We start from the raw sequence: 72,089 nt of genomic DNA, 5'->3' as shown, positions 1-72,089 counted from the left end.
AAAATGACATTTCTAAAGGAAAAAATGTAATTTAAAACTGCTCGCGGCTGAAATGTAATGTCAGATCCCCGGCAATATAGATAAAAATACCAGAACTGCAAAGAAAAAATGGCGTGGATGTCCCTCCCAAAATCCATAACAGGCCCTTCAGGTCTGGTATGGATATTAAGGGGAACCCCGCACCGAACAATGAACAGCATTATATTGTCAGGGCTGGCTTAGCCCTTCCTTCTCTTGGCTGGTTGCTCAGCTGTCGGCTAATTGCCACCTCTCTTCTCTCTCCACAGTTACCAGCTGTTCCTGATGATGCTCATCTGACCTGCCTACTTAATACCTCTATAAGAGGTATGTCTCGTTCTGCTCCGCTTCCCCAGCGATTTGGGGGTGATCCAGTTCAATGCAGAGGGTTTCTCAATCAGGTTGAGATATACTTCGAGATGCTGCCCCAGGCGTTTCCCACGGACAGAAGCAAAGTAGGTTTCATGATATCTTTGCTTTCTGAGAGAGCCTTGGCCTGGGCTAACCCTCTATGGGAGACACAAAAACCTGTTGTCTTGAGATACCCTCAGTTTGTGGCCTCCTTTAAAAGGGTATTTGACGTTCCCGCACGCTCCGCTTCTGCTGCCAAGTGCCTCATGTCCAATGAGTGGATCATGTCAAACAGAGTACGAGAACTGTTGCCGACGCTATTCCATACTCTGCTTTTTCTCATGGTCTCTCGGATTCCATCAAGGATGAGATAGCAGCCCGAGATATACCCACTGAGCTGGAGAGCTTGATCTCGTTTGCCATCCTCATTGACTCCAGACTCAGAGAAAGACTTTCTCTTAAGGAGCGCTTGTGGAAGCCTCCTGTACGTTTGCCTCCAAGCTTTGTAGTCCCACCCATGCCTCAGTCACCTCCCATGCCTCCTGGTACCGAGTTTGTCAGTGAAGATGAACCCATGCACCTGGGCTTCACGCGTCTCTCTGCAGATGAGAGAGCCTTTCGGAGGAGGGAGAGATTGTGCCTTTATTGTGGCCAGGCAGGTCACTTTTTGAAGTCTTGTCCTACCCGTCCAGGGAACGCCCGAACCTTGAGGTCCTGTCATGGACAGACTTTAAGTGGCGTTGTTTCGTCCCCAGTTATCCAGAAGGATAAGCCCCTGGTTTTGGTCACCCTTTCTTGGGCTGAGTCGTCCATGGAGATACAGGCTCTAATCGACTCTGGGGCTGCAGGCCTGCTCATTGATGCTGCATTTGTTTTGCAGCACTCGATTCTGCTGCAGCTGCATGACACTCCACTTGCCAATGAGGCTTTTGACGGGAGACCTTTACAGCTTGCCCATGTGACTCATGAGACGGTTCCATTGTCCATGGCCGTAGGGGCTCTTCACCATGGGATAATCCAATTCCAAGTTATTTCCTCACCCAGGTTTCCACTGGTTATTGGTTATCCTTGGAAACAGAGGCACAACCCCTCTTTTGATTGGCTCCGTGCTGAGGTTCTCTCCTGGTCAACACAATGCAGTGAGACATGCTTCCTGAAGGTATCCAAGGTCCTGTGCACCTCTTCACTCCCCTTCCTGCCGGAGGAGTACCGCGATTTTAGTAATGTCTTTGATAGAGGTCAAGCCGGTAGTTTGCCTCTACACCGGTCTTATGATTGCTCAATTGACCTTCAACCTGGTGCCATACCTCCTCGTGGCCGGGTGTACCCTTTGTCAGTCTTGGAGGATAAGGCCATGGAGGAGTATGTTGCTGACGCACTTTCTCAAGGTTTCATCCGCAAATCCTCGTCTCCTGCTGGTGCTGTTTTCTTCTTTCTGAAAAAGAAAAGCGGTGAACTGAGATCTTGTATAGATTATAGGGGTCTCAATCGTGTCACAATGTCCTCCGAGATTTGTTGCAGTTGTGTGTGGTGGTTTATCTCGATGATATCCTCATATTTTCCAAGTTCCTGGAGAGCCACCCCTCAGATGTCTGTTGTGTGCTTCAGAAACTAAGAGAGAACAATCTCTATTGTAAACTGCAGAAGTGCGAGTTCCATCGTGAACAGGTTACATTCCCACTGCTGGTTTTTCGATGGACCCAGAGAAACTTTCGGCAGTTCTACAGTGGCCTCGACCTGTGGGTTTATGTCCTCTGCAGCGTTTCCTGGGCTTTGCCAACTACTATCGGAAGTTTATTCGTAACTTCTCCTCTCTGGTCAAGCCCCTGACTGAGATGACCAGAAAGGACGGTAACCCACAGAGTTGGTCTCCAGAGTCCATTAAGGCCTTTGAGACTCTCAAGGCTGCCTTTGTTTCTGCTCCTGTGTTGGCACATCCTGATCCTACATTGCCTTTTATCCTAGAAGTTGATGCTTCTGAGACTGGAGTTGGCGCCCTTCTGTCTCAATGTCCTAACTCTGAGAGCGCTATGCATTCGTGTGGCTACTTTTCCAAGAAATTGTCACCTGCTGAGTGCAATTATGAGATTGGTGACAGAGAGCTGTTGGCGATCATTTTATCCCTGAAAGAATAGAGACATCTCCTTGAAGGTACCACTGTGCCTGTTCTTATTCTTACTGACAAGAATCAAACATTCTTGTCTGAGGCTAAGCGACTCTCTCCCAGAAGGGCGCGATGGGTTCTTTTCTTGCCGAGCTTTAATTACATTGTCTCATTCTTACTTGGTACTAAGAATGTAAGAGCTGATGCCTTGTCACGACAATTTTCCTCCACTTCCAAGTCGGAGTTGGTTCCGGTTCCTATGATTCCTCCTGATCGTATCTTGGCTATGGTTCGCACCAGTCTTACTTCTCCTTTGGGTGACAAAATTCTCGCTGCTCAGGTCCATGCTCCTCCTGATAAACCTTGTGACCGCTGCTTTGTCCCAGAGAGTCTCCTGACTGCAGTGCTCCAGACTTACCATTCTCCCAAGGCAGCTGGCCATCCTGGGAAGAATCAACTCAGTTGGACCATTTCCCAACAATTCTGGTGGCCTAGTCTACAGGTTGATGTTACTGCCTTCATAGCTGCCTGTCCCATGTGTGCTCAGTGTAAGACTCCACAACACCTTCCAGTGGGCTTCCTACAACCCATACCCAATGGAGAGAGGCCCTGGACTCACCTGTCTATAGATTTCATTGGGGAGTTGCCCAACTCCCAAGGCAACACTGTTATCCTTATGGTGGGTGACCGGTTCTCAAAGCTGTGTCATTGTATTCCACTTAAGAAGTTGCCTACCTCTAAGGAACTGGCTTCCATTTTTGCTCGGGATATCTTTCGCTTACATGGGCTACCCAAGGTGATTGTCTCGGACGAGGGCAGTCAGTTTGTCTCCCGGTTCTGGTGAGCCTTTTGTGCACAGTTGGGAATCCAGCTTGCGTTCTCTTCTGTGTATCACCCTCAGCCTTTGGAGCAATCCCGACGTTGCTATATTTCTGACCATCATAACAACTGTTCTGACCAGGGCCGTTTTTAAGGCAGGGAAAAAGGGGCAGCTGCCCTGGGCCCTGTCATTGTTGTGGGGCCCAAAGCAACTGCCACATACTTGCCAACTATCCTGGTTTAAATTCCCTTGTTCCTTGAAGTTTTAGTCCCGTGCTGTGTCCCAATATCTCAGTGTGAAGTGCTGCTACTAATGCTGCCCAGCTCTGCCCTATTGTTGTGTACAGATGACTCACCTGCAGACCCTGTATTTACATGTAAATAGTGGCGCCATTCATATGTATATCATGCCCCCCCCCCAGGTCAAATCCACCATCACCTATACTGAATACTGCCCACTGGGGAGGTAAAGGGGCATGCTTGAAAGTCCTGCCTACAACTGTGGTCATTAAGCCTAACATCTGCCTGTTCTGCAAAGGCAAGCGAATAGGTGGGTCCAAAGATGAGCAGAGTAGGCAGGTAGAGTTAAAGGGGGTGGAGGGTTGGTGTGGAGAGGATGGGGGAGGTTTGGGGTGCAGAGGTTAGCAGGGGTTTTATGATGCAAAGGTGTACTGACAGGGTGGATAAAGATGTTGATTGCGTGTTGGGCAGCCCATTAATTTCAATGGGCTGCTCTATGTGCTAGAAATGCGGAAGAAGGTCCCTAACCCTTTTTCAAAATCACACGGTGCCGAGGCACATGTCAGCAGATGTGTGAGGGTGTCATTAACAATTGATGGCATTACTGTGTATCTGCTAAAGGGCAGATGCAGATTTTGCATGTGTTCCTGACACACAAATGTGAACGCAGGCTAAATGCCTCACTTACATTGGTGGTCAGTGTAAATCTTCTCATTACATTGGGGCTTGGTGTAGAATCCTTTCATTCATGCCTGATCTGATACAGTAAACCGATTTTGAGTCAAGCTGCTATTTATTGTATATCTCAGAGCAGGTGGAGAGCGAAATTGCATGGGGGGGGGCGGGTTGGGCTTTGGCATTGGGGGCCCCATGAGAATTTTTGCCCAGGGCCCAATCAATATTAAAGACAGCCCTGGTTCTGACCTATTACCTTGGGCAGAGTTTGCTCACAACAGTGCCTTGAATTCAGCCTCCCGATTGTCTCCATTTATGGCGAATTATGGTTTCCAACCTTCCATGTTGCCTGACTCATTTGTTCCGCCGAGTATTCTTGCCTTAGAGGAGCATCTCCGTGGTCTTCGTTCCACTTGGGTACAAGACCAGGAGGCTTTGCGTCATGCTAATGATAGGCACAGACTCCATGCTGACCGCAGACACCTGCCTGCGCCTTCCTACCAGGTTGGGGACAGGGTCTGGCTGTCATCTCGCAACCTCCGGCTTCTTGTTCCCTCACTGAAGTTTGCACCTCGGTTTATTGGGCCTTTCCGTATCCTTCGCAGGATTAACCTAGTGGCTTACGCGTTGGAGCTTCCTCCTAGTATGTGCATCTCAAATGTGTTTCATGTCTCCTTATTGAAACCGTTGGTCTGTAACCGATTTACCACATCAGTGCCACGTCCTCACCCTATTCAGGTTGAGAACCATGAGGAGTATGAGGTAGAATCCATTGTTGACTCCTGTAGGTTCCGTGGGCGCATACAGTACCTGATGCATTGGAAGGGGTACGGTCTGGAGGAATGCTCCTGGGTTTCATCCTCTGACGTACATGCCCATGTCCTCCTCCGCGAGTTCCATAGACGGTTTCCCCTCAAGCCCAGTGGCCCTCCGAGGGAGAGGGTTCATTGTGGAGGGGATACTGTCAGGGCTGGCTTAGCCCTTCCTTCTCTGGGCTGGTTGCTCAGCTGTCAGCTAATTGCTAGCTCTCTTCTCTCTCCACAGTTACCAGCTGTTCCTGATGATGCTCGTCTGACCTGCCTACTTAAAGCCTTCCAGCTCACTTCACTGATTCATGGTTTCTGACATATATATACTATACAGCCTGCCCTATATACTCTGCAGATATTGTGCCTTACGTGTTGTGGTACCAGAACACTGTAAGCCCTCGCAGTTATGCCCTGTACACACGGTTGGATTTTCCGATGAAAATGTGCGATTGGATCATGTTGTCGGAAAATCCGACCATGTGTGGGCTCCATCTGACTTTTTCCATCGGATTTTCCGACGCAACAAAGTTTGAGGGCAGGATCTAAAATCTGATTGCATAAATTCCAATCGTGTGTAGACAATTCTGACGGACAAAATGCCACGCATGCTCAGAATAAACTAAGAGACGAAGGCTATTGGCTACTGGCCCGTCTATAGTCCCGACGTATGTGTTTGATGTCACCTCATTCAGAATGCTTGGATTTTCCGACAACTTTGTGCGACCGTGTGTATGCAACACAAGTTTAGGCCAAAATCCGTAGGAAAAAAATCAGACGGATTTTGTGGTCGGAATGCCCGACCGTGCGTACAGGGTGTAATTCTTGTTGGGCACAGGAACGGGCCCTGCTGTGAAATAATATATCAAGAATTGTAATTACATGCCTCTGTTAAACAGGTCAGAAAATGTGGGCCTTGGGTGGTGGTGCCACAACACCGTAACCCCTCACAGATGCTCTTGTTGGGTGCAGGAATGGGCCCTGCTGTGAAACATGATTTCCAGTTTCTTGTCCTTATGTGGCACTCCCTCTATCTAGGCTCACATTACTCCCTTCCTCAACCTGGGAACCAACATTGGAGCCTCCACATCCTACAGCAACATTAACCGACACTGTGGTCGAATAATTCTGGGGACTCCTCTGTGCATGATAGTGGAGCTACGAAAGGAGTGACTGTGGACAAGGAGCCGGTGGAATAGGTAGCTTTGGCAGCTGCATTGGAAGGCAAACTACTCTAAGCCTGGGTGACAGAGGATGAGGAGGATGAGGACAGCTTTGTTATCCACTTCACCAACTCTTCTGTATGTTGTGGCTCAATAACATGGCCAGCAGCAGAAAAAAAGGACAAGCGTGCCCCACAGCCACCTGCAGAGGATACATCATGTCCACGACCATCACTGTTGACTGTAGACACAGAGGCTGCTTACCCTCTTTCCGTGGCCTGGGAGCGTCTGCCTCTACTTGGTGGACTTCCAGACATGATGCATTTTTTGTTTTGCAACACCTCATTACACTGTATTAGATACTGTGTACACCGCCTGAAGTGTATTAGAAACAGTACACCACGGAATGCACTGTAGATATACGCTACACTGAATGCAGAGTATATATATAATAGACTGTGTATATATATATATATATATATATATATATATATATATATATTTATGGTGTAGAGCCCTCTGACCGATACGGATAAGGATGAAAGACAAGGATAACATGAACTCGCTTACTTGAAATGGACCTGAAAGTGTGCCCTGGTCTAACGTACGGTATACCAAAATAAGGGGGCATACCTTAAAATGAAATAAATATGAAATGGGTGAAATGAGTACTTATATGAGGAGTGTGCTAGAGTAAAGGCCTGATAAAAGGGGCGGGTGGGCGGGTATCGCGCACTGGAACCGACGAGGAAGGATGGGCGAACGGCTGCTTATATACCACCGGGCTCCACCCATAATTTCAGGCCACCATACTGGCCTTTCTATTTATGGTGTAGAGCCCTCTGACCGATACGGATAAGGATGAAAGACAAGGATAACATGAACTCGCTTACTTGAAATGGACCTGAAAGTGTGCCCTGGTCTAACGTACGGTATACCAAAATAAGGGGGCAAAACACTCAGGTAGGGGAAGCATTTTATTGAACACAGACTGTTACTGGGTAAGCTTGACAAAGGCCTGGGCCATCTCAATCTGCGGATTGGGTACGTAACGTGCAAAACAGGAGGACTTCCATCTACCCAACTTTTTGATAACATGGACCGGGACCCCTTGGCGGGAGGCCGTTGAAGCTGCCCCGATGCGAAACGAATGTCCTGAGTAGTGCGCAGGATTGAGGTGAAGGATGCCCAGGAGTATCCTGACATGCTCCATGAACTGGGCTGCGTTGAGAGGTTTTGAGTGAAAGGGTAGAAGTGGGCCAGTCCCTGGTTGATCGGCCAAAAGGGTCAATAAGCGGGAGAGGACAGTAACCGGACACCAGCGGTTGTAGGTCTTATAGAAATGTATGTCCGTCCCTGGGCCAAGCTGCTGTGTCTTGGAAACCGCTAAGTGCAAGATGAAATGGTCCTCGAACCTGACTAGATGGTGCTTGCACAGCATACGTGCCGAGGGGCTACTGCAGGTAAACTCGCCTGGCCGCAGGAAGCCGTAGAAGGCCAGATGTATGGCTGCTTGCAGGACGACACTGACATGGAGACCGAAAGGTGAAGAGGCCAAAATGTCTGACATGTCCCTGAACACTTCGCCTGTGATAGGCAGCCGTTTGACGCTGGAAACTGGCCGACGTTTCTGAATGCCGCGCATGAGAGCCCGGACGGCGTGAAAGGTAAATAAGGAGGGCTTGGTAGGGTCCTGGAGGGACGTGAAGTGTTGTACCCCGGCCAAGTACAACCGGATCGTGTTGAAGGATAATGCCAAGTCCGAATGGCAGTAGGACAGGAAGGCAAGGACTTGTTTGACCCGGGAGGACTCTGTATTGTGAGATGATGTGAAGCGACTAAAGGCCCTCCAGGCCGACTGATAGGCCTTGCGGGTATTGTCTGAGAGGGAGTGATCGATGAGTTGAGTTGCTGCTGACAAGTGTGGGGCTAATCCAAGATCAGTTGAGACCAGTCCGGGATAGCTGCTGATGTTGGTTCGGCTCCGGGTACCTGATCAAAAAATGAAACAAAGTTAAAGCGGGAGAGAGCATCCGCCGCCTGATTAAATTTGCCGGGAACAAAGGAACAATGAAGGTTGAACTGAAACAATAATGAGAGCTGGGTCAGTCGCCGCAGGAAGGACATAATCTGTAGAGACCTGGACCTGCCTTTATTAACAATCTCCGCAGTGGCCAGGTTATCTGTAGAAAAGACCACCGTCTGGCCCGACCAGCTGCGGCCCCAGGTGTGTGCAGCGGCTACAATGGGATATAGCTCAAACAGGGAGGACGTCTCAGTGAAGCCAGGAATAGCCAGTATCTGTGGAGGCCAGGGGGCTGCGAGCCAGAGGTTGCCAAAGATCGCCGCAAAGCCCGTGGAGGCCGCCGCGTCGGTCACCACCCGAGGTGAAAGGGCGGACACAGAGGGGACGAACAGGGACACTCCGTTCCAAGAAGATAGGAATTCCTCCCACATGGCTAGGTCTGCCATAGCCGCGGAATCCAGGCTGAGTACTTGCTCCGGGTCCTGAGAGTGGGATAACAAGGCTAACAGGCGTGACACGAACGAGCGCCCCTGGGGGATGATGCGCATAGCAAAATTAAGCATACCAAGAAGGGACTGAAGTTGTCTCTTGGTACAAGTTCTGGCATGAGTGAAGTCCCTCAGGACCGTCCTGATGCGGGTCAGTTTATCCGGGGGAAGGCTGGCCTGCATAGTGTTAGTGTCTAGGCTGACCCCGAGGAAGGTGATAGCCTGCGACGGACCCTCCACCTTGTGCTCGGCGATGGGGATATTAAGATTGTTGAAGACTACCCTCAACTTACCCAGATCTCGTGGAGGAGAGCCGGGTGGCTCTATCAGCAGGAAGTCATCCAGATAATGAATGACTTCCTGACACTGGGCTACGTGTAACAAGATCCAAGCAAGAGCCTGCGCGAAGGTGTCGAAGAGCCAAGGACTACTTTTGGACCCGAACGTGAGTTTAGTGGCAAAGTAGTACCGCTGCCTCCACTTGATTCCATGCCAGCACCAGAGGGACGGATGAATGGGGAGAAGTTTAAAAGCGTTTGAGATGTCGGCCTTGGAAAGCCAGGTACCTGTGCCTGTTTTAAGAATGGCCTGGATGGCCATGTCTACCGATGCATATTTAAGGGAGAACTCCTCAGAGGGAATAAGAGAATTGAGGCTGGGAACCGTGGAGGAATGAGGCGCTGACAAATCATAAACCAATCTGAGTTTATTAGAGAACTTGCCCTTGACAAGCCCAATAGGGCTGACTCGCCAGGTGCTGAAAGGGGGCTGTTCAAAAGGGCCGATGACAAAGTCCTGATCTAGCTCAGATTGCAGCAGTTGGTCGATGGCTTGTTCATCCGTGGCTGCTGACCGTAGGTTCTGGCATTCGTGCGTGAAGTGAGGGAGAGAGACAAGTCCAGTGTGAAAACCTTCTGTGAAGCCCTGGACGAGGAAGGTGGACAGTGAGGGGGTAGGGTGACTGGAAAGGTAGACACTAAGCCATACGACATTGAGCCGGCTCAGTCAGGACCTTTTGAGCTGCTTGACCTCACACATGAGCCGGGGGTGAGCTCTATGGCACTGGGTGCACACATGGAGCAGCCTACACTGACTAAAGTTACACGACCCGCTGTTGTAGTTGTTGCAGATCGGAGCACCGCCCATGGTCTTAACTGGGCGCCCTAGCTTATCGGTCTGTGGCGGGCGAGCTGGTGCTTGCAGGCCCTGAGCGGTACCCGAGGTAGATGGACCGTCGAAGGGAGAGGCTGCCACTGAGGTAGCGCACCAGGCCGCAGTATGTGTTGCTGACTGGCATATTGCACACAGAGGGGACCGTAGCCCCGCGAAGTGGCGGCAAAACAGTTCGGTGTCCATGGTGCTCCAGTCCGTAGGGGTCTGGAACTGGGAGAGCCTGGCAGCTGCTCTAGCGGAGAAGGAGCGGTGGTAGTCATAGAATGAAAACCCGCCGTACTTGTACCCCAGGTCAACTACCACGTGGAGGTACCGATCTAGCTCCTCCCTTCTGCCAGGGGAGGCTGAGCAAATGATGTCCCTCATCATGCCGAAGGCCAGGGAAAACTCGGTGATAGAGAGTTTCCTGTCTAGTCTGGGATCCTTGGCCTTGAGGACCACTGATACGTCCCCCCAAGTATACGCCTTATTCTCTGCCAGCTCGTGAATCGAGATCAGAAGAGAAGCCAAATTGACGTCTTTGCCCTCTAATATGTCTTTTCTGATGTTCGCTGACACCAAATGAGATGGGTACACTATTGGTGCACCTCCGGAGATAGTGAGAAAGTCAACCAGCGCTAAAAAAAACTAAAACAGTGAAAGAAAATAAAGGAAAAAATGCAGCTAGAATACTGTAGGTCAAATTACCAAATCCCACATTTCAAAATATAAATATCTCAGTACAGCGCAAAAACATAAAACTCTTTACAGTGAAATACTAAATGCATAAATAAAAGTCCATATAGTGAATGATACAATATACAGTGATCAAGAAAGATCAAAAAAGAGTCAACTTGTGTAGTGTGTCTTTAATCAATATATCCAGTGACGATGTGATCCCTTCACCAATGAACTAGTTGGACTCTCACCTCATCGAATGGACCCCTGATAAATCAGATAGGTCAAAAACACATGTTCCCATCAAGGGTGAAGTATAAGGCTACAGCAAACCAAACGGAAGCTTTTCCAGATAGAATCTCCTCAATGTCATCAGGTCAGGATAATGTCATATATGAAAAAGACAAGCAAATCTAGTGCTCTCCGTTTGATAACAATTTATTAAAACAGATGAATAAAAACAAATTTCCACTCACATTTCTAAGCACTGATCTCCAGTGCTGAGTGCAAAGCAGGAAATAACATGCATGGATCAGTGTGTCAGCTGGCGGATGACGTCACGACGCGAGTCACGTGGTCCGTACGCGTTGCGTCCCAGGGATAGGGCGGGACTTCATCAGCGGTGACGGAATGACGTCGGACGGCCGCTTTATACTAACACACTAAATTTAAACCAATAAACAGCGGAGTTATGCGCAAGGCAAGTACCGCTACTAGCGTGACACCGGAACATACATCTGTAATCGTTCCATACACAGAAGGAAAGGAGAGGGCATATAGAAAACTTTATAAGCACCAAAAACAATATTTAAAACAAAATTAAAATCAAAACCAGAGAGAGGCGTACGTCAAGTCCGCTAATTAGGCAACAAAATATCGCCCACTAATAGTTCTCGCATAAAACATGCAGAGAAACGAACGAGACGTTGCCCAAACGGACAGTACGAAGCCTTAAACGAATCTCCCGGTAGGTCGCATGACCAATGATAAGAACTAACGAATATACCCGCAAATGCCGCTGACGTCATCAGAAAGCTACACTGATCCGTACATGAAGAATAAACAAACAAGCATACCTATAATTAAACACATACCATACAGGTAAGAAAGAAATCAAAAAATATGTACAAAAAATATGAAAATAAAAATAAAAATAAAAATAAAAATAAAAATAAAAATAAAAATAAAAATAAAAATAAAAATAAGGATAAAAATAAAAATAAAAATAAAAATAAAAATAAAAATAAAAATAAAAATAAAAATAAAAATAAAAACAAACATAGAAATAAATAATAAAAAAATATAAAAATATATGAAAAATAAAAAAATATAAAAATATATGAAAAATAAAAAAATATATGAAAAATAAATATATATATCATATATTTTTATATTTTTTTATTATTTATTTCTATGTTTGTTTTTATTTTTATTTTTATTTTTATTTTTATTTTTATTTTTATTTTTATTTTTATTTTTATCCTTATTTTTATTTTTATTTTTATTTTTATTTTTATTTTTATTTTTATTTTTATTTTTATTTTTATTTTCATATTTTTTGTACATATTTTTTGATTTCTTTCTTACCTGTATGGTATGTGTTTAATTATAGGTATGCTTGTTTGTTTATTCTTCATGTACGGATCAGTGTAGCTTTCTGATGACGTCAGCGGCATTTGCGGGTATATTCGTTAGTTCTTATCATTGGTCATGCGACCTACCGGGAGATTCGTTTAAGGCTTCGTACTGTCCGTTTGGGCAACGTCTCGTTCGTTTCTCTGCATGTTTTATGCGAGAACTATTAGTGGGCGATATTTTGTTGCCTAATTAGCGGACTTGACGTACGCCTCTCTCTGGTTTTGATTTTAATTTTGTTTTAAATATTGTTTTTGGTGCTTATAAAGTTTTCTATATGCCCTCTCCTTTCCTTCTGTGTATGGAACGATTACAGATGTATGTTCCGGTGTCACGCTAGTAGCGGTACTTGCCTTGCGCATAACTCCGCTGTTTATTGGTTTAAATTTAGTGTGTTAGTATAAAGCGGCCGTCCGACGTCATTCCGTCACCGCTGATGAAGTCCCGCCCTATCCCTGGGACGCAACGCGTACGGACCACGTGACTCGCGTCGTGACGTCATCCGCCAGCTGACACACTGATCCATGCATGTTATTTCCTGCTTTGCACTCAGCACTGGAGATCAGTGCTTAGAAATGTGAGTGGAAATTTGTTTTTATTCATCTGTTTTAATAAATTGTTATCAAACGGAGAGCACTAGATTTGCTTGTCTTTTTCATATATGACATTATCCTGACCTGATGACATTGAGGAGATTCTATCTGGAAAAGCTTCCGTTTGGTTTGCTGTAGCCTTATACTTCACCCTTGATGGGAACATGTGTTTTTGACCTATCTGATTTATCAGGGGTCCATTCGATGAGGTGAGAGTCCAACTAGTTCATTGGTGAAGGGATCACATCGTCACTGGATATATTGATTAAAGACACACTACACAAGTGGACTCTTTTTTGATCTTTCTTGATCACTGTATATTGTATCATTCACTATATGGACTTTTATTTATGCATTTAGTATTTCACTGTAAAGAGTTTTATGTTTTCGCGCTGCACCTCCGGAGATACCTGCGGGAAGACTAACAACTGGCTGGGATGCTGGCACTGGCGGAGAAACAGAGGGGTGGGTCTCGAGGAGGGCCACTCGGCCCTGTAGATCAGACATCGAGGTTGAGAGGGACGACACCAGGGTGTGGAGCTGCGAGATAGAGGAGGCGATGGAGCCCAATGAGGCCTGCTGAGCCGAAGCCTCCACCACCGCGGGGGGAGGAAACAGGAGCCGGAAAAGCTCTGCCTTTCTGGCTGTTGCTGGAAAGGGGACGCCCCGGCGTCTCAGCTCGGCTGTCAGCCTGGGAATGGTCCATGCTCTGAAGGCCCTTTGACTGCCATTTTCTGAAACGGATGGAGACAATGGAGCCGTGAGGTCCTCGCTGTCAGCCTGGGACATGGTAACAGAACGTGGGTCTGATGAGGCTACGCCCTCTGATCCGGGTTTTCTCCTAGTACGGACCTACAAGGGGTGACATGGATTATAACTGGTTGGAGACTCCTACAGAAATACCTGTTTTAAGGAAGGATGCTTTGCTGAAGGGCGTTTTCCCCCTAGATGATTTATGCTTACCGAAGGAGGCACCGTCCGACCAGGTGCAGGCTGGACCTACTGAACTCGACTGACCTGAGGAGACGAAGGTGAAGTTTTTTGTTTGAGACTCGCACCTGATGAAGGCTAGCTAACAGTGGAGGTGAGACTTCAGACATGAGATGAAAATGACACAAATGAAAGAAACAGATGAAATTTCTCTTCTCCTTTTTTTTTTTTCCCCTTTTTTTTTTATTTTTTTTTACCGTGAAATGAGGCTGACGAGCAAGGGCCCCCCGATAGGAATCCAACATTGAAGAATCAACTGGACTAGAAGCGGGACGCGATACGTGACCGTGAAATGAGTAAATCTGCCATGACAGAGATCCGAATCGCCATGCCACAGACTTGCGACCGAGCACGAAACGGAAACTGGAGCATGTACTGAAATGAGGCCAATCCTGGGGCACGCCGGGACGAATTGGATCGTAAATGTGATTTATTCGTACCGGAACGTGATAGGTGAAATGAAATGAAACCCATGACAAAGACTGGAATCAGAAGACGAGCCCATGCACCTAACAGATGAATCCTGTCTTTGGAGCATGTACTGAAATGAGGCGTAGCAGCTGGGCACACCGGAACGAATCGGTGCATCCAATAAATGCAACAAGATTCGAATCGGAGCGTAATAAGTGACAGAAATGATATCCCATGACAGAGACAGGAATCAACGACTGGACTGATGGTAGCAACAAAGAATCCGTCTCTGGCGCATGTACTGAAATGAGGCGTAGCAGCTGGGCACACCAGAATGAATCGGTGCATAACAATATGCGACAGGATTCGAATTGGAGTGTAATAAGTGACAGAAATGATGTCCCATGACAGAGACAGGATTCAAGGACTGATCTGTAGGTTTACCACAGAATCCGTCTCTGGAGCATGTACCGAAATGAGGCGTAGCAGCTGGGCGCACCAGGACGAATCGGTGCATAGAGGAATGCGACAAGACTCGATTTGGAGCGTAATAAGTGACAGAAATGGTATGCCATGACAAAGACAAGAATCGGGGACCGTGCGTGATCCTGCGAGTGATTCAGTCTCTGGAGCATGTACAGAAATGAGGCCGAACCCTGGGGCACTTCAAAGCGAATCGGTGCACCGGAGGTGCGACAGGATTCGCGCCGGAGCGCGGCTAGTGACAGAAATGATTTTGAAACAGTAGAAATGACTGGGACTGAAATGAATGAAACGAGATGAAAATGAGACACATAACACAATTGCATGAATGAAGAGACATATTCGAACTGGAGTAGACCAAGCGAAACGTGCGGACTGTTTGCCTTGTCGTAACAAGCAGTCGGCTGTGAGTCGAACGATTCGACCGCTACAAATGAAATGCTCGGGCAGTCGAACGGTTTCGACTGCCGTACCTGCGAATGAATCGCCTGACGTGGCGTAATCGAACGTGTCGGACAATGATAACGACTACATCGAAAGTAGAACATAGTGACATGCGTATGAGGCCACCGAAAACATTCGATATGAAAGGACCGAGCGGCTCGTGAGTATAAGCATGATGACGGTACATCAAAAACATAATGAAAAGAGGGTGCCGAAGCCCTACCTGCGACAGCCGGCCCGAGGCGTAGCGACGAACTCGACGGGTACAAATGACACTCCGACGGCAAAACCTACGGATGCTGATGGACGAGACGGTTTTGTCAAAAATTGGAGACGAATAACGCGGGAGCTGACGAACGGCTCACTGCGTCTGGTCTGGATAGTCGGCCCTTGATATCTGACGTATCAGGTATCGCGCACTGGAACCGACGAGGAAGGATGGGCGAACGGCTGCTTATATACCACCGGGCTCCACCCATAATTTCAGGCCACCATACTGGCCTTTCTATATATATATATATATATATATATATATATATATATTGTAGACATGTCACTGGAGAAGTGATCGAGGGGGTGTACATCTCACTTAGGTTGCTACACAGTGTGAGATGGTAAGTCCAGGATGGATCAGTTTCTCAGCAGCGATATGCTGCTGAGTTGTTATTTAATCTTGCCGGGCCTGGGTTTATATGGAATGGCAGGTAGGTTTGGTAGAGGGACCTGTCATTCCACACCCCCCCGATCCAGTTCTGGGTTTTGGATCAGGTGAGCTTTGATCCTAATTAGCCTGGGAAGGTAAAGGCTCTGCTGGGCCTGCAGGTGATTGCTCTCAGCCAGGGAATGAACAGTCTGTGTGTTGGAGGAAGCGGCAAGCACAGCCACTGCTGGAGCTAAAACCCACCCTGCGATGTCCAGGCGAAAGACGCTGTGTTTATAAGTGTCAGATAGGTGAGAAGAACCTGTTAGTAAGCGCCCAGCCGGGCTAGGTTGTTTTGTTTTATTATTATTTTGTTCCTGTTATACACAAGAAGCACGGAGTTGCTGTATATTTTGTTTGTTGGACTGTTTGTACCACGAATAAACGCCAAGGTCTGCTTTATAAATTCCAAGTCTGATGTGAACTGTGTCCAAACTCACCCTACCCCGGGAAGATCCCTTACAGTTGGTGTTCGAATGCGGGCAAGTCGGTTGCTAGGGGCAACGGTGTGGACAGACTTGGCTACAGTTGCTTATGTCTTGGGTGAAAGCTGCAACTACACTCCAAGAACAGTCCAGCAACATGGAGGAGATGCTGAAGCAGTTTATGCAAGTGAGTTTGCAACAACAGCAGGCTCAGACAGAGGCCAATAGATGACATGAACAGTCCATGGCGGCACAACAGCAGATGCATAAGGAAGAGTTGCAAGCTTTGCGCCAAAGCCAACAACAACTTATCGAGCACCTGATAGTAAATCGAGAGGCGCCTGTGGTTGCTAATCCACCCACAGTGATGGGAGCCGCTCCAGAGATTTTTTTTGGGAGAAGGACTGTGCAGAAAGCGCTGCAAAAGATGACTGCTGAGGACGATGTTGAGGCCTATCTAACAGTATTTGAGCGCGTGGCTGAGCGAGAGAAGTTACCAGCCGCTGAGTGGGCAGAGGTAATTGCGCCCTATTTAACAGGTGAACCTCAAAAGGCCTACTATGACCTCAGTGAGCAAGAGGTTAAGGACTATACTCGGCTAAAAGAGGAGATACTTGCCCGACTAGGAGTTACTACTGCAGTCCGTGCCCGGAGGGTACGCAACTGGAGCTACAGTCTGGACAAATCAGCGAGGTCCCAGATGTATGACCTAATCCATTTGGCAAGAAAGTGGTTGGAGCCAGACACTTCTACTCCTGCACAAATCCTAGAGAAGGTCGTGATGGATCGCTACCTCCGAGCTCTTCCTACTGACCTGCAACGCTGGGTGGGACAAGGTGATCCTAAGAATGCAAACGAACTTGTCAACCTTGTGGAGAGGTTCCAGGCGACTGAGGACTACCTCCGTGATGTTCCTGCAGCATCTTCACCTCCCCGGAGCACCAGATCTGTGCCGTCAGCTGGTAAGAGACTTCCATCTATTGGGGGAGTGTGGAGGGGTGCTGATGGAGGGAAAAGGGCTCAAGTGGTGTCTCAGGGACAAAAGACTGGTGATGGTCCCGGGTGGCTAAGGGGCTCTGAAAAGGACTCCTTGCCAAAGAGACCAGGCCCTATCCAGTGTTGGAGATGCCATGAGGCGGGACACGTGTCTGCCCATTGCCCTCTTACCACTGAACCCATGGAGTGTGACGCTAGCCGGCGTCAGTCGCTGTTTGCGGAACCATCTTGTGTTGCAGTTCCTGGACTAGAGACTGAACCGCAAATCTGCAATATTACCATCAATGACTTTCCCGTTGAGGCGTTAATGGACTCGGGAAGCCTCGTAACCTTGGTGCATGCTAGCCTGGTGGCTGGGGACTTAGAGTCTAAAAAGCATATGAGTGTTGTGTGCATACATGGTGATACAAAAGTGTACCCTATAGTGCTGGCTAAAATCGGGACTGAACAAGGCACCATACAATATGAAGTGGGTGTGGTTAAAAACCTCATGCATAATGTAATATTGGGGCGCGATTTTCCATTATTCTGGGCTCTCTGAAAAAAAAGAAAAATCCCCAAAAGGAGTGAGGATACCTCTAAGGGGGTTGCCTTGTCCACTGGGAATGATAAAAGTATGCAGGATGAAAATGATTGTTTTCCTTTGCAGGTCCTGGCTGGGGAGGAGGAGGCCCCTCCCACTGAGCAAAATATACTAGACTTAGAGGTGTCTAGGGATAATTTTGGCGCTGCACAATTACAGGACCCCACTCTCAAAAATGCGAGAGAGCAGGTTGCTGTTATGAATGGGGTACCTCAGGAACCAGAGGCTGAAAAAAGATTTCCACATTTTTCGGTGACTAATGATCTTTTCTATAGAGTCAATAAGATTAAGGATGAGATTGTGGAACAGCTTCTGGTACCTAAGCCGTACCGGCGTCAGGTGCTTGACATGGCACATAACCATGTTCTTGGGGGACACTTGGGGACTGACAAAACGCGAGAGAGGGTTCTCCAGAGGTTTTTTTGGCCGGCGATATATGATGACATTAAAAAATACTGCGAGTCGTGCCCCACATGTCAGGTTAGTGCCCCAGTGTCACATTTTCGCAGTCCTTTGGTTTCGCTCCCTATTATAGAGGTGCCTTTTGAGCGTATCGCCATGGATTTAGTGGGTCCCGTTGTAAAGTCAGCTAGAGGACACCAGTATATTTTGGTAGTCATAGATTATGCGACCCGCTATCCTGAGGCTGTACCCTTGAGAAACACTGCATCTAAAACAATTGCACGTGAGTTGTTTTATATGTTCTCTAGGACTGGGATCCCCAAAGAAATCCTAACTGACCAAGGTACGCCATTTATGTCAAAACTGATGAAGGAATTATGCAAACTATTTAAAGTCTCACACATCCGTACCTCTGTATACCACCCCCAGACGGACGGATTGGTGGAGAGATTTAATAAAACTTTGAAACATATGTTGAAGAAAGTGGTGGGAAAAGATGGTCGTGACTGGGATCATTTATTACCCTACCTCATGTTTGCTATTAGGGAAGTGCCCCAAGCGTCCACAGGGTTCTCACCATTCGAGTTGGTCTATGGTCGTCACCCTAGGGGTCTACTGGACATTGCAAAAGAGACATGGGAGAGTGAGTCCACCCCATACAAGAGTGTTATTGAGCATGTAGCACAAATGCAGGACCGTATAGCCACTGTAATGCCCCTGGTAAGGGAACACCTCCAGAGAGCTCAAGAGGCCCAAAGTAGAATTTACAACCGGTCCGCAAGAATCAGGACATTCAACCCAGGCGATAGGGTTCTTATACTAGTCCCCACTGTTGAGAGTAAATTCTTAGCGAAGTGGCAAGGTCCTTATGAAATTGTTGAAAAGATCAGTGAGGTGAACTACAAGGTGCACCAACCAGGTAGAAGGAAGCCTTTCCAAGTTTATCACATAAACTTGATCAAGCCCTAGAAAGACAGGGAATCCTTGGTGGCGACAAATACTGTTAATAATTTGTCACCACCAATCCCTCCAGTCAAGGTAGGTGATGCTCTATCAGTGTCACAGAAACAGGAGGCTCTGGAATTTTTACAGAAAAACAAAAACAAGTTCTCTGACCTCCCAGGGCGTACCCACCTCATTCATCATCACATTGAAACTGAGCCTAGAAGCAGAGTAAACCTTAAGCCCTATAGGATACCGGAGGCACGTAGGAAAGCCGTATCTGCCGAGGTAAAACGTATGCTTGATCTGGGGGTAATTGAGGTGTCACAGAGTGAATGGTCCAGCCCGATTGTGCTAATCCCAAAGCCCAATGGAACTTGGAGGTTCTGTAACGATTTCAGAAAGTTGAATGAGATCTCCAAGTTCGATGCTTATCCTATGCCCAGGGTAGATGAGTTGATTGAGAAGTTGGGTAACGCCAGGTACATAACCACCCACGATCTCACAAAGGGCTACTGGCAGATTCCACTTTCTGGTGAGGCTAAAGAGAAAACTGCATTCTCCACCCCTGATGGGCTATTCCAGTATGTAGTGATGCCATTCGGGTTACATGGGGCGCCTGCAACTTTCCAGAGGTTGATGGACTTGATTCTGCGACCACATCGTGATTACTCAGCCGCCTACCTCGATGATGTGGTCATTTTTAGCCCTGATTGGGAAAGTCACCTCTGTAAGGTACAGGCCGTGTTGGATGCCATAAGTGATGCAGGGTTGACCATAAATGCAGAGAAGTCTGCTCTAGCCCTAGAAGAGGCCAAATATCTGGGCTACATTGTTGGGAGAGGATTGGTTAGGCCACAGCTAAATAAAATTGAGGCAATACAGAATTGGCCTAGACCCCTGACAAGGAAACAGGTTAGAGCTTTCCTGGGTATTACGGGTTATTACCGTAGATTTGTGCCGAACTTTGCCTCAGTTGCTGTTCCACTAACTGACTTGACAAAGGGCGGAAAGACAGCAATGGTCACGTGGACCCCAGAGGCCGAGAAGGCTTTCCAAAGCCTTAAGTCTGCCTTGTGCCAACCACCTGTGTTAGTCACCCCCGATTTCAGGCGAGATTTCTGGTCCAGACAGATGCCTCTAACACAGGCTTAGGTGCAGTACTCTCACAAGTAGTGAATGGTGAGGAGCATCCGGTGACGTACTTGAGTAGAAAACTAACCCCGGCCGAGAAAAATTATGCCATTGTGGAGCGAGAATGTTTGGCAGTGAAGTGGGCCCTAGAATCTTTAAAGTATTACTTGCTAGGCAGGAAATTCAAGTTGGTGACAGACCATGCCCCCCTAACATGGATGAAGTTAAACAAGGAGAGAAATGCAAGAGTGACTAGATGGTTTCTGTCCCTACAAAACTTTAATTTCACTGTGGAACACAGGCCAGGGAAATTACAGGCAAATGCTGATGCATTGTCGAGGGTAAGTTGTCTGTGGGGACAAAAGGCTCAGCCCTCCGGTCTGAAAAAGAGGGGGGGGGATATGTAGACATGTCACTGGAGAAGTGATCGAGGGGGTGTACATCTCACTTAGGTTGCTACACAGTGTGAGATGGTAAGTCCAGGATGGATCAGTTTCTCAGCAGCGATATGCTGCTGAGTTGTTATTTAATCTTGCCGGGCCTGGGTTTATATGGAATGGCAGGTAGGTTTGGTAGAGGGACCTGTCATTCCACACCCCCCCGATCCAGTTCTGGGTTTTGGATCAGGTGAGCTTTGATCCTAATTAGCCTGGGAAGGTAAAGGCTCTGCTGGGCCTGCAGGTGATTGCTCTCAGCCAGGGAATGAACAGTCTGTGTGTTGGAGGAAGCTGCAAGCACAGCCACTGCTGGAGCTAAAACCCACCCTGCGATGTCCAGGCGAAAGACGCTGTGTTTATAAGTGTCAGATAGGTGAGAAGAACCTGTTAGTAAGCGCCCAGCCGGGCTAGGTTGTTTTGTTTTATTATTATTTTGTTCCTGTTATACACAAGAAGCACGGAGTTGCTGTATATTTTGTTTGTTGGACTGTTTGTACCACGAATAAACGCCAAGGTCTGCTTTATAAATTCCAAGTCTGATGTGAACTGTGTCCAAACTCACCCTACCCCGGGAAGATCCCTTACAATATATATACACACGACCGGACTTTTCCAGCGGGCTAGGTCCGGCGGACAACCTGCCAGACTATGGCGGGAGTCCGCCGGACATTCGAGCACCGTGTCAACATTGCAAGGGAGAAGAAGAGAAGAAGAGAAGAGAAGAAGGCGGCGAAGCGACAGAAGACCGGACCAAAAGAGCTATAAGAATATATAAGCTATAATAAGCCCCATTATTAATGGGGGCTCCAGGATTCCGATAAGCCCCCCGTCCGCAGACCCCGACAACCAACGGCCCAGGGTTGCCGGGAGGAGGCCCTTGTCCTCATCAACATGGGGACAAGGTGCTTTGGGGTGGGGGGCCGCATGGCCCCCTTCCCCAAAGCACCCCCCTATGTTGAGGGCACTCGGCCTGGTAAGGCTCAGGAGCTGCGTGCGGGCTGCGTGCTAGGCCGGTCAGGAAAGGGGGTGGGGACGAGTAATGGACTCTGGGGGGACCCCCACGCCATTTTTTCGGCGTAGGGCTTCCCCTTTAAGTCCATACCAGCTGACCGGGCTAGTGAGGTGCTAATCTTGCTGATGGAGGCGGCGACATTGACTTCCTGCTCTAGTCCCGTCTACCTGAAGCCACATTCAAAATGAACGGACTTTTCTCAGTGTGTGGGCAAGTCCGTCCTATTCAAAAGTCCGGCGGACTAGCACACAGACGGGTGGATTGCGGTGGACAATTTTGAGTCAAAACTTCTTTCTAAGTCCGCCGGACTTTTGGGAACAAAAAGTCCGCCAGAGCCCACACACAAGCGGATTGTCCAGCGGACTCTGGTCCACCGGACCAAGTCTGCCGGATAGTCCGATCATGTGTACGTGGCATTAGTGAAAATGTCCAAATTGGGTCCAAAGTGTCAATATTTTGTGTGGCCACCATTATTTTCTAGAACTGCCTTAACCCTTAACCCGTTGCACTTGATTTAATCTCCAAATACAGTAAGGCCGCGTACACACGGGCGGACTGTTCGCCCAACTTTGTCCGCTGAACAGTGTTTGGGCGGACAGTCCGCTCGTGTGTGGGCTTTCAGCGGACAGTTTCAGCGGACAGTTTGACGGACAAGGTTTTTCGGAATTTCCGAAAAACTGTCCGCTGAAACCTTGTTTCAGCGAACAGTCCGCTCGTGTGTAGGCTTGTTCGTCAAACAAAGTTGCGCGCATGCTCAGAAAGGATTTTCACGCCGAAAGCTATAATGCAGTGTATAGGACGTCGTATTTTTCGTCCCGTCGTACGTGCCGTTCACGTCATCACGCACGGTTTCAGCAAACTGTTCGTCCGTCGTGTGTGGCCATGTCCGTCCATGCTAAGTTTGAGCGGACTGTTTGCCGAAACTGTTTGACGGACAAAGTTGGGCGAACAGTCCCCGCGTGTGTACGCGGCCTTAGAGCTGTGAAAATGTGGAATAGATTCCCTCCAGAGGTGGTTCTGGCCAGCTCAGTAGATTGCTTTAAAAAAGGTCTGGATTATTTCCTAAGTGTACATAATATAACTGGGTACTGACATTTATAGGTAGATCCAGGGAACATTTATTAAGTTGATCCAGGGAAAATGCGATTGCCTCTCGGGGGATCAGGGATTTTTTTCCCTTGCTGTAGCAAATTGGAGCATGCTTTGCTTGGGTTTTTCGCCTTCCTCTGGATCCACTGTGGGTGAAGGATTATGTACATGGGATTGTATGATTTTTATTTTTTTTATTGGTTGAACTGGATGGACTTATGTCTTTTTTTCAACCTGACTAACTATGTAACTATTTAACTATGTATGCTGTATATTATGCATAGCGAATCAACCCTGAAATGAGGACTGCATGGAAACACAAGGAAGGTATGTACTGGCTGCGTATGGTCCCACCTGTAAGGAGTGCCTGTTGCACTTACAGCAGAACAATACTTACCTTGAATCCTGGAACTCACCGCCAGCCACTGACATCTTCGGGCGGCTGGCTTCTGGGTCTTTATTGCCAGCTGCAGTCATTGCCCAGGCATGATTTTCATTTTGAAGCTTAAAGTTCTACTTTAACTAGCATGGGCAAAGAAGCTAACCATGAGTGTTTTATCTCTAAATATATTTTTATGTGTAAGTTCGGAGTTCTTCTTTAATATCAAATAATTTTTTTAATGTGAAGACATGGGTTTATTATAAAAAAGTTTTTTTTTTAAGAGCTCTTGAATGACATTTTCAATAACTGTTGAAATGCAGGTCACATGGAATCCTCCTCTGCTCCTGTTCCTTTCTGGGCCCCCTTCACAGTCTGTACAATCTGTAGCGAAGCTGCATCTTTCTATAATTAGCTGGTGAGTGGGCAGCTCTGGAGAATGATGGGAATTGAGAGCCCACAAAATAGACCCGAACCATAGTAACACTGCAAGCTGTGACGTGTGTTGATCTACAATACATGGTGTCTGACTCATACATCAGAGAGATTACTTAGTGCCAGCCGAGTGAATGAGCTTTGTGACACTTTGTTTAACGTACAATGCAGTTGAGTAAAGTATGTCATCGTTTTACGTATGTGCGCCTACAGTGCAATATTCAGGAGTCAGGACAAGCGTTTGAGAGATGTCCTCCCTTCCTCAGGTGTAACCGGTACTGAATAGGTTACCAGTATGGGAGACATCTCTGTCCTCCATACTTACACAGTTACTAGATGCATGTCCTTGATTTGTTTGCTTAGTCATCAGAAACTTCTAAGGCCCTGTACATTTTGCCTATGCAATAGTTTGCATTGGTTCTGAGCATGCATGTTTGTACTTTGTACAAAAGTCCGATGGATTTGTGTACACATGATCGGACTTTGCTCCATTGGACTTTTGTTGCCAAAAAGTTTGTCCATTCGCACAGCCAACAAAAGTCAGATGAAAACCGAAAAAGTTTGTCCGATGGAGCATACACCACACGGTCGGATGTTGCCTTAAAACATCTAATTTGCATATTTGTTGCCAAATGCTGGCGTGTCTCCAGTGGGGGTGGGGGGGGGGGGGGCTGGTCAGTGACAAAAGAGTTTTTTCACCTTAATGCATAGGACGCATTAAGGTGAAAAAACCTGAGAGTTTGCGACCCCTTTAAATTATAGGACGTGGCCACAGCGCCATCCTGTGATGACAGCATAAGCACATATAGTTCACATGAACATTTGACTTTACCCACTTCGACTTTCACACCTGTTAACCTCTTATGGGCCAGCAAAATTTTTAGATTTCTGCTATCAGCCTGTTTATTCAGCAATAATTTTGTCATTTCTTAAAACAAAGTAATTCATATATTGTTTTTTTAAGGACAAACAATGCTTTCTTTTCGTGAATATTGTCCTGCAACAATGATTTTTGCTAAACAAAAGGCACTTTTTCTTTTTTTTTTAGCTTCATTAGTTTAAAAATTAATAGCGTTACTGCACATAAAATGTGTGCATTTGTTTCTGTAATTTGTCCTGTTTAAAAGAACACTTAAAGCAGAAATCCAGTCATTTTTTAATCTTTTCATCTATTAAATCTTTTGCCATTGTTGTTTCAACTTTGGATAGGAAAACGTTTTTTTTTTCTGCCAGTAAATACCTTATAAAGCCCCCTTCCTGTTTCGTGTTTGGTAAAAAGCCTAGGCTTATGACATCATGCACAGCTCTATCTCACTGTTGTGAGAGTTTGCCAGGAAGGGAGGGGGGAGTCATAAGAGGGCCAATGAAAGCTGCAGTAAACTAAAGTAGAGTCGTTTTTTTTCAGTGTTAAACGTGTAAATATATGTAAAAAATGTAAAAATATTATAAACAAAGCAAACAAATAACAGAAAAAAAGTTTAAATATTAGTTAATATAATAGAAAAAAAATTACAAGGAAAATTATAATTGAATGGAGAAGGACAATAAGGAGTTAATTAGGGATGATTAGAGTAAACTAAGGGTTAATAAGGGATTCAACAGAGGAGCGTCTAATTTAAAAAAAAACCTTGTCAGATTGCTTTAACTGGACTTCATCTACAGATCAGAGTTTATCCCTTCGATCTGTAGATGAATAAACAGAAAGATACAAAATGAAAAAATGTTTCATTGTAGTTTCTGTATTTGTGACTGACCAATGTTGTTAATAAACATTGCCAGACTGTTTTTTTTTTTTTTTTTTTACAGCTGCCAGGGCATTCTGTGTGTATTTGACAATGCAGCTGTGATTAATCAGAGCTAAATTGCCATGTACTGTGACAAGGGGGATTCTGGATTCTAGCAGCAGGGCAGAAGGACTGGACATACTAGACACGCCCTGTGTACAATGATGACATTTTTGTGGGTGTGCTTAGCATGCCCAGAGTCAGCAACTGGTTAAACTACACTTTTTTTTTTCTCAAAGCTTTATTGAAGCCTTTTTTTATGATATACTTAGTCACATATAAAGATCTAACATCATTTGGCTTCATAAACAAAGAGAAAGACTCAATTTGAGACATTCAATTTTATATTTGTAAATAGACCTTTGCATCCCTTTGCATTTTAACATCAACCATTAAAATAATAGTAAAAATCAAAAAAAGATAGAATAGAAAACAGGATAAAAAAAAAAGAAGGGAAGGGGGTACCCCTTTTCTATAGGCTTCCTTCACGATTCCCTAAATTTGTATGTGGTGAGAAGCTAAGTCACAGGTATGGTCTCAAAATGATTGAGGTGCTGAAATCTTTCGAAGCTCCCTATTTAGCTATGAATTTTTACACCAGCACTCACAACACCCAGCTACCCACAAAAGAAACAAACCCAAACAAGGTACTAGACTCAAAAATTCAGCCCTCCCAAACTTTATCTAGGGCCGACACTTTCTAGAGAAGTCCTCATCTGACTTTACCTTTAGAAAGTTCCTGCGTGGCTCCTAAAAATAAAAGAATCGAAAGATGCATTTAGTTGATCTGAAATTATGTGTTTTATTTTCTTCATAGATATGGACCACTTACAGTCTTTAGCACATCCCAAAGATGCCTCCAGACTTGCTGAGGACCACTTTATTTTAGGATCACATTAATACAATTCACTTTGCAAGATACATGCACTATACTGTATCTGCATAGTCACCAGCCAGAAAAGCACAGAGTGCACATTTCATTACTTGTAGGCAGTCATGGTTCTCATTTCTAGCCTGTACATCTCTCATGATTGTGCTCACCACGGTATAGTCCGTCCTTCCCAGTTCAGAAACATTCCATTGTGGTTTTCCTTCAGGGTGTCAAACACTTTCATCATTCCATCCACACTCTCGTGCACCTTCAGCGAAGCCTTTGCACCACCCATGTCGGTTTGGACCCAGCCAGGAGCGAAAGTTACGGCAATAATCCCATCAGTTTTGTAGGTCTCAGCCTGGCATCGCGTTAACATATTCAGTGCTGCCTTGCTGCAGCAGTATTCTATTACAGTATGCTTAGAAAATGCAAGTGAGTCTGTTCCTATAGACCCCATACCACTGGATATGTGGATCACGGCAGCCTTGCTGCAGCTCATTATTTCATTAGGATTTTCTTGTGCGGCTTTCTTCAGCAAGGGAGCAAATGTCTGAGTAACCAGCATTGGTCCTACCGTATTCGTTTTATAGAGTCTCATCATGTCCTCTGCTGTGGTTTCATCCATTGGGTGGAAGATGGCAATGCCAGCATTATTGATCAGCAAGTTCAGTCCATGCCCTTTGAGGGTCTCCTTTACTACACTGTAGGCATCTTCAATGCTGGCTTTGTCTGTTACATCCATCTTGACAATCACAAGGTTTGAGTGTTTGGAGGTCAATGACTTGAGTTCCTGAGCAGTTTCTGGATTCCGACATGCTGCAAAGACATGTTCTGGTGGATTCCGTTTGTTGAGAAAAGTCTTTACCAGTTGCAGGCCAATTCCTCTGTTAGAACCAGTGACCAGGACACTGTGGATAATGATGTCTGCCATTTCGTTTTCTTAGCAGTCCTGTGACTGCAATAAAAACTGCTGAAGAATTTAAAGTCTTTCTAAAGTACTCTTTACTCTTAGAGTTCCTTTATGTGTCTTCTGCTTATCTGAACATGTGTTAATATTTTACCAAAAAGATTCAAATTACTAAGCTCTGCACTGGGGCATGGGTAAGCAGCTCAGCTCCTTCCCCCTCTTTATTTCCAAGATTTCGTTTTAATTTTTAATGCTGCATGACAAGTTTTTATCTTTCTACTTCTTGACTATTATAATGTTTTTTTGATCCAATCACAGATAACCTCCCGATGAAGTGGCTATTGTCTGCGAAACGAGTCAAGGAAAGTGACATCTGTGATCAATTGCTTTATTGTGATTACTCACTAGTGATAATTTGTGTACCGCTACTATGTTTTTATTTGTAAATGATGATTTGTTTTTTTGGCATCAATAAAATCATCTGTAAATCTTTGTATATATTTGTTATAATATTTAATTGTATTGTTTTTTACTGTACCGCGATAGTCCAACTGCCCCCCTTATACTTTTGAGATAGCCTAACTGGGAATTAGGCTCCCAACTTTTCCAATATTCTTAGCAGTCCTGTGACTGCAATAAAAGCTGCTGTAGAATTTATAGTCTTTCTAAAGTACTCTTTACTCTTAGAGTTCCTTTATGTGTCTTCTGCTTATCTGAACATGTGTTAATATTTTACCAAGATTCATATTACTAAGCTATAATGACTGATGTTGATCAGTCAAAGCCTCTTGCCCTATTTCATCATGCTGCAATAGTACTTAACCACTTAAGGACCAGGCCTCTTTTTAAGATTTGTTTTTTTTTGCTAGAAAATTACTTAGAACCCCCAAACATTTTATATTGTTTTTTTTCTAACACCATAGAGAATAAAATGGCGGTCATTGAAATACTTTTTTTCACACCGTATTTGCGCAGCGGTCTTACAAACGCACTTTTTTTGGAAAAATTCACTTTTTTGAATAAAAAAATAAGACAACAGTAAAATTAGCCCAATTTTTTTTTATATTGTGAAAGATAATGGTACGCTGAGTAAATTGATACCCAACATGTCATGCTTCAAAATTGCACCCGCTCGTGGAACGGCGTCAAACTTTTAGCCTCAAAAATCTCCATAAGCGCCATTTAAAAAATTCTACAGGTTGCATTTTTTGCGTTACAGAGGAAGTCTAGGGCTAGAATTATTGCTCTCACTCTACCGATCGCGGCGATACCTCACATGTGTGGTTTGACCACCGTTTTCATATGCGAGCGCTACTCACGTATATGCGTTCGCTTCTGTGCGCAAGCTCGTCATGACGGGGTGTTTTTAAAAACCTTTTTTTTTTCTTATTTATTTTAATTGATTTTATTTATTTTTACACAGTTTAAAAAAAAATGGATCACTTTTATTCCTATTACAAGGAATGTAAACATCCCTTGTAATAGAAAAAAGCATGACAGGTCCTCTTAAATATGAGCTCTGGGGTCAAAAAGTCCTCAGATCTCATATTTGGGCTAAAATGCAAAAAAAAAAGAAAAAAAAGAAATAAAAGAAAAAAATGACATTTAAAAAAAATATACCTTTAAGAGGTATGGGTGGAAGTGACGTTTTGACGTCGCTTCCGCCCTCCTATGGTATAGAGACGAGTGGGGGCCATCTTAGCCTCACTCGTCTCCATACCCAGCTAGGAAAAGGACCTGATCGCCTCCGCCGCTACCGACGGCTCCGTTAAACGGCGGAAGGTGTGGGAGGGCGGCGGGAGGGGGGGGGTGGTACCTCTCCCACCGCCGATAGCAGTGATCTCGCGGTGAATCTGCCACGGACCACCATTATCGTACAGACAACCGCCGCCTGAAGAGATGGATATCTTGGTTGTGGCAGCAGCTGCTTCCGTTACCGAGATATCCCTCTTCAAAAATAGGATGTACATCGGCGTGCGCTGGTCGTTAAGTGGTTAAAGGAAGTTAAAGCGGTAGTAAACCTGCACATAAAAAAAACCCCCCTGCAAGGCAAAGGTATAATGAGCTAGTATACTGGCACGTTATCAAATACTTACCTGAGAACGAAGCCTGGACCTTCAGCTGGGGCATTCTGAGCGCATGCGCCGCTGACGTCAGCGGCTGCATACATAGGGAATATCTCCTAAACCGTATAGGTTTAGGAGATATTCATTTTACCTACAGGGTAAAAGTGCAAAATTTGAGTATACAACTTTAATTAGTAATTACAGCATGCTAATATGATAAACACGGGAAGATTGACTAAAAGTGCTGCACATAGAGCCTGGTGCAGCTGTGTAACCTTGGAGGAGTCCCTGGTTAAAATAGTCAGGGGTTCCAAGGCCAGAGCAAATAAAGAAGGTGACAAAGGGCATCCCTGTTGTGTACCTCTGTAAAGAGGGTACACCTCAGATAACCAGTCATTGGTGCGGACCCATGTCCTCAGCACCCAGTAAAGCCTCTTCATCCAACTGATGTATTTAGGGCCAAATCCATAGCGTTTCCGGACCTCTCAGAGATAGACCCACTCCACCGAGTCAAACACCTTTTCCGCATCTAGTGAGGCGATTACCTTAGTACCCTGATTATCATGGGGAATGGAGAGGTTGAGAAAAAAGCATCTTAGATTAATATCTGTTCCCTTGCTCATTATGAACCCCGTCTGATCAACATGAATCAGATCTTCAAGCACAGTAGAGAAACAACTCCCCAAGATCTTCGCAAGGATTTTGGCATCAACATTTAACAGCGATATCAGCTTGTATGAGGCACATTTCTGCAACCCTTAGTGGCAGTTCACACTTGTGCGAGTTGATAACGAATGTGATGCGTTAAACAAAAACTAGATTCGCATGTCATCCAAAAAGTAATTGTTTTTCATTACGGTCGTTCACATATATGCATTGCGATTCCTCTCCGAATGTGATGCGTTAAAAAAAAAGGGTCTTGTGCGAGTTTACAGCGTTGCATTCCGAATCTAGTTTCCATAGATATCAATGTAAAATCGTTCTGGAATCGCATTGTTGGTTCAGATATATGCAAATTCTTCACCTCCAGCTCCTCCTTCCAGTTCCGCCCCCTCACTTTCTGTTTCCTGTCTCATGTCCATCTGTAATCAGTCAAGATGGCCCCCAAGTGTCGGAACAGTGTAGACAATGAGGAGCTCATCAGACTCGTCCGTGACAGGCCATATATATGGGACAGCCGGATAGAAGAATACAAAAATAATGCCAGGAAGAGCAGAGGCTGGGATGAGATTTGCAGGAGTCTGTATGCAGACTGGGATGACTTCACACCTCAGGTTCGCAAACATAAACGTAAGTATCAAATCAGTGCAATCATTTTCAAAAACCAAAAAATTATGTGACACGTAGAGCTCAATAGGTGAATGCTTAACCTCACCCTAACTAAATGCCCCAGGATATTGAGATACCTCAAGTGTTCAAGTGTGGAGTGGATTTATATTGTGGCTTGATCGTTTATTTTTTCATGTGAGTGCATTGGATTTTGATTGATTTGAATTAAAGTGCTTAACTGTATTACGCTTTTGGAGGCTCCCACTGTCATTCTTTCGCAAGGTATATACATATATGACTTGATGAGAAGGGATCAAGACACATGAGCTTCGCAAGTCTGGTGGTATACAGCGGGCATCTATTTAGAGGATATAAAGCTTGTCTTGCCAAACATGTGAGTGTGAGGCTTATGAGCTGGCGAGTGCACCCAAAACGGGGGGTCTTCGCGATTCACAGCTGGTGTGGTGAAGGAGCAATTTAATTTTGGCGGACACTGATTATCACTTTTCACATGGACTGCACCAATTGGATTTTATTTATTTGGATTGATATATATATCTTAGCTTCATTTTTTATATTTTCTTTTCACGATTTTTTATGTACTTCAATTCATTTTGAGTACTTATAATATTTATGTGATTTAATTGCACTGGGATACTTTGGGTGAACTATATAATTTTTTGGATATTTATTTATATATATTGTTATATGTTTAGCACTGATTATATATATTTAAGGGTATACATGTGAATGCTACTGTTATTTTTATTTTTAGTTAGGGTGAGGTTAAGCATTCACCTATTGAGCGCTTCGTGTCACATAATTTTTTGGTTTTTGAAAATGATTGCACTGATTTGATATTACGTTTGTTTAAGTAACAGCTGGGGGTATAGGAGAGGGTAATAGCAGCGCAGTGGTGATGCACATTTTGGAGGGTATGTGAGTTGATGCATCAATTTGGTTTTCATATATAAACGTAAGTATATTTACATTTACTCATCCCACTGACCACCAATCCCACTGACCACCAATGTAAGGGCATGAATCCCACTGACCACCAATCCCACTGACCACCAATGTAAGGGCATGCATCCCACTGACCACCAATCCCACTGACCACCAATGTAAGGCCATGCATCCCACTGACCACCAATCCCACTGACCACCAATGTAATGTTGTGGAATGATATTGCAAGCTCAGTATGTTGACACATTAAGTGCAAAAAATAGATGGACGCACTATTGAACAATAAAACTTAATCACATTTATTGAAAAAAGTACAGATAGTAGACGATGCAGCAAAAACGTTTTGGTGTTTATTGAATTGCATCAAGCTGCCATGATACCTGACCGGCAGGACTCATAAAGAAGTCAGTAAATTTCTCACGGATGCTGGCCCCTCTGTAATTGCCCCTTGTATGTGTCCAATCTGCGCCTTCCAGCTCATCCATTAAAGAGTCCTCAAAAAGGTATCCATCCCTTTCACGGACAAAATTGTGGCGTGCACAGGCAGCTTTGACGGCAATTATCCATGCTCAGAGTTATTGGGGTGTGAAGAAAACGCCATTTGTTTGCCAGGATTCCGAAAGTACACTCCACAACTCTTCGTGCTCTTGTTAGCCGATAATTAAATACCCTTTTCTCCACAGAGAGTGACCGGTTAGCATATGGCCTGAGCATTTTTTCGGACAGAGCGAAAGCCTCATCACCGACAAATATTAAAGGGAGAGAGGGTTCAGATGTTCCAGGGAGTGGTTGTTCATTCGGGAGATCAAGTGTGTTCTCCCGAATCATTCTTCCAAAACTGGAGTGGGAAAAAATGCTGGAGTCAGAACTGCTCCCATAAGAACCAATGTCTATGTAGATAAATAAGTCGTTTGCATCAGCCACTGTCAGAAGAACAAAAGAAAAATATTTTTTATAATTAAAAAATTTTGTCCCACTACCGACTGGCCTCACAATTCTGATGTGCTTGCCGTCTATGGCACCAACACAGTTAGGGAAGTTGCAGCGATCCCAAAACAACTCAGCTTTGGTGTTCCATTCCTCTTTGGTTTTCTCATGACCACATTTCTTAGGACCTCCCAGATGGTGATACAGGTGTCCCACACAATTGTGCTCACCGTAGATTTTCCCAATTTGAACTCGTAGTGTAACTGGCAAACAAATTTTCAGTTGCTAGGTACCTGAAAAATAATCTGAAATTACTTAGTTATGTTTTTTTTTTATTACAGAAGGTCTCATACGCACTAGGTGGCAGAGCCTCAAAGACACACTTCAGAGACACCAGAGACTGCAGCGTGAAGCAAGGAGTGGGTCTTGTGCTGCCCCAAAGCATCCCTATGCTTTCGCCAGATACATAGATTTTTTGGAGCCAGTTTTAGAATTGAGGAAGTAAGTTATCATACATGAATCGGTCACTCTACCATCTCTATCTAATTAACCTGTCCTACCCCTAACCTTTACTCCCCCTATCAGCTTTATACTTTTCCATTCATAACACAGATCCAATTTATATTTTTTGTATTGCAGCACGGAAGCAAGTCGCTGTTCACACGCATGTAGTTTGGCGATAAGTTGGGAGAGAGCTTCAGTTCTAGCAACTTTGAGTGAGTCTATGTCCATGCTTGATAAGAATGCCCCTAATGTAACATTTATGTGCCGCCCAGACCATGAGAGGGTTGGAGACTGAATCCCGATTGTTTTCAAAGTAACTTTCTAGTTCCCGAAGTAAGTCTGAGTGGGTCTCCGGGTCCTTCAGGAGAGACTCATTCAGCCTCCACCAGGACTGGCCACGCGATTCCTGTTTTAGCTTCAGCACCAAAGAAATCGGGGCATGATCGGACAGAGCTATGTGTCCTATCCGAGCATCAGATACCAGTGGTAGGGCGTTGTGGGCTACTAAGAACATATCTATACGCGAATAGGAGCCATGAACGGCCGAAAAGAACGTATAGTCCCTCTCCTGGGGGTGAAGGGTACGCCACACGTCTATCAGCCTGTGGGAGTGGAATAATTCTCTTACGTGGGTACGTGTTCTCACAGATATGGCAGAAGCGCCCGTCGACGAGTCTCTGTGAGGGTCCAGGGTAAGGTTAAAGTCCCCCCCAACAATCAAGGTACCCTCCGAGCATCCAAGCATGCATCTAAGGCCGGCAGTTGGTCCACATTCGGCATATATAGGTTAGCAAGAGTAAAGGTTTGCGAGTGGAGTGTTCCCTTAAGGAAGAGATACCTCCCTTCACTATCGGTTCGGATGTCTAACAGTCGCCACGGCAAGTTTTTAGCAAGGAGGATACACACTCCTCTCGATTTGAAAATAGAGGAGGTACTGTGGTAGGCCAGAGGGAAATGTTTACTGTAGAGCCGCGGTATTTGATCTGCCCTGAAATGGGTCTCCTGTAGGAAGGCTACTTGGGGCCTCATCCACCACAATTCTCCTAAGCAGCTGGACCTTTTTTCAGGTACATTCAGCCCTTTTACGTTCCAGGAAACCAGTTTCAGGGCCATGACGACCGTTGTACCTGTCTGGTGGTCACCACCAGAGTCCGAGGTAAGGAAAGAGCCCAAGTACAAGGGAAGGGAAGGAAGGGAAAGAAAGGTAGTAGAGAGTTGAGGGTAGTCCCAAGCTAGTGGGAAGGGGGGCGAGGGGAGGGGTAAGGATAGGTCGGGGAAATTCTAATGCTCCTATTGGAGAGAACCTGCCGTTCAAGGCAGAGGGGCCTAGTGGGGGAAGAGGTAAGGCACTGCAAAGGGAGGAACTCGTCAGTGCAGTACCCCTCCAGCAGCCCAGGGTCCATGCAGCCTCAAGCGGGCCTGCAAGGGGTTTCTTCGGCATCTCAACAGCAATTCCAAACACATTATATAACTTCACTTCAGTCCGTATAGAACAGTTAATAACATAAAAACAATGCAAAAGTAAACAACCATATTAAACCTTTCAACGCAGAGTATATAGAGCCTTATACCACCCAGGTACCCATCCCCCTCCCCATATCTCTCCTCCCTCCCAGAGAAGGGAGCAGGAGAAGAAAAAAAAACAAAAACCCCAAACTTGGTGGTATTAGACAGGTCCACAGGTCTCGTGGCCATCCCGGTTGGCAGCCTGTCTCCCCCAGAAGTCTCCAGGAGGCCGACCAATCCGTAATGCCTCTGTCTCTAGGTGGCGAGAAGGGGGGGCAGGAATGTCTCCAGGGGGCATCTGGGCAGCGTGGCAGGTCATCCTATAATGATCTCTGACTCACCCAAGACGTCCTAGGGGGCCTGTAGGTAGACGGTAACTAACAAGTCATACACATCTGTCTCCAGCTCAGGCCCTCACCTAGGTGATAGGTAGTTCAGGTCCACTGCCCCCACCCCCTCACCCCCCCAGGACCAGGGATGGTGTAGTCAGTGAGAGGTGGCCCAGGGTGGTCCTTAGGCATAACAATGAACTAAAGTCCTTAAACTCCAGTTGTCAAGGTGGGTGAGGAAGTTTTACTCACTCAGGGTTCGTGGTCTTGAGGTGCTTGTGATCTCCAGCGGTGGGCTCGACGGTTTCGCCTCGACCTCTGGGGTCTGGCGGGTTGGTTGTTCACAGAGGCCACAGCACCTTGGGGAACAACAAAGGCCAACCAGTCAGGGATAGAGACCGGGGTAAACCCAGTGACTCCAAGAAGGACGGAACCTCTGTGGGGTGTCGTAATGCATAGGGCCTGCCATTTTTGCGCACTATGGATTGAAATGGGTGACCCCACTTGTAGGGGATCCTCTGTTCATTCAGCTGCTCCAGAAGAGGTTGCAGACAGTGTCGCATCTGAAGGATCCTCCGAGAGACATCTGGCAGTAGGGTGATCTGGGCTCCGTCAAAGTCAATGCTGCCTTTCCGCCACGCTGCTTGCATGACATCCTCCTTCACTGAGTAGTTGTGAAGACAGCACAGAACGTCACGTGGCCTGTTCTCAGTGGGGCTTCTAGGTCCCAGGGTCCTGTGGACTCTATCAATGGCAATCTCTGTGTCAGCAGCACGGTCCAAACAAGTGTTAAAGATGGCCGTGACTGTAGCTTTAAGGTCAGCCTGACCAGTAGCTTCGGGCAAGTCTCTGATCCTAATGTTGCGCCTGCGGTTTGCGATTTTCAAGGTCATCATCTAATAGTTGCAGCTGTGCAACTCTGTCTGTGAGGGTATCTTGTGCGTCTTTCAGGCCTGCAACATCAGTGTTCAGAGAAGTCACATCAGTCACTAAGGTAGCCACCCGTGCGTTAGTGGCCGAAACCTCCCGTTTGACCCCTGCTATTTCATTTCTGAGGGTCGTCTCAATCCTGACCGCCATGCAGCGAAAGTCCTCTTTAGTGGGGAGGTTTTGGAGTAGGGCCCACACTGTTCTGTCTCCCAAAAGTGCTGTTGGGTGAAGCGGCTGTGTATCCCTCTGAATGCCTGAGGCGAATGCCGGCTGGCTGTGTGGCTTCGGGGTGAGGGATCCGCTATAGGAGGGCCCCTGTGACAGTTGGGAGCTGTGGGGGAACCAGGGCGGCAGGCCGCTATGTTCTGGGCTGCCCAGGGAGGCCAGGGATAGTGAACGGGGGAGACATGGGGATAAGTCACTAGGTGGGAGGAACGGGGGCATGTCATGTGCCTGTGCAGCGTTCCGCTCACCTTCCCCTGATGTCACCAGTCCAGGAGCGCAGGAGGACGTGGGCGCCATCTTGGCTGGGCCAGGCGTGGAGGCCGGAGGCTGTAGCGGGACCAGGTATTTGTCCATTCCACCGGAGTCGAACCCCGCCGGGCTGACTGAGTTCTGCTGTTGTGCTGTGAGATCAGTGGTGCCGAAATGTGCGGCCAGACTCCAGACTATGCGATAGGGCTGCGGAGGAGTCACGGACAGGGAGCTCACAGAAAGTGCGTCCTCACTCCTCCATGCCGAGACCGCGCCCCCGTAATTGTCAGTTAAAGCGACACAGTGCCGAATCGCAAAAAGTGGTCTGGTCTTTGACCAGCAAAATGGTCTGGGGCTGAAGTGGTTAAGGGGAACCCCGCACCAATTATTTTTTTTTAAATAGCGTGGGGTCCCCCCAAAAATACATATCAGACCCTTGTCCTTATACCCAGGCTGCAGGAAAAGAGGGGGGGGACGAGAGAGCACCCCCCTCCTGAACCCTACCAGGCCACATGCCCTCAACATTGGGAGGATGCTTTGAGGTAGCCCCTCAAAGCACCTTGTCCCCATGTTGATGGGGAGAAGGGCCTCATCCCCACAACCCTTGCCCGGTGGTTGTGAGGGTCTCCAGGGGGGGCTTATCGGAATCTGGAAGCCCCCTTTAACAAGGGGACCCCAGATCCCGCCCCCCCTATGAATTGATAATGGGGTACAAATGTACCCCTACCATTTCACAAAAAAAAGTGACAAAAAGGTTAAAAAAGACAAGTCCTTTATTAAATTCTTCTTCTTTGCGCTTCTTCTTTCTTCTGGTCTTCCTCCGGTGTTGTTCTTCTTCTCCATTTTCTTCTTTATCCGCTCTTCTCGTCCCGCATCTTGCTTCGGCTTCTTCTCCACGTCGTCCGCACGATCCGCCTCTGTGGCAGTCTTCAGCAGTGTGACCCTTCGCTTCTTCTGACACTTCTTAAATAATGGAGGGCGGAGCCACCCAGTGACCCCGCCCTCCTCTGACGCATGAGGACTTCCCTATGGCTTTCCCCGTGTTGTCAGAGGGGGGCGGGGTCACCCGTTTACCAGATATGGTTCCAGTAATCATAATTACATATAGTTACATAGTAGGCGATGTTGAAAAAAGACACAAGTCCATCAAGTGCAACCTATGTGTGTGATTATAAGTCAGTATTACATTGTATATCCCTGTATGTTATGGTTGTTCAGGTGCTAATCTAATAGTTTTTTGAAACTATTGATCCCCCCCCCCTCCCCGCTGAGACCACCGCCTGTGGAGGGGAATTCCACATCCTGGCCGCTCTTACAGTAAAGAATCCTCTGTGTAGTTTATGGTTAAACCTCTTAAACCTTTTAATTAGTGGCCACATGACTTGTTAAACTCCATTCCACAAAAAAGTTGTATCCCTATTGTGGGGTCACAAGTACGGTATTTGTAAATTGAAATCATATCTCCTCTCAAGCGTCTCTTCTGCAGTTCAATGCTCGCAACCTTTCTTCATAACTAATATCCTCCAAGACCCTTTATTAGCTTTGTTTCCCTTCTTTGTACTCGCTCCATTTCCAGTACATCCTTCCTGAGGAGTGGTGACCAGAACTGGACAGCATACTCTAGGTGCGGCCGGACCAGAGTCTTGTAGAGTCGGAGAATTAGAGCTTTATCCATAGATTTAATCCCATTTTTAATGCACATCAATATTCTGTTTGCTTTGCTAGCAGTAGCTTGGTATTGCATGCCATTGCTGAGCCTATCATCTACTAGATTCGCCCAGAGGTTCTCCCCAGTGTATAGATTGTCTTCACATTTTTGCCACCCAAATGCATTATTTTACATTTTTCTACATTAAACCTCATTTGTCATCCCATTAATTTGTTCAGATCTTCTTGCAAGGTTTTCCACATCCGGCTGAGAAGTTATTGCCCTGCTTAGCGTAGTATCATCCGCAAATACAGAGATTGAACTGTTTACCCCATGCTCTATAGGTCGTTTATGAACAAATTAAATAGGATTGGTCCCAGCACAGAACACTGTGGGACCCCACTACTCACCCCTGACCATTCCGAGTACTCCCTATTTATCATCACCCCCTGAAATTATTTTGTACAGTAAACGTTTTATGGGGAACTGTGTCAAATGCTTTTGCAAAGTCCAGATACACCATGTCTACGGGCCTTCCTTTATCTAGATTGCAACTCACTTCCTCATAGAAGGTTAGTAGGAACAATGGTCTGGCAATTATTTGACTGAGTTCCCTAAGTACCCTCGGGTACAAGCCATCTGGTCCCGGTAATTTATTATTGTGAAGTCTTCCAGGTCTAATTCTAATTCTGTCTTCTGTTAGCCATGAGGGTGCTTCCTGTGACGTGCCATGAGGATAAACTGTGGAGAAGAATAAATGCAATACCTTCGCCATCGCTCTATCATGTGTACCCAGATGTCCTTCCTCATTCTTTATGGGACCAATAAGGTCTGCCCTCCCTTTTTTCTGTTTACATACTTAAAGCGGAGGTCCACCCTAAAATGGACCTCCGCTCATCTGATCCCTCCCCCCCTCCGGCGCCACAATCGGCACCTTTCAGGGGGGAGGGGGGTGCAGTTACCTGGATAATCCAGGTAACTGCACCCACTTCCGGGCTAGCTGTCTGCGGAACGAGCGTAGGTTACGCCCCCGTTCCGCAATGCCCCGCCCCCTTCAGCAAGTGCCCCGCTGCCTGCTGGGAAACACACAGCTCCCAGAGGCAGCGGGGACCGTCCGGATTGCGCCGCGCGGCTCGCGCATGCGCAGTAGGGAACCGGGAAATGAAGCCGAAAGGCTCCATTTCCTGATTCCCATACCCAAGATGGCGGCGGGACCCGGCAGCCGAGCGAGCGATCGGCTTCGGGTGCCGACATCGCGGGCGCGCTGGACAGGTAAGTGTCACTATTTAAAAGTCAGCAGCTGCAGTATTTGTAGCTGCTGGCTTTTAAAAAAAAAAAAAAAAAACGCGGAGTCCCGGTGGACTCCCGCTTTAAAGAATTTCTTGAGATTTTTTTTGCTCTCCTCCGCTATGTGTCTTTTGTGTTCTATCTTAGCCACCCTAATTGCACGCTTACATTTCTTACAGTTGCATTCTTTATGAAGTCTGAAGGCTGATGATGATCCCGCAACCTTGTATTTTTTGAAGGCCTTCTCCTATGTTTTTATATGCATTTTTACATTGGAGTTAAGCCATCCAGTACTTTTGTCTCTAATATGCTCTTAAAGCAAACCCATCTCTTCTCCGTGTTATTTGTTCCTAAGATGTTATCCCAATTTATATCTTCTAGCATGGTTTGTAGTTTAGTGAAGTTGGTGCTTTTGAAATTCAGTGTCTTTATATTCCACTTATGTTTCCTATTTGTGTGATTTATACTGAAGCCAATTGACCTGGGATTGCTGCTTCCTAAATTGCCCTGTATTTCCACATCCGTGATCAGGCCTGTATTGTTGGTAATCTGTAGATCTAGTAACGCTTATGCCGCGTACACACACGTATCAGACTATCCGGTGGACTTAGACTGGCGGACTGTCCGCCGGACTGTCCGACGGACTTTCTGAATGAATTACCTGCCCACACACAGTACTTTTGCGGCGGACTAGGTACGGACTAGGTACTATCCGCCGTAGTATTGAAATAAACAGACTCGCCCACACACAGGAAAGGAAGTCCGCTCATTTTGAGCGCGTCTCCAGGTAGCCAGGACCAGCAAAGGAAGCGTCACTGGCCCCATCACCTGGTATGGGCTTAAAGGGGAATCCCTACGCCGAAAAAATGGCGTGGGGGTCCCCCCCTAGGCCCATATCAGACCCTTATCCGAGCACGCTACCTGGCCGGCCAGGAAAGGCGGTGGGGACGAGCGAGCACCCACCCCAAAGCACCTTGTCCCCATGTTGATGAGGACAAGGGCCTCTTCCCGACAACCCTGGCCTTTGGTTGTCGGGGTCTGCGGGCGGGGGGCTTATCAGAATCCGGGAGCCCCCTTTAATAAGGGGGCCCCCGGATCCTGGCCCCCCACCCTATGTGAATGAGTATGGGGTACAATGTACCCCTACCCATTCACCTGTGAAAAAAATCTAAAAAAAAAACACAACACACAAGGGTTAAAATAGTTTATTGCACAGCTCCGGGGGTCTTCTTCCGTCTTCGGGGGTCTTCTCGCCAGACTCCTCCGCTATCTTCTGCTAGCTCTTTTACTAGCGGAGGAGCCCGGCTTTCTTCTTCGCCGCCGCCCTCTTCTTCCAACTTCGGGGGTCTTGTCCCCCTCTTCGGTTCTTCTAGCTCTTTTACAAGTGGTGGCCCGGTCTTCTGTTGCCGCTGCCGCTGTCGCCGTCGCCGTCTTCTGTTCTTCTCTTCTTCTCTTCTGGAGATGTTGCCTCGTCGCGGTCTCCGGTCACTATGACAAGACACGCGGCGTGCGGCGACTTATATAGGGCCGAATAATTTTGCACGCCCCCACTTTTCATTTTTTTATTAGTTAAAAAAGTTTCAAAAATCCAATAGATTTTGTTCCACTTCACAATTGTGTCACACTTGTTGGTGATTCTTCACAAAAAATAAAAATAAAAATTTTATATGTTTATGTTTGAAGCCTGAAATGTGGCAAAAGGTTGAAAAGTTCAAGGGGGGCGAATACTTTCGCAAGGCACTGTACCATGATTGCAATATTCTCTAATTGATATGCTGTGCTCCTTTGAAGCTTTTCAAGTTCCTTTTTTGTCCTTCATGCATATTTGCCTTCACTAACTTCCCCAGCATGCTCTTCTGGGCCCATAAACCTATAGTCTAGTCACTTAGCAATGTATTTTGTCAGCTCCATAGTATTGCTTTCCCCTAAACACCCCCTAAAATGTCAACAAATGTTATGTGTGTGCTTAAATTCATGCAGAGTGCCAGATTTTTTTTTTGGTTGGGCCAAACTCATTAGGAACCCCCGTCCCCCCAACTGCTAGGTCAGCTGATAGCAATCCTCTATCTGCTGACTTAGCCAAACCCAATACCCACTCTACCTACCTTTTTCCTGGTCAGATTTATGGAGGAATTCACCAAAGCATGTAGTGCATGGGCCTGCCTCAATACTTTCAAATGCTACAGTTTCTTTTCTTTTTTTCTCCTATTATTATCTTGATAGGTAATAGCAGAATGTCAAAATGTGCTTCCATTTTTTCTTTTTTTTTTTGGTATTATGACACTTCTTACCTGTCCAGTGGGCTGTCAATAGTGTAAGTAAGAATGGGCTGGCCAAAGTATCGCACATTATTTCTGCATTCAGCTGTCAATGAAGTGGAGAGGGTTACCTGTCCAAAACATCCCTCCCCTCATTTTTTGCAAGGGCCCATCAGATGGGGGGATGGGGGGGGGGGGGGTGATGACACTGATAAGGGGACCTTATACTTTAGGCTTTAAATAATTATTTCCCAAAATGTTATACTGATCTTGGCCAAAAATGTTTGTGTCTAATCTGCTTGCAATGTTGATGTGCAAAATTACAAAAAAATTTTTTGTTTCACTCCACAGTTTCCTTCAAAGCCACAGGAATGGCAGACTGTGGCCTCCCACTTTGGCAGCCGTTGGGACTTTCCCAATTGTGGAGGTGCAATTGATGGGAAACACGTCCGCATCGTCCCACCCCCCAACTCAGGGTCGTACTATTATAATTACAAGGGGTTTAATAGTATCGTGATGTTGGAGGTGGTGTCAGCGACCTATGGCTTCCTTTATGTGGACATGGGGCAAAATGGGCGGATGTCGGATGGTGGAGTGTTCGCATGGACAGAATTCTCCTGGTGTCTCCAGAGTGGCAGTCTGGGCTTGCCATCCCCAGAGGAGAATGTAGAAGAACTCCCATTCGTTTTCGTTGCGGATGAGGCGTTTGCCCTGGCAAACCACCTGATGCGGCCTTTCCCGATGAGAACCCTCACCCCAGATCAGAGGATCTTTAATTTCCAGCTGGTTCCGCCTATTTTTGATGCCAATCCACATGGCGGAATATGAACTAAATCACATTGTGCTTGCCTGCTGTGTTCTGCACAATTTTTTGAAAAAACATTCAGCTAACTGTGTGGTCTCAGTTGGCCCAGATGCAGACTTGCCTGAAAATGACAATCTCACGGCCCTTGAAGCTGCTCGTCCTGGCTTGCCCCCCCCCCCCCAAAACGCCCGTGAGGTCAGAACCCAATACATGGAGTACTTTGTGGGTAGGAGGGCCATTGATATGCCAGACAATGTCTGAGAGGCATTTTTTAAATACATTTTTCTTTGAAACTCCAATAATCTTTGTTTTCATTTACTGCTTGGCTTTGTTTTAGGTGTCTCCTAGGTATTTGTGGTGTTTTTTGGGCCTTTTTCTACAACAGTGTAAACCCAAGTTCTGAGCAAGATGAGGTGACAGTCTCTTCTTCAGATAATCTTATTATGTTGTGGGTCTGCTACACACATACCTTGTTTTTGTTGCTAATGTATGTAGTGCATTACTGACAAAAATATTGCTCATTTTCAGCACCATGGCAGAAATATGTGGGGTCATGAAAATGGCATGATTGGGGAAATGTAAACATCACTGTGGGTGTTATTTACTAAAGGCACATCCACTATGCACTACAAATGCACTGAAAAAGTGCACCTGAAATTGCACTTGGAGTGCAAAGTGGATTTTCCTTTAGTAAATAACACCCATTGCCACAGAAACCAACAACTTTACTCCAAATCCTGCTTTTGCGCATTGAAAAAGGAAGCCACACATTGATGATAATTTCACTTTTTACTCAAAGCACATTCACATGTGCGTTTAGAAAAGGGTTTTACAACAAACCAACATATTTGGTGTATAGAAAACATTATTTTGGGTAACATTTTTATAACTTGGCGTTTTTGTGTAAACAGGCATGTATCAAAGCATAACATACAGTACACAGGAACTTACAAAGTTCAACTTTGAAAAGTGAAGACAATATCAGACATGAGTATGTACAAACTGTGCTGATATTGCCTTCATAGGATGGGGTGTCACCCCTGGGAAAGACAAATTTGGAAGATGCACACACTGAGAATCCAAAAGTGGCCATTTTCGTCCTGATCCCATGCCTAATGTCAACATGTGCTATCTCCCATCATGGGGTATCAATGTACATGTTTTGGGGGTGCAACCCCTTCATCTCAGCCACTTGCCACAAAACACGTACATTGATCCCCCATGATGGGAGATAGTACATGTTGACACACTGTGTGCATCTTCCAAATTTGGCTTTTGGAAAAATATAAAAGTTAAAAAAAAACAAAAAAAAAACTATGCTAGCTAGTTTGGGGTGTTTCAGACTCTCCCCAAAACATCAATGATGTTCTTCATTTTCTGTTGAACATCATTGATGTTTTTCTGTATATTTTCTAATTTGCGATTGTACCCGATTATCTTCCCAATGAGGATCTGGGCACTTTCACTGGTAAAATGTGATTCTTCTTCCACATCACTTAAAAAACAAACATAAACACACCATGTGTTATAAATATGCAGACATACATTGATTAGCTTACCAGAAGCTGTGGTCTCAAACACTCACCTGTTGTGCAGAAAGCAAATATAGGTAAGGGGCCTATACATGGAACACTCCAACCATGGACTAGCCAACCACCCCCCAGTGGACTGTCTTGATACCCAGAAAAATATGACAAATACAATTAAAATAGTTTTTTATTTGAAAAAAGGAAAAATATAAATTTAAAAACAATTGTTGACAGACAACATAATTACAACACACAGTAATGTATTTAGATAATACCCATCCTTCTCCTATAGAGAGGTTCAGGGCAAAGTGACTGATGTCCAAGTTGATCGTATTTTTCAACTAGTTTTGCGACTTAATGTCGCTTCTTCAGGAAAATTCAGGAAAATCTTGGTACAGATCTACAATTGAATATATAACGTCAACATTGTTGGTATAGTGTACAAAACACATCTCAAAATCTCATTATACAGAGTATTTTTATAACCATAAACACCTTTGGTGCTACAGAGCAGATGGCTCACCACCGTGAGGAACCAAGGTACGGGCCAGAAATGGAACACGGGTGGCTCCCATCATCTGGGCTTGACCACCCTCGGGGCGGACACAGGAGGTTTGAATGTACAGAGCTGGCTGAAAGGAGAAAGTAGTAATACCAGTGTCATTAATCTCAGTATATTATATTGACATTAATCGGTTAATATGTAATCAGGAGTAATCTCAATGGGCACTTAACATACCAGTATACTTATCAGCAAGTATCAGGTTAGAATCCACATCCAAGGTGACTGCATTGATCATAGACAGTTTTTATGAAGGCGGCTTGGTATGGCAATGATATAAGACAGGTCCCCTGTCAGTGGTCCCCAATAGCAGAAACAAGAAGAGCCTCAGATTAATCTGGCTTGAGATAGTGATCCTAGTAGAACAAATATATAACATATTAGTCTAGTAGGAATGTTTTTAACCCCAGGGTAGAAAAGTAACCAAGAGCCAGATATGGATAGGGGCTGAATCTGTAATGTGTAGTTACCTAGTAGTTAGTTGGGATCTGTACCGCCGTCTGCTGCATTGTCGGTCCGGGTGGAGAGAGCCGCTCTTACAGGGAGCCATATGGCTCCCCTTTTAACCTCCAACCCGGCGACATCAACAAGCGGCGTCAGGCGCCAAGCGATGACGTCGCCGGGTCCGCCGCTCCAAGTGCGCATGCGTCACTACGTGACAGCGCGCACTAGCCTCCGGTCACCATGGGAACTTCCATGTGATCGGAAGCAACAGACCGGGCTCTCTCCCATATGGGGGAGGAGTCCGAGTCTGCTGGAGAGGTGCATGCCCGCCCCAGGAGCTTCCTCCTAATATCCATAGTCCGCACAATGGAATCCACAGCCGCTCGCCACAGAGCTCTATAGTACATATAAACAGAGGTAAAAAAAGGAAACAAAACCTAGTCAAAAGCTGCATATTTAGAATATCTATATCGCATCTCACCAAACTTCTAAATAAAATCTAGAAAGAGATAATTTATAGGTAGTAATAAAGAAATGTATTCATACAAAATATGAAAAAACACAAATGAAACATGCTATAACAGTGTTCAAAGCTGTTCCTATTAGCAGCGATAAAATCATTAAAAAAGCAAGAGTGGCCAGATTCATATTCCAATTTGAATCACAAACAGAAAAAAGCATTACTGAAATTACAAAAGAGGACCGACATTATTATTAAGAAATCAGATAAAGGGGGTAACCTGGTATTGATGACACATCAACAATATCAATCGATGTGCCTGAAAGTACTGCTCAACCACTTTTGGTATACCCCCATAGACCAATCAATGGTAGCAGCATTCATGTCCGAATTTCGGACCTTGGTCACGGAAGCACACAGGCAGGGTTTAATAGATGATGAAACCTTTAAATTTATAAATACAGCTAAGCCTCGAACCCCCACATTCTATACACTTCCAAAAACGCATAAGAACCTGGACAACCCCCCTGGACGCCCTATAGTCTCAGGAATGGGGTCACTCACTGAGAATGCGAGCAGGCTAGACGATTCCTGCCTGATGCCCCATGTAACTAGTTTGCCCTCCTATATCAAAGATACCACTGACCTTTTGCGACACTTAGAGGGGGTGCAGATCCCTCCGGACGCCCTCCTCGTGGCACTGGATGTAGAGGCACCTTCCTCATGGAACAAGATCAAACCACCTGGCCATTCAATAACTTTATACTACATCTCTTAGAATTCATTCTCAATAAAAACTTCTTTACTTTTATGGACCAGATCTATTTACAAACCCAGGGCGTAGCGATGGGGACGTCTTGCGCACCGTCCTATGCGAATTTACTTGGGTGGCTGGGAACGGTCAATCTTTGGTGATGAATCCCTACAACTCTATTTAGATTGTATACTCTGTTGGTACAGATTAATAGACGATCATTTCATTATCTGGACTGGTACCACTCAGGACCTTGAGGACTTCATGAAAATCCTCAATAGAAACACATTTAATTTAACCTTTACGCATACTTACCATCCAAAAAATATTGCCTTCTTGGACCTTAACCACTTCAGGACCGCCGTATTGCCAATGTACGTCAACACAATGGCACAGGCAGGCATAATCACGTAAATGTACGTGAATGCCTTCTAGCGGGTGGGGGGTCCGATCGGACCCCCTCCCGCTAGATACGGCGGTCCCTTTCGGTGCCGGAGCGATCGGCGATGAGGGGATGGCCGCTGGTTTCCGCCCATCGCCTCTCGATCGCTCCTGGCCAGTGACGAACTTCCTCCCCTGTGAAAATGTAAACACAGGAGGAGGAAGTGATGTCACACTCCTCGTGGCGGTCTTTTTGAACCGGACAGCGAGGAGTGAAGACGCAAGTAAGTGCACCAACAGTCCACTGACACATAGGTACACACAGGCACACATTTCACCCCAGTCACCCCCCGATCACCCCCCCGATCGGCCCCCCGCCCCCCCCAGTCACAGTGTCACTAATGCAGTGTTCATTTATTTATTGATCACTACATTTAGTGTCAGTTGTGACTGTAAAAAGTGTCAGGGCAGCTAGTGTTAGGCCCCTTTAGGTCCAGGGTAGCCCCCTACCCCCCCCTAATAAAGGTTTAACCCCTTGATTGCCCTCCCAGTTAACCCTTTCACCCTCTTTTACCAGTGTCACTAAGCGATCGTTTTTCTGATGGCTGCAATAGTGTCACTGGTCCCGCTAGGAAGCTAGTTTTTTTTTAGGTTCAACGCCAGGTTTTTATACCGTTAGATACCCCGATATATAACCTAATAAAGGTTTTAACCCTTTGATTGCCCCTAGAGTTAACCCTTTCACCAGCGATCGCTGCATAAGTGTCACTGGTGACGCTGGTTAGCCAGTTAGTTATTTAGTTATTTAGGTTCCCCGTCAGCTTTTTATAAAGCTTCAGGTACCCCCATATAAATACCTAATAAAGGTTTTAACCCCTGATTGCCCTTAGTTAACCCTTTCACCAGTAATCACCGTATAAGTGTTACGGGTGACGCTGGTTTGGTAGTTCGCTTTTTATAGCATCAGGGCACCCGCCATTTATTACCTAATAAAGGTTTAACCCCCTGATCACCCGGCGGGTGATATAAATTTGGTTTTAGGGTCAGAAAGGGTCTGCGTCGCCCCAGGCAGTGCTAGGTTAGTGCCAGCACCGCTAACACCCACGCGCAAAGCATACACCTCCCTTAGTGGTATAGTATCCGAACAGATCAATATCTGATCTGATCAGATCTATACTAGCGTGCCCAGCAATTTAGGGTTCTAAAAAAACGCATTGTTAGCAGGATCAGCCCAGATACCTGCTAGCACCTGCGTTTTGCCCCTCTGCCCAGCCCAGCCCAGCCCAGCCCACCCAAGTGCAGTATCGATCGATCACTGTCACTTACAAAACACAACACACATAACTGCAGCGTTCGCAGAGTCAGGCCTGATCCCTGCGATCGCTAACAGTTTTTTTTGGTAGCGTTTTATACAGTCGCTGACAGGCTAGGTGCTTTTTTACCTGTGAGTCTCACTACTGTACCCCTAAATTTAGAGCCCAAAATGGCAAAGCGAAGGTACACTAGTGAAGAGGCCTACACGTTTCTGAGCATGACAGATAGTGAAGAGGAAGACACTGATCTGTCAGAATCAGGCTCAGAATACGAACCTGTAGAGGACAGCGCCTCCATGTCAGATAGCTCTGACGACGAAGAAGAGGTCCCTGCTATTGTCAGGCGTACCCGACCCCGATTTTCTGATGTTGTTGAGGTGCAGGAACCGCAAGTCCCTCGTATGGAGTATAGAGCCAGTACTAGCGCCGCTCATCCTTTTGGTGAACTGGCAAGCACCAGCGGCCTAGTACACCCTGGACGTACATCCAGCACTGCAGTATCACGTGGTGACGTGGCGAGTCCCATAAGTGCAGTTCAAGCTGGCGAGGTGGCAAGCACAAGTAGTGTCCCGCTGCCACCAAGAAGAAGAAGACAAAGACAGGCCCGTCGTACCCATAGTGCCCTTCCTGCAGAATTTGCCTATCCCAATTGGGTGCCCACCACTTCTGCAGAACCCGTACTTCCCCCATTCACTGCCCAACCCGGTATTCAGGTGGATACAGATGATTTTACGCCACTCGATTTTTATTCTCTGTATCTCACGGAAGATCTCTATAGATCTATTGTGGACCAAACCAATTTATATGCTGGTCAACGCATCGCCGCTAATCCCCAGTTGCCGTCTCTTGCCAGAGATTGGAAACCAGTTACGGTTTCCGAATTTAAGTCGTTTCTGGGCCTTTCCCTCAACATGGGCACACATAAATTTATGCGGATGCGGGCTTATTGGTCCACGCATCCGGCTGACCACATGCCCGTGTTCTCTAACTCCATGCCCAGGGCACGATACGAGCAGATCTTGCGGTTCTTGCACTTCAGTGACAATGAACTTTGTCGTCCACGTGGAGACCCTGAATACGATCGGCTCTACAAAATTCGGCCCCTCATAAACCACTTCAACCAACGTTTTGCAGACTTGTTTACTCCCCAAAAAGTTGTCTGCGTTGATGAGTCCCTGGTTAAGTTTACTGGTCGCTTGTCATTCAAACAGTACATTCCCAACAAGCGTACCAGATACGGGGTCAAGCTCTATAAGTGCTGTGACAGGGCCACAGGCTATGCATGGAGCTTTATGGTTTATGAGGGTAAAGATAGTTACGTAGAGCCGGAGAACTGCCCTGATTACATAGGAAGCGCTGGCAAGATAGTGTGGAAATTGGTGTCACCCTTATTCGGAAAGGGGTACCACTTGTACGTGGACAACTATTACACCAGCGTGCCACTGTTTAGTCATTTATTTGATAATCAGATTGGAGCATGTGGCACCGTGCGACCTAATCGCCGGGGCTTTCCCCAGCGGCTTGTAGATTCCCGTCTTAGGCTGGGGGAGAGAGCCTGCTATCGGTGTAATAATTTGCTCGCTATGAAGTGGAGGCATAATAAGAATGTTTTCGTTCTTACCTCCCTTCATGCAGACACGACGGTCCAAATTTCTACGGCAACTGGTATTGTGGAGAAACCCCTCTGTGTCCACGAATATAACAAAAATATGGGAGGGGTGGACCTCAATGACCAGATGTTAGCGCCGTATCTAACTTCCCGTAAGACCAGACGCTGGTACAAAAAAGTGTCTGCTTACTTATTTCAATTGGCTTTGCTGAATGCTTTTGTGCTATACAAAGCTTCAGGCGGAACATTAACCTTTCTTTTCTTCCAAAGAGAGGTTGTCACAGAGCTTCTGTTTCCAGACGGTTCTGTACCTCACCATTCCCAACCAAATGCAGTAAGCCGGCTGTATGAGAGGCATTATTCTTATGTCCTCCCGAGTACCCCTACCCAACGAGCCCCCCAAAAAAGATGTCGTGTCTGTAGCAAGCGCGGATATAGGCGTGACACCCGTTCTTATTGTCCACGCTGTCCTGGCAATCCTGGTCTTTGTCAGGGTGAGTGTTTTGAACGCTACCATTCACTAGTGAAGTATTAGCGTAGGGTACAGGCTAGGCACACTTACACAGGGTCTCCCAAGATGCCATCGCATTTTGAGAGACCCGAACCGTTACAGTTACAGTTTACAGTTCAAAAAAAAGTGTATAAAAAAAAAAAAAAAAAAGTAAAATAAAAAAACCAAAAAAAATATAAAATATAAAAACCAAAAATAGTTGTCGTTTTATTGTTCTCTCTCTCTCTCTCTCTCTCTCTCTCTCTCTTCTCTCAAATTTTTTATACTTTACTGTTTACTGTGTTATTGTTAACCATTTTTCATGTTTTCAGGTACGCCATTCAGCTGCAGCGTGGATTTATTTATCTTGACAGCAACAGCGTTTGCTCCCACGATACATAAAGCCGCGACTCCAGTGCTGTAGGAGGTGATTTCACCACCACAGTTAAAAAAGAGCATATATGCCGAAGCATGGGGGCATAAGGGGTGGAGGAGCGATTTTGCTCCTAATGCCGCGTACATACGGTCAAAATTCCGACGGAGGGCTTGCCCGTGGAAAAGTTTGAACGTATGTACGCAGCATAACTTTTTTGCGGGAGGATGCCCCCATGCTTCGGCATATATATATTTTAGGCACAGGTTGTGTTAAAAAATGTTTTATTTTTTACTGTTTTTTTTGGCAATTGCTTTGCAGGTATGGTATGGTAAGGTTTTACTGGGATGTTACTTTGTTTTAACGTTAACCATAATTTGCTTAGCAGGTACGCCATTCAGCTGCAGCGCGGATTTATTTATCTTGACAGCAACAGCGTTTGCTCCCACGATACATAAAGCTGTGACTCCAGTGCTGTAGGCGGTGATTTCACCACCACAGTTAAAAAAGAGCATATATGCCGAAGCATGGGGGCATAAGGGGTGGAGGAGTGATTTTGCTCCTAATGCCGCGTACATACGGTCAAAATTCCGACAGGGGGCTTGCCCATGGAAAAGTTTGAACGTATGTACGCGGCATAACTTTTTTGCGGGAGGATGCCCCCATGCTTCGGCATATATATATTTTAGGCACAGGTTGTGTTAAAAAATGTTTTATTTTTTACTGTTTTTTTTGGCAATTGCTTTGCAGGTATGGTATGGTAAGGTTTTACTGGGATGTTACTTTGTTTTAACGTTAACCATAATTTGCTTAGCAGGTACGCCATTCAGCTGCAGCGCGGATTTATTTATCTTGACAGCAACAGCGTTTGCTCCCACGATACATAAAGCCGTGACTCCAGTGCTGTAGGCGGTGATTTCACCACCACAGTTAAAAAAGAGCATATATGCCGAAGCATGGGGGCATAAGGGGTGGAGGAGTGATTTTGCTCCTAATGCCGCGTACATACGGTCAAAATTCCGACAGGGGGCTTGCCCATGGAAAAGTTTGATAGTATGTACGCGGCATAACTTTTTTGCGGGAGGATGCCCCCATGCTTCGGCATATATAAATGGTGCATGTATGTCCATCATTAGAAGTGGGTGGATGAAGGGAGGTATCTAATGGTGGGCATACCCACCGATCAATCTCTTTTTTTTTCGTTCAAACAACATGACTCTCAGTAAATAGCTTGGGGTGTCTACTTTCCAAAATGGGGTAATTTGGGGGGGTTTTGTGCTATTTTGGCATTTTATGGCCTTTGCACCCTTAGAAATCCTGAAGGTGGTGATTGGTTTTCGGGGTGCCGTACGCGAATAGACTCCCAAAAAGTCCCACACATGTGGTATCCCCATACTCGGGAGAAGTAGCTGAATATATTTTGGGGTGCAATTCCACATATAACCATGGCATGTGTGAGCAATATATCATTTAGTGACAACTTTTTGTACATTTTTTATTTTTTATTTTTTTTAGTCATTATTCAATCCCTTAGGATAAAAAAAATAAATATTCAATGGGCTCAACATACCCATCAGCAGTTTCCTTGGGGTGTCTACTTTCCAAAATGGGGTCATTTGGGGGGGTTTTGTGCCATCTTGGCATTTTATGGCCGTCAAAACTGTGATAGGTAGTGATAGGTAGTGAGGAGTAAAATAAAAAAATTATGCCCTTAGAAATCCTGAAGGCGGTGCTTGGATTTCGGGGTCCCGTACGCGGCTAGGCTCCCAAAAAGTCCCACACATGTGGTATCCCTGTACTCAGGAGAAGCAGCAGAATGTATTTTGGGGTGTCATTTCACATATGCCCATAGCATGTGTGAGAAATATATAATTTAGTGACAACTTTGTGCAAAAAAAAAAAAGTTTGTAATATTCCCGCAACTTGTGGCAAAATATAAAATATTCCATGGACTCAACATGCCTCTCAGTAAATAGCTTGGGGTGTCTACTTTCCAAAATGGGGTCATTTTGGGGGGTTTTGTGCTATTTTGGCTTTTTATGGCCTTCGAAACTGTGATAGGTAGTGAGGGGTGAAATCAAAAATTTGCACCCTTAGAAATCCTGAAGGTGGTGATTGGTTTTCGGGATGCCGTGCGCGACTAGACTCCCAAAAAGTCCCACACATGTGGTATCCCCGTACTCGGGAGAAGTAGCGGAATATATTTTGGGGTGCAATTCCACATATAACCATGGCATGTGTGAGCAATATATCATTTAGTGACAACTTTTTGTACATTTTTTATTTTTTATTTTTTATTTTTTTTAGTCATTATTCAATCCCTTAGGACAAAAAAAATAAATATTCAATGGGCTCAACATACCCATCAGCAGTTTCCTTGGGGTGTCTACTTTCCAAAATGGGGTCATTTGGGGGGGTTTTGTGCCATCTTGGCATTTTATGGCCGTCAAAACTGTGATAGGTAGTGATAGGTAGTGAGGAGTAAAATAAAAAAATTATGCCCTTAGAAATCCTGAAGGCGGTGCTTGGATTTCGGGGTCCCGTACGCGGCTAGGCTCCCAAAAAGTCCCACACATGTGGTATCCCTGTACTCAGGAGAAGCAGCAGAATGTATTTTGGGGTGTCATTTCACATATGCCCATAGCATGTGTGAGAAATATATCATTTAGTGACAACTTTGTGCAAAAAAAAAAAAGTTTGTAATATTCCCGCAACTTGTGGCAAAATATAAAATATTCCATGGACTCAACATGACTCTCAGTAAATAGCTTGGGGTGTCTACTTTCCAAAATGGGGTCATTTTGGGGGGTTTTGTGCTATTTTGGCTTTTTATGGCCTTCGAAACTGTGATAGGTAGTGAGGGGTGAAATCAAAAATTTGCACCCTTAGAAATCCTGAAGGTGGTGATTGGTTTTCGGGATGCCGTGCGCGACTAGACTCCCAAAAAGTCCCACACATGTGGTATCCCCGTACTCGGGAGAAGTAGCGGAATATATTTTGGGGTGCAATTCCACATATAACCATGGCATGTGTGAGCAATATATCATTTAGTGACAACTTTTTGTACTTTTTTTTTTTTTTTGTCATTATTCAATCCCTTAGGACAAAAAAAATAAATATTCAATGGGCTCAACATACCCATCAGCAGTTTCCTTGGGGTGTCTACTTTCCAAAATGGGGTCATTTGGGGGGGGTTTGTACTGCCCTGCCATTTTAGCACCTCAAGAAATGAGATAGGCAGTCATAAATTAAAAGCTGTGTAAATTCCAGAAAATGTACTCTAGTTTGTAGACGCTATAACTTTTGCGCAAACCAAAAAATATACGCTTATTGACATTTTTTTTACTAAAAACATGTGGCTGAATAAATTTTGCCCTCAATGTATGACTAAAATATTCGATTTTTCTTATAACAAAAAGAAGAAAATATCATTTTTTTTCAAAATTTTCGCTCTTTTTCCATTTATATCGCAAAAAATAAAAATCGCAGAGGCAATCAAATACCATCAAAAGAAAGCTCTATTTGTGGGAAGAAAAGGACGCAAATTTCGTTTGGGTGCAATATTGCATGACCGCGCAATTACCAGTTAAAGCAGCGCAGTGCAAAATTGGAAAAAGACCTCTGGTCCTTAAGGTATTTATTGGTCCGAGGCTGAAGTGGTTAATATCATCAAAGATGACTCCGGCAGATTGATTACCAATCTGTACCGGAAATCAACGGCTGGCAATACATTATTGCATGCCACAAGTTCACATCCCCGCCTCTAAGTGCGTAACATACCCTACGCTCAATACCTAAGAATAAGACGGAACTGCACCACAAATCAGGATTTCCTTTCCCAAGCTGAAGCATTACGTGAGCGCCTGTTGAGTCGAGGCTACACACGCTCCAACCTGAGAAAAGCCTTTAATAAGGCCTGTAGTCGTACACGAGAGTCCCTATTATATGGCCCTTCTCGACCTGATCATCCTCCCACAGTCAAAATCATCACTAAATACTCCATGCATCACAATATACACAGGAAGATATTGTCAGACCACTGGCACCTTCTGATGGACCACCACACTTTGGGAAAATATATAAAACCAACCCCCGGAATTGGTGTTTAGAAGGGCTACAACCTTAGGGGATAAATTGACTAAAAATCATTACAGAGCAACCACACGAGAGTGGCAGGGCCCCATGGCACCTACCAATGTGGAAATTGCCCCTTGGATTCTGGAGGGAATGACTTTTAACCTCCCAAATGGAGAATGCTTTACCACACCCTTTCATGCCAACTGCAGCACCAAAGGCGTAGTTTACCTGATGGTCTGTGCCTACAAGGCCTTCTATGTGGGCAAGACCATCAGGGAACTACGCCAGAGGATGGAGGACCACCTCTACTATTCCTCCGGTGGCAAACTAACTGCGGTGGGTCGCCATATTGGCATCCACCACCGCTACCAACCTGAGGTGGTCAAGTTTTTTGTTTTAGAAGTGGTTAATGAAGATAAATGTGGAGGCGACTGGGATAGGGAAATCCTAAGACGTGAAACATACTGGATAGAACGTTTAGACGCCCTAATACCCCCTGGGTTGAATGAAACCCAAACTTACAAATATTTTCTTAAATGATGGCAATTTGTACTATATCTCTTCTTTCCCTGTATTCACTCTTTTCCTTCCCTCTCTTGTTTTCTTTTTTCCCTTCCTTCCCTTTTTCTTTTTCTCTTTCTTTTTCTTCTCTTGGGCTCCTATGATCCCATTGTTCCCTATTTGAGCCATTTCCTCCTCCCCCCATCTGCAGAAATAGGCTATTGTGCTTATTCCTTTGAACACTGTTATAGTATGTTTCATTTGTGTTTTTTCATATTTTGTATGAATACATTTCTTTATTACTAACTATAAATTATCTCTTTCTAGATTTTATTTAAAAGTTTGGTGAGATGCGATATAGATATTCTAAATATGCAGCTTTTGACCAGGTTTTGTTTCCTTTTTTTACCTCTGTTTATATGTACTATAGAGCTCTGTGGCGAGCGGCTGTGGATTCCTTTGTGCGGACTATGGACATTAGGAGGAAGCTCCTAGGGGTGGGCATGCGACTCTCCAGCAGACTCGGACTCCTCCCCCGTATGCTTCCGATCACATGGAAGTTCCCATGGTAACCGGAGGCTAGTGCGCGCTGTCATGTAGTGATGCATGCGCACTTGGAGCAGCGGACCCGACAACGTCATTGCTCGGCGCCTAACGCCGCTTGTTGACGTCGCCGGGTTGGAGTTTAAAAGGAGAGCTATATGGCTCCCTGTCAGAGCGGCTCTCTCCACCTGGACCGACGATGCAGCAGACAGCGGTACAGATCCCAACTAACTACTAGGTAACTACACATTACAGATTCAGCCCCTATCCATATCTGGCTCTTGGTTACTTTTCTACCCTGGGGTTAAAAACATTCCTACTAGACTAATATGTTGTATATTTGTTCTACTAGGATCACTATCCAGATTAATCTGAGGCTCTTCTTGTTTCTGCTATTGGGGACCACTGACAGGGGACCTGTCTTATATCATTGCCATACCAAGCCGCCTTCATAAAAACTGTCTGTGATCAATGCAGTCACCTTGGATGTGGATTCTAACCTGATACTTGCTGATAAGTATACCGGTATGTTAAGTGCCCATTGAGATTACTCCTGATTACATATTAACCGATTAATGTCAATATAATATACTGAGATTAATGACACTGGTATTACTACTTTCTCCTTTCAGCCAGCTCTGTACATTCAAACCTCCTGTGTCCGCCCCGAGGGTGGTCAAGCCCAGATGATGGGAGCCACCCATGTTCCATTTCTGGTCCGTACCTTGGTTCCTCATGGTGGTGAGCCATCTGCTCTGTAGCACTAAAGGTGTTTATGGTTATAAAAATACTCTGTACAATGAGATTTTGAGATGTGTTTTGTACACTATACCAACAATGTTGATGTTATATATTCAATTGTAGATCTGTACCAAGATTTTCCTGAATTTTCCTGAAGAAGCGACATTAAGTCGCAAAACTAGTTGAAAAATACGAACAACTTGGACATCAGTCACTTTGCCCTGAACCTCTCTATAGGAGAAGGATGGGTATTATCTAAATACATTACTGTGTGTTGTAATTATGTTGTCTGTCAACAATTGTTTTTAAATTTATATTTTAATTGTATTTGTCATATTTTTCTGGGTATCAAGTAGGGATGAGCTTTGTGCTCGAGTCGAACATACGTTCGACTCGAACATCGGCTGTTCGCCCTTTCGGCGAATTCTGAACGTTATGGGCCGTTCGCGCCAAATTCGTGTGGCGCTCACGGCCCACAATGCACTGCGATGGCGCAGTGCATTGCTGGCTCATGATTGGTCAAGCATGCACTGTGACCCCGCATGCTTGGCCAATCACAGCGCCGGCAGCGAGGAGAGCCATGATTGGCCACAGGCAGGATGCCTGTGGCCAATCATAGCTCAGGCTGTGTAGTACACGCCCCATACTATATAAGGCCGCCAGCGCGGCGGCCTTGTGTAGTGTGTTGGCGTCTGAAGCAGTTAGTGGGTGTTCTGTGTACCTTCAACACAGTATACACCGATCGTTATCGGCCGATTTTTCGATCTTGCTCTTCTGTAGTGATGGCCGAACGGTTCGCCCGGCGGTCGTTTCGCGGCGAATTTCCGACATTCGCGGTCCGCACGTTCGAACGCCTTTTTCCGTCGTTCGCCGCGGCGGACTTACGTGTTTAATGTATACAAGAACTTTAACCTTTGGTGACACGTTTATCATGTGATACAGGACAGCCAATTGAGACATGACAGCACATGGACACTTGTACATTCCCCCTAACCTATAAATACACCCGATCCGGTGGCCATTTTACATTCTTTCTTCTGTTAAGATAGGGACAGGTTCCTGTGTGGAGTAGGGAGAGATAAACCACTAGCTATTTGGTACACAAAAGTTCTTTTCAGGACTGGTATAGGTGTTAGGTGTTGATAGGTTTGCTGTGCTGCTGATTCTTGCAGCAGCCTGAGTGTCTTTTGTTAGTTTAGAGAAAGGGAAAGGACGGTGTATGCTACAGGGACAGCCAGATTAGTCTTTCATCATCATCATCATCATCATCATCATTAGCTGTTACTATCAAGGTCCACAAAAGAGCTGTTCCAGTAACCACTAATCGTTCTCTTTTTTTGCCAATTTGTATAGGGACAGGAAGGAAGCAGTGTTGTCAGGCAGTGAGGGTAATTTTAAAGACTTGCTGTTATTATTAGTTCCACAAAGGTTCTTTTCAGGACTGGTATCAGTGGTACAGTAATAGGCTTGTACATGTATAATATTCTTTCTTCCAAATATAGAAAGGATATTATACTTGACTGCTGCCCTTCTGCTGCAGTCTGCTAAACATTCACAACTCACTTGTTCCACAAAAGTTCTTATAAGGACTGGTAACTTGGTATAGGGTGCTACGGTACATAGGCTTGAGTGCGGTACAGTCTGCTGTTCTGTAAGGACCGCTATCGGTCCACAATAGATAGGGTTGACGTGCACCACTGCTGACCGCTGCCCTATACTGCAGCAGTCCTTCAGCGGTATAGGGACTGACGTACAGTCTGCTAATCACTAACACACAACCTGCTTGTTCCACAAAAGTTCTTATAAGGACTGGTAACTTGGTATAGGGTGCTACGGTACATAGGCTTGAGTGCGGTACAGTCTGCTGTTCTGTAAGGACCGCTATCGGTCCACAATAGATAGGGTTGACGTGCACCACTGCTGACCGCTGCCCTATACTGCAGCAGTCCTTCAGCGGTATAGGGACTGACGTACAGTCTGCTAAACACTAATACACAACCTGCTTGGTCCACAAAAGTTCTTATAAGGACTGGTAACTTGGTATAGGGTGCTACGGTACATAGGCTTGAGTGCGGTACAGTCTGCTGTTCTGTAAGGACCGCTATCGGTCCACAATAGATAGGGTTGACGTGCACCACTGCTGACCGCTGCCCTATACTGCAGCAGTCCTTCAGCGGTATAGGGACTGACGTACAGTCTGCTAAACACTAATACACAACCTGCTTGGTCCACAAAAGTTCTTATAAGGACTGGTAACTTGGTATAGGGTGCTACGGTACATAGGCTTGAGTGCGGTACAGTCTGCTGTTCTGTAAGGACCGCTATCGGTCCACAATAGATAGGGTTGACGTGCACCACTGCTGACCGCTCACCTATACTGCAGCAGTCCTTCAGCGGTATAGGGACTGACGTACAGTCTGCTAATCACTAACACACAACCTGCTTGTTCCACAAAAGTTCTTATAAGGACTGGTAACTTGGTATAGGGTGCTACGGTACATAGGCTTGAGTGCGGTACAGTCTGCTGTTCTGTAAGGACCGCTATCGGTCCACAATAGATAGGGTTGACGTGCACCACTGCTGACCGCTGCCCTATACTGCAGCAGTCCTTCAGCGGTATAGGGACTGACGTACAGTCTGCTAAACACTAACACACAACCTGCTTGGTCCACAAAAGTTCTTATAAGGACTGGTAACTTGGTATAGGGTGCTACGGTACATAGGCTTGAGTGCGGTACAGTCTGCTGTTCTGTAAGGACCGCTATCGGTCCACAATAGATAGGGTTGACGTGCACCACTGCTGACCGCTGCCCTATACTGCAGCAGTCCTTCAGCGGTATAGGGACTGACGTACAGTCTGCTAAACACTAATACACAACCTGCTTGGTCCACAAAAGTTCTTATAAGGACTGGTAACTTGGTATAGGGTGCTACGGTACATAGGCTTGAGTGCGGTACAGTCTGCTGTTCTGTAAGGACCGCTATCGGTCCACAATAGATAGGGTTGACGTGCACCACTGCTGACCGCTCACCTATACTGCAGCAGTCCTTCAGCGGTATAGGGACTGACGTACAGTCTGCTAATCACTAACACACAACCTGCTTGTTCCACAAAAGTTCTTATAAGGACTGGTAACTTGGTATAGGGTGCTACGGTACATAGGCTTGAGTGCGGTACAGTCTGCTGTTCTGTAAGGACCGCTATCGGTCCACAATAGATAGGGTTGACGTGCACCACTGCTGACCGCTGCCCTATACTGCAGCAGTCCTTCAGCGGTATAGGGACTGACGTACAGTCTGCTAAACACTAATACACAACCTGCTTGGTCCACAAAAGTTCTTATAAGGACTGGTAACTTGGTATAGGGTGCTACGGTACATAGGCTTGAGTGCGGTACAGTCTGCTGTTCTGTAAGGACCGCTATCGGTCCACAATAGATAGGGTTGACGTGCACCACTGCTGACCGCTCACCTATACTGCAGCAGTCCTTCAGCGGTATAGGGACTGACGTACAGTCTGCTAATCACTAACACACAACCTGCTTGTTCCACAAAAGTTCTTATAAGGACTGGTAACTTGGTATAGGGTGCTACGGTACATAGGCTTGAGTGCGGTACAGTCTGCTGTTCTGTAAGGACCGCTATCGGTCCACAATAGATAGGGTTGACGTGCACCACTGCTGACCGCTGCCCTATACTGCAGCAGTCCTTCAGCGGTATAGGGACTGACGTACAGTCTGCTAAACACTAATACACAACCTGCTTGGTCCACAAAAGTTCTTATAAGGACTGGTAACTTGGTATAGGGTGCTACGGTACATAGGCTTGAGTGCGGTACAGTCTGCTGTTCTGTAAGGACCGCTATCGGTCCACAATAGATAGGGTTGACGTGCACCACTGCTGACCGCTGCCCTATACTGCAGCAGTCCTTCAGCGGTATAGGGACTGACGTACAGTCTGCTAAACACTAATACACAACCTGCTTGGTCCACAAAAGTTCTTATAAGGACTGGTAACTTGGTATAGGGTGCTACGGTACATAGGCTTGAGTGCGGTACAGTCTGCTGTTCTGTAAGGACCGCTATCGGTCCACAATAGATAGGGTTGACGTGCACCACTGCTGACCGCTGCCCTATACTGCAGCAGTCCTTCAGCGGTATAGGGACTGACGTACAGTCTGCTAAACACTAATACACAACCTGCTTGGTCCACAAAAGTTCTTATAAGGACTGGTAACTTGGTATAGGGTGCTACGGTACATAGGCTTGAGTGCGGTACAGTCTGCTGTTCTGTAAGGACCGCTATCGGTCCACAATAGATAGGGTTGACGTGCACCACTGCTGACCGCTCACCTATACTGCAGCAGTCCTTCAGCGGTATAGGGACTGACGTACAGTCTGCTAATCACTAACACACAACCTGCTTGTTCCACAAAAGTTCTTATAAGGACTGGTAACTTGGTATAGGGTGCTACGGTACATAGGCTTGAGTGCGGTACAGTCTGCTGTTCTGTAAGGACCGCTATCGGTCCACAATAGATAGGGTTGACGTGCACCACTGCTGACCGCTGCCCTATACTGCAGCAGTCCTTCAGCGGTATAGGGACTGACGTACAGTCTGCTAAACACTAACACACAACCTGCTTGGTCCACAAAAGTTCTTATAAGGACTGGTAACTTGGTATAGGGTGCTACGGTACATAGGCTTGAGTGCGGTACAGTCTGCTGTTCTGTAAGGACCGCTATCGGTCCACAATAGATAGGGTTGACGTGCACCACTGCTGACCGCTGCCCTATACTGCAGCAGTCCTTCAGCGGTATAGGGACTGACGTACAGTCTGCTAAACACTAATACACAACCTGCTTGGTCCACAAAAGTTCTTATAAGGACTGGTAACTTGGTATAGGGTGCTACGGTACATAGGCTTGAGTGCGGTACAGTCTGCTGTTCTGTAAGGACCGCTATCGGTCCACAATAGATAGGGTTGACGTGCACCACTGCTGACCGCTCACCTATACTGCAGCAGTCCTTCAGCGGTATAGGGACTGACGTACAGTCTGCTAATCACTAACACACAACCTGCTTGTTCCACAAAAGTTCTTATAAGGACTGGTAACTTGGTATAGGGTGCTACGGTACATAGGCTTGAGTGCGGTACAGTCTGCTGTTCTGTAAGGACCGCTATCGGTCCACAATAGATAGGGTTGACGTGCACCACTGCTGACCGCTGCCCTATACTGCAGCAGTCCTTCAGCGGTATAGGGACTGACGTACAGTCTGCTAAACACTAATACACAACCTGCTTGGTCCACAAAAGTTCTTATAAGGACTGGTAACTTGGTATAGGGTGCTACGGTACATAGGCTTGAGTGCGGTACAGTCTGCTGTTCTGTAAGGACCGCTATCGGTCCACAATAGATAGGGTTGACGTGCACCACTGCTGACCGCTCACCTATACTGCAGCAGTCCTTCAGCGGTATAGGGACTGACGTACAGTCTGCTAATCACTAACACACAACCTGCTTGTTCCACAAAAGTTCTTATAAGGACTGGTAACTTGGTATAGGGTGCTACGGTACATAGGCTTGAGTGCGGTACAGTCTGCTGTTCTGTAAGGACCGCTATCGGTCCACAATAGATAGGGTTGACGTGCACCACTGCTGACCGCTGCCCTATACTGCAGCAGTCCTTCAGCGGTATAGGGACTGACGTACAGTCTGCTAAACACTAATACACAACCTGCTTGGTCCACAAAAGTTCTTATAAGGACTGGTAACTTGGTATAGGGTGCTACGGTACATAGGCTTGAGTGCGGTACAGTCTGCTGTTCTGTAAGGACCGCTATCGGTCCACAATAGATAGGGTTGACGTGCACCACTGCTGACCGCTGCCCTATACTGCAGCAGTCCTTCAGCGGTATAGGGACTGACGTACAGTCTGCTAAACACTAATACACAACCTGCTTGGTCCACAAAAGTTCTTATAAGGACTGGTAACTTGGTATAGGGTGCTACGGTACATAGGCTTGAGTGCGGTACAGTCTGCTGTTCTGTAAGGACCGCTATAGGTCCACAATAGATAGGGTTGACGTGCACCACTGCTGACCGCTCACCTATACTGCAGCAGTCCTTCAGCGGTATAGGGACTAAGAGTTTTGTCACAGGGTCATTTAAAAAATGACATGCAGAGGAAGAGGCAGGCCCTTCCGCAGGGGTGGTAGGGGTAGGGCAGGAGCAACAGGCTTGAGCCAAAGTGGGAAGTTGCAGAAGGTGCGTTCAATTACTTTAAAGGATGCACCAGACTTGGTTGAGTGGCTCGCTCAGCCTTACTCTTCTGCACCCTCCTCATCCTCTCGATCTGCACCCTCTTCTTCACTCTCTGCTATGTGCACCCCCAAAGACACTACCACCAACAACACGACCACCACCACCACCACCACATACCTTCCGCTTGAGTCACTGGAATTATTTTCCGATCCATATCAAGAGGACATTTCTGATGCGCAGCCACTCTTGGTATTGGATCAGGAAGAGGAGGTAGCAACAAGCGCTACTCAGCAGTCTGACGCCAGTACCCAGATCAGCCCAAGGAGGAGGTTGGTCCCCGGTGTTGCTGCCTACTCTACTTATAGCGGTGGGGAAGGTGACGTTGATGATGACGTGTCTAGTGATGTCACGTGGGTGCCCACAAGAGAGGAAGAGGAGGGGAGTTCAGAGGGAGATATGGACCAGCAGATAGGGAGGAGAAGCAGCAATGACTTACATTGCACAGCAGGGACAAAGCAGACTGCAAATGTATCAGGAGCGAGTCATCGACCATGTACGGTCACATCTGGCGCTCCCAGGACACCGGCACATGGCTCCGCAGTGTGGGCTTTTTTTAACGTGTCCGCTGCTGACAATAGCGTTGCCATCTGCAATCTTTGCAGTCAACGCGTTAGTCGCGGTAAGCCCAATACTCACCTAGGGACGACCGCCTTAAGAAGGCACATGAGCAGCCATCACCGAGCCCAGTGGGAGCAACGGAACACACAAAGCCACACTGCAGGCTCTCACCGTCCAGCCTCGTCTTCTACTTCTCCTTCTCCTCTCTCCTCACAATTGTCCTCCACTCCACCTTCCATCACGCCAAGCTCACATTTTTCTGCAAAAAGGCAGGCTTCCGTGGGCCTAATGTTTGAGCGTAAAAAAATGATGACGCCGGATAACCCTCTTGCCCAACGGTTGGCGGCTGGCTTGTCAGAACTCATAGCCCGCCAACTACTGCCATATAAACTGGTGGACTCGGAGGCCTTTCGCAAATTTGTGGCCATTGGAACACCACAATGGAAGGTCCCAGGAAGGAAGTATTTCTCAGAGAAGGGCATCCCAGAGCTATATGGCCATGTTCAGCGGCAAGTGAATGTATCTCTGGCACACAGTGTCGGTGCCAAGATACATCTGACCACAGACACGTGGTCTAGCAAACACGGGCAGGGAAGGTATATCAGTTTTACTGCCCACTGGGTGAACCTTCTGACGGCCGTCAAGCATGTAACCCGTGGCACCCGTGTAGATTTGGTTTTACCGCCACGGATTGCATGCAGGCCTGACTCTTCTTCTCCTCCTCCTACTCCATCCTCCTCCCTCTCCTCCTCAGCTGCCTCCTCCTTTTCCGCTGCTAGCGTCTCTTCCACTGCACCGCCCAAGCTCCCCAGAACCTATTCCACATGCCAGGTGAGACGTTGCCATGCCGTGCTGCGTCTGTTGTGCCTGGAAGCAAAGAGCCACACTGGCCCGGCACTCCTTTCAGCTTTGCGTTCACAGGCAGATGAGTGGCTAACACCGCTCAATTTGACAGTTGGTAAAGTGGTGTGTGACAACGGTGCCAATCTGCTTAGCGCATTGAAACAGGGCAAAATCACGCACGTGCCGTGCATGGCACACGTCTTAAACTTGGTCGTGCAGCGATTCCTTGTCAAATACCCTGGGGTCCAGGACATCTTGCGGCAGGCAAGGAAAATCTCGGCCCATTTCAGAAGATCTTACACGGCCATGGCTCGCCTTGCTGACATTCAGCGGCGACACCATCTGCCGGTCAGACGTCTTATTTGCGATTGCCCGACGCGATGGAACTCAACCTTCTATATGCTTGATAGGCTGCTCCAGCAGAAACGTGCAGTTAACGTCTACCTGTATGAACTCTGCGAAAGAAACGGTTCTGGGGAGCTGGGTTTTTTTTCACCGCGCCAGTGGCTGCTCATGCGCGACACATGCAGACTTCTGCGGCCATTTGAGGAGATCACCAAACTGGTCAGTCGCAGCCATGGCGCCATCAGTGACATGGTACCTTATGCCTTCTTTCTGGAGCGTGCATTGCGTCGTGTCATTGATCAGGCTGTGGAGGAGCAGGAGCGGGAAGATGAGGAAGTCGCAATGCTGGATGAATTCCCAGGGGGGGCTACTCTATCTGAGACAAGTCAACAACAGGAGTCTGATGAGGAGTCAGAGGAGGATGGTGCCGGGGCGGATGAGCAGGAGCAAGAAGAGCATGCTTTAAACCTTTCTGGGATCCCTGTTGTGCGAGGATGGGGAGAGGAGAATGAAGAGGACGACATTATCCTGGATGATGAGCAGGAGCCAGGCCACCACACCGCTTCCACTTTAGTGCAAATGGGGGCCTTCATGCTCCAGTGTTTTAATAGGGACCCCCGTATAAAAAGCATGAGGGTCAAGGACCAGTACTGGGTGGCAACGTACTTAGACCCCCGGTACAAACACAAAATGGCGGAAATGTTACCGCCGTCGCAGAGGGCTGTCAGAATGCAGCACTTCCAGGCCTTGCTTCGAGAAATGCTGCATTCTGCTTTTGCGTGCGCTGGCAGAGGAGCAATTCCCACTCCCAGAGAAGGATTTGCGGGTACCAATCCAACAGCGCCTGCAAGAAGAGGCCGGTTTGAAGATGTGTTGGTGACTTCGGATATGAGGTCATTCTTTCAGCCGACCCATCGACAGGTGTCATCCGGATCCAGCATCAGGGAACGCCTAGACCGTCAGGTGTCCGACTACATTGGGTTAACGGCCGATGTGGACGCTCTGAGGAGTGATGAACCCCTAGACTACTGGGTGGGCAGGCTTGACCTCTGGCCAGAGCTTGCCCAATTTGCAATCGAACTGTTGGCTTGCCCCTCATCCAGTGTCCTGTCCGAAAGGACGTTCAGCGCAGCAGGGGGGATTGTGACCGATAAGCGTACTCGCCTAGCTCACCACAGTGTTAACTACCTCACATTTCTAAAAATGAATGAGGCATGGATCTCGGAGGAATTCAACACATGTGATCAGTAGACCATGTATATGTCTATAAACAATTTTTGGAATCAAGCACACAGACCTTCTTAATTCATTTGGCTCACTTCCCTGACCCAAAAAAGCACACCGTACTATATGCCCCTACCCTCCTCTTTGAAGAGGTTGAGCGGTGTCATATTTCTACTGGGGCTGCTTATTATGAGGGGTTCCCACCATCCCTGTGCTGTGCTGACTTCCTCCTGGGTGTTCTTATTATGAGGGGCTCCCACCATCCCTGTGCTGTGCTGACTTCCTCCTGGGGGTTCTTATTATGAGGGGATCACACCATCCCTGTGCTGTGCTGACTTCCTCCTGGGGCTGCTTACGGTGCTGCTGTCAGCGCTGTATGTCACGGAGCTGCTGTCAGCGCTGTATGTCACGGAGCTGCTGTCAGCGCTGTATGTCACGGAGCTGCTGTCAGCGCTGTATGTCACGGAGCTGCTGTCAGCGCTGTATGTCACGGAGCTGCTGTCAGCGCTGTATGTCACGGAGCTGCTGTCAGCGCTGTATGTCACGGAGCTGCTGTCAGCGCTGTATGTCACGGAGCTGCTGTCAGCGCTGTATGTCACGGAGCTGCTGTCAGCGCTGTATGTCACGGAGCTGCTGTCAGCGCTGTATGTCACGGTGCTGCTGTCAGCGCTGTATGTCACGGAGCTGCTGTCAGCGCTGTATGTCACGGAGCTGCTGTCAGTGCTGTATGTCACGGAGCTGCTGTCAGCGCTGTATGTCACGGAGCTGCTGTCAGCGCTGTATGTCACGGAGCTGCTGTCAGCGCTGTATGTCACGGTGCTGCTGTCAGCGCTGTATGTCACGGAGCTGCTGTCAGCGCTGTATGTCACGGAGCTGCTGTCAGCGCTGTATGTCACGGAGCTGCTGTCAGCGCTGTATGTCACGGAGCTGCTGTCAGCGCTGTATGTCACGGAGCTGCTGTCAGCGCTGTATGTCACGGTGCTGATGTCAGTGCTCTGTATTACGGTGCTGCTGTCAGTGCTCTGTATCTCCTGCACCCTCTTGTTTGCCTACCCTGGTCCCTGACCTTCCCTCTCCTCCATTGCCTTCATTAGCTCCATAGTCCTGAATTGTCAGAACAATTTCCCAAATAAAAAAAAAATGCTTGTAGTTATCGATCCCAAATTCACCTCATACATGTATTATGCTATTGTCCAGGTGGTGGGACTACGTGCTACCCCCTAATAATTACCCCGTGGCCGCAAATTCGACCTAAAGGTTTGCGAAATTCGCCTCCCATTGAAGTCAATGGAGCCCGCGGCGAACGGTCGTTTTCGCGAACGTTTGTGTCCGTTCGCGTTTCGCGTTCGCGAAACGTCCCGTCGGAAGTTCGTCCATCACTACTCTTCTGTAGTGGTTGTTGTCTGCATGCCCTGACCGCAGTATACACCGCTATATTCACCTCACCTATATAGCTAGCGATATATCTATCTTTTATAATAGAGCTTGCAGTCAGTGTTAGGAGCTTGTGCGTGCTGTCTGCGTGCTCTGTACCCAGTACACACCGCTATATCCACCTACATAGCTCTTCTCTATTTGAGCCATCTGCTATCTGCAGGAGTTATTGGAAGTTGTGTGTGCCTCCAGCACAGCACAGTATACATCTGTATTTACCCTTTATTGCTGGTGTTCTATAATAATGGCATCTGCAGGAGTTAATTTGGTGTTGTGTGCCTCCAGCACAATATACACCTGTATCTACCCTTTATTGTTGTTCTCTAATAGAGCCATCTGCAGGGCTTAGTGGGTGTTGTGTGCCTCCAGTACAGTATACCCCTTTATCTACCCTTTATTGCTGGTGTTCTATAATAAAGGCATCTGCAGGAGTTAGCTGTTTTGCTGTTTTACCCAACTCCCTTCAAGCCATTACCATGTCTGGAAGGCCAGCAAGGAGAGGCAGATAGGCGCAAACCGATAAAAGAGGGCAAGCAGGCTCTGTGTCTAGAGACAACAGTGCTGGTCGTGGACACGGTGCATTGTCATCATCAGCACGTGGCCATGGGACACGCTTGTCCTTCTTTTCGGCAGCTGGACATGTTGAGCCGCAACATGCCAACGACTTGGTAGAGTGGATGACCAAGCCCTCTTCATCCTCCTCATCCTCTCTCACCCAGGCTCAGGGTACTAGCAAAGCAGCTGCCAACGCATTGTCTTCCCTCGTCTCAATGTCATCATCAGTGACTCCTTCCCTAGACCCACCACGTCCTCCTGAGGAGTCTCCTGAACTCTTTGAGCACAGTGTTGGGTACATGCTCCAGAAGGATGCCCAGTGTTTTGTAGGCTCTGATGATGATACTCAGCTAGAGGAAGGCAGTAGCCTGAATGCAGAGAGAGGGGATGCTCAAGAAGGACAGCAATCTGGCAGTCATGTTCCACAAGCTGCAGCATACTGCCAGGTTTGCTACAGCGATGAAGAGGGAGGGGATGATGAGGGCACTGACTCCACGTGGGTGCCTGGTAGGAGAGAGGAGGAGGAGGAGGAGGAGGCGGCACATGTCCAACAAGGCAGGATGCCCTCCGGGGGCCAGCTTAGGGGCAGCACACCGACTGAATCACACCGCAGAGCTCCGCCTGTGCAGGGCGCTGCCTCTGCGCGTTATTCTAAAAGTTCTTTGGCGTGGGCCTTTTTTGAGACGAGTGCATCAGATCGCACCGCTGCTATTTGCAACATATGTCTCAAGTGTATCTCGTGTGGCCAATACATCAGCCGCTTGGGCACCACATGCTTGACCAGACATATGTTGACCTGCCATGCAGCTCGTTGGCAAGCGTACCTCAAAGACCCACACCAAAGAACAAAGCGGACCTCTCCTTGCTCCTCATCAGCTGGCATCTCCAACCCCACTAGACCTTCAGTCCTCTCTGAAACCTGCTCTGAGAGGAATGAAGGTGTAGAATTAGGTGTGTCACAGCCAAATGCTTCCGGGCACTCTGCTAGCAGTACACCCACGTCCGATTATAGCAGGCAAATGTCCCTGCCCCAGCTGCTGGACCGGCAAAAGAAGTTCACTCCCAGCCATCCACATGCCCAGCGGTTGAATGCTAGCTTGGCTAAATTGCTAGCACTTCAACTGCTGCCTTTTCAGTTGGTAGACTCGGCCCCCTTCCGTGAGTTTGTACAATGTGCTGTTCCTCAGTGGCAGGTCCCCAAACGCCACTTTTTCTCATGGAATGCGATTCCGGCTCTCTACCGGCATGTGGAAGGCAATGTCCTTGCCTCGCTGGACAGGGCAGTCAGCGGTAAGGTGCATATTACCGCTGACTCATGGTCCAGCAGGCATGGACAGGGACGTTACCTGTCTTTCACGGCCCATTGGGTCACTCTTCTGGCAGCTGGGAAGGATGCAGGACAAGGTGCAGTAGTGTTGGAGGTTGTTCCGCCACCACGCCTCCAAAATGCTACTATTGGTTGTGACACACCTCTCTCCTCCACCCCCTCCTCTTCTTCTTCCTCCATGGCCTCTTCCAGTGCTCTGTCCTCAGAACCAGAGGTGCTCCGTAGGCGTTCCAGGGGCTACGCAAGTACACAGGCAAAACGATGCCATGCAGTGCTTGCGCTGGTTTGTTTGAGGGACAGGAGCCACACTGGGGCGGATGTTTTGTCAGCTCTGCAGGGGCAGGCCGAGAGGTGGTTGACGCAATGCCAGCTTAAGCCAGGAATGGTGGTTTGCGACAATGGCACCAACCTCCTCTCCGCCCTCCGACAGGGACAACTGACCCATGTGCCCTGTGTAGCTCACGTCCTTAACCTGGTGGTGCAGCGGTTCTTGGGCATGTACCCGGGCTTACAGGATGTCCTGAATCAGGCCAGGAAAGTCTGTGTGCATTTCCGCCGATCATTTAATGCCTGTGCTCGGCTGGCTGAGCTCCAAAAGGAGTTGAACCTGCCCAAGAACCACCTTATATGTGACATGCCCACCAGGTGGAACTCAACATTGGCCATGCTGCAGCGGCTGCACACGCAGCAGAGGGCCATCAATGAGTACCTGTGTGACTACGGCACCAGGACAGGGTCATGGGAGCTCAGTTTTTTCTCACCACGCCAGTGGGGCATGATCAGGGATGCATGCACTGTCCTGTCACCGTTTGAGGAGGCCACAAGGATGGTGAGCAGTGACAGTGCATGCATCAGTGACACTGTACCTCTTGTCCACCTCTTGGAGCATACGCTGCGTGGAATAATGGACAGGGCACTTGAGGCAGAACAGAGGCAGGAAGAGGAGGACTTCCTTGCCTCTCAAGGCCCCCTTTATCCAGACAGTGTTCCTGCTGTGCCACCCATCACACAGGAAGAGGATGGGGAGGAGGAAGAGGAGGAGGAGGATGATTGTGTCAGCATGGAGGTGGAGGCTGGCACTCAGCATCAGCAGCAGTAGCAGCAGTCTTGTAGGAATGATTTACAGTCCCAAGAAACCCGTGGACTTGTACGTGGCTGGGGGGAGGTAGCTGCGGATCATGTTGTCCTTAGTGACCCAGAGGACTCCGGAGCGAATGCCTCAGCTAACCTACCCTGCATGGCCTCCCTGATCCTGCAAAGCCTGCGGAAGGATCCTCGTATTCTTCAGATCAAGGAGAGGGACCATTACTGGCTGGCCACTCTCCTGGATCCACGGTACAAGGGTAAGGTTGCCGACCTTATCTTGCCATCGCAGAGGGAGCAGAGGATGAGACATCTCCGGGAGGCCTTGCAGAAAGGTCTGTGCAACGCGTTCCCAGAGACTGGGAGGTTACAAACTCCTGGTCCTGGACAACGTGTTGCTGAGGCATCGGTCAGAAGGAGCGGTAGAGAAGGTGGCCGTCTGACTGATGCTTTCAGACAATTTTTTAGTCCGCAGCCCCAAGGTATGATCGGTTCTAGCAACAATCGCCAGCGTCTGATTTACATGGTGCAGGAATACCTAGGGGCAAGGTCAGACTTGAACACCTTTCCCACCGAAAATCCTCTGGCTTACTGGGTCTTGAGGATGGATCACTGGCCAGAGCTTGCACAGTATGCAATTGAGCTACTGGCCTGTCCTGCATCCAGCGTTCTTTCGGAACGCACCTTCAGTGCTGCTGGTGGCTTTGTTACCGATCACAGGGTGCGCCTGTCCACCGAATCAGTTGATCGACTGACCTTCATCAAGATGAATCAGTCTTGGATAACCCACAGCTACCAAGCACCTGAAGCTGATGTAACTGAATATTTTTTTTTTTAAATATCACATCCCTTCCAGACTGCCTATGCTGATGCTGAGTGACTGTCCTGTTATGTTGATTGTCTATCCTCTTCCTCCTCTGCTGATATGTTGGAAGAACATTTCTGGTTCTGGGTGATGCCATCAGCCCAATTTTTCTGCCCCTGTTTAACCACTTCAGCCCCGGACCAATTAACAGCCTAAGGACCAGAGGTCTTTTTACAATTTCGCACTGCACTGCTTTAACTGGTAATTGCGCGGTCATGCAATGTTGTACCCAAACAAAATTTGCGTCCTTTTCTTCCTACAAATAGAGCTTTCTTTTGATATTATTTGATTGCCTCTGCGATTTTTATTTTTTGCGATATAAATGGAGAAAGACCGAAAATTTTGAGAAAAAATGATATTTTCTACTTTTTGTTATAAGAAAATTGAATAAACTCAATTTTAGTCATACATTTAGGGCAAAATTTATTCAGCCACATGTCTTTAGTAAAAAAAAATGTCAATAAGCGTATATTTATTGGTTTGCGCAAAAGTTATAGCGTCTACAAACTAGAGTACATTTTCTGGAATTTACACAGCTTTTAATTTACGACTGCCTATCTCATTTCTTGAGGTGGTAAAATGGCAGGGCAGTACAAACCCCCCCCCAAATTACACCATTTTGGAAAGTAGACACCCCAAGGAAGTTGTGGAGAGGCATGTTGAGCCCATTGAATATTTTTTTTTTTTGTCCCAAGTGATTGAATAATGAGACAAAAAAAAAAAAAAAAAAAAAAAAGGTTTACAAAAAGTTGTTACTAAATGATATATTGCTCACACATGCCATAGTTATATGTGGAATTGCACCCCAAAATATATTCTGCTGCTTCTCCTGAGTACGGGGATACCACATATGTGGGACTTTTTGGGAGTCTAGCCGCGTACGGCACCCCGAAAACCAATCACTGCCTTCAGGATTTCTAAGGGTGTAAATTTTTGATTTCACTCCTCACTACCTATCACAGTTTTGAAGGCCATAAAATGCCAAAATAGCACAAAACCCCCCCCAAATGACCCCATTTTGGAAAGTAGACACCCCAAGCTATTTACTGAGAGGCATGTTGAGTCCATGAAATATTTTATATTTTGCCACAAGTTGCAGGAATTTTACAATTTTTTTTTTTTTGCACAAAGTTGTCACTAAATGATATATTGCTCACACATGCTATGGGCATAAGTCAAATTACACCCCAAAATAAATTCTGCTGCTTCTCCCGAGTACAGGGATACCACATGTAGGGGACTTTATGGGAGCCTAGCCACGTACGGGACCCCGAAAACCAAGCACTGCCTTCCGGATTTAAATATAAAATGCTACCAAAAAAAACTGTTAGAGATCGCAGGGATCAGGCCTGACTCTGCGATCGCTGCAGTTATGTGTTTAGTGTTTTGTGACAGTGATCGATCGATACTGCACTTGGGTGGGCTGGGCAGAGGGGCAAAACGCAGGTGCCAGCAGGTATCTGGGCTGATCCCGTTAACAATGCGTTTTTTTGGAACCCTAAACTGCTGGGGATGCTAGTATAGATCTGATCAGATATTGATCTGTTCAGATTCTATACCACTACGGAAGGTTTATGCTTTGCGTGTGGGTGTTAGCGGTACTGGCA

General features: G+C 46.6%; 1 protein-coding gene and 1 long non-coding RNA gene across 2 annotated transcripts; one reads left to right on the top strand and one right to left on the bottom strand.

The window, feature by feature from the left end:
• Positions 1 to 26,171: 26,171 nt before the first annotated feature.
• On the bottom strand, positions 26,172 to 27,288 carry LOC143974528 (C-signal-like). Its single transcript, XM_077476031.1, has one exon. It carries the CDS (start codon positions 27,197 to 27,199, stop codon positions 26,432 to 26,434), a length of 768 nt encoding a protein of 255 aa, XP_077332157.1. The 5' UTR covers positions 27,200 to 27,288; the 3' UTR covers positions 26,172 to 26,431.
• Positions 27,289 to 32,697: 5,409 nt separating this feature from the next.
• Positions 32,698 to 42,347, top strand: LOC143988375 (uncharacterized). The gene is made up of 3 exons (XR_013276836.1): positions 32,698 to 32,905; positions 33,044 to 33,120; positions 41,692 to 42,347. It is a non-coding gene; the product is annotated as an uncharacterized LOC143988375 (long non-coding RNA).
• Positions 42,348 to 72,089: the final 29,742 nt, after the last annotated feature.

Source organism: Lithobates pipiens, unplaced genomic scaffold (genome assembly GCF_037356315.1).
Source record: "Lithobates pipiens isolate NorthernLeopardFrog02 unplaced genomic scaffold, aLitPip1_a1.2 Scaffold_1, whole genome shotgun sequence".
NCBI classification, from domain to species: Eukaryota; Metazoa; Chordata; class Amphibia; order Anura; family Ranidae; genus Lithobates; species Lithobates pipiens.
Note: the sequence above shows the minus strand (reverse complement) of the source record. Positions and strands in the feature narration are given on the sequence as shown.

Coding starts and splice junctions, on each gene's coding strand:
- LOC143974528 (XM_077476031.1), bottom strand. CDS start 27,199: ATGGCAGACATCATTATCCACAGTGTCCTGGTCACTGGTTCTAACAGA.